This window comes from Rousettus aegyptiacus, unplaced genomic scaffold (assembly GCF_014176215.1).
Source record: "Rousettus aegyptiacus isolate mRouAeg1 unplaced genomic scaffold, mRouAeg1.p scaffold_m13_p_17, whole genome shotgun sequence".
Lineage (NCBI taxonomy): Eukaryota > Metazoa > Chordata > Mammalia > Chiroptera > Pteropodidae > Rousettus > Rousettus aegyptiacus.
In genome coordinates, this window is record NW_023416292.1 from 20740499 (window position 1) to 20801446 (window position 60948).

General features: G+C 47.2%; 2 protein-coding genes across 4 annotated transcripts; both read left to right on the plus strand.

The window, feature by feature from the left end:
* Positions 1–22698: 22698 nt before the first annotated feature.
* SELE (selectin E) lies at positions 22699–32489 on the plus strand. 3 transcript variants are annotated; one of them, XM_016148620.2, is made up of 14 exons: positions 22699–22789; positions 23104–23179; positions 23708–24094; positions 24637–24744; positions 25114–25299; positions 26073–26258; positions 26363–26551; positions 27464–27652; positions 27775–27963; positions 28166–28342; positions 28889–28999; positions 29643–29664; positions 29769–29841; positions 30785–32489. In XM_016148620.2, the coding sequence occupies exons 2-13, from the start codon at positions 23125–23127 to the stop codon at positions 29824–29826; spliced, it is 1857 nt and encodes a 618-aa protein (XP_016004106.2). In that variant the 5' UTR covers positions 22699–22789; positions 23104–23124; the 3' UTR covers positions 29827–29841; positions 30785–32489. The 3 variants fall into 3 exon arrangements, with proteins under 3 accessions (XP_016004106.2, XP_036090576.1, XP_016004107.2); XM_016148621.2 differs by having other exon boundaries at positions 22707–23179; XM_036234683.1 differs by lacking the exons at positions 29643–29664; positions 29769–29841; positions 30785–32489 and having other exon boundaries at positions 28889–29108.
* A 1731-nt stretch (positions 32490–34220) lies between these two features.
* Positions 34221–52338, plus strand: SELL (selectin L). Its single transcript, XM_016148619.2, has 9 exons — positions 34221–34355; positions 35168–35237; positions 37007–37393; positions 38162–38269; positions 41363–41548; positions 42710–42895; positions 43197–43325; positions 47139–47157; positions 51542–52338. The coding sequence occupies exons 1-9, from the start codon at positions 34353–34355 to the stop codon at positions 51558–51560; spliced, it is 1107 nt and encodes a 368-aa protein (XP_016004105.2). The 5' UTR covers positions 34221–34352; the 3' UTR covers positions 51561–52338.
* Positions 52339–60948: the final 8610 nt, after the last annotated feature.

Here is a 60948-nt window from a genome sequence, read left to right on the forward strand (position 1 = left end):
CCCCTTTGAGCGTGCCCCCCATCAAATGACTAAGACCCCTCTAATTGTTCCCTCTTCAACAAGATATTGGCAATTCGTTGTTTATCCCCACTGAGTTCAAATGCAACATCACAGATTAATATTTCATATAAATCTGTGACACTAATCTCACTTAAAACCATCGTTCTTGATTCACTCTTCCTTTTTATTCCCATATTTGACTAAAACAAACATTTCTAGTGCTATTGCTGCCATTATTTAGTTAATTGTTTCCTTTGTTTAATCTCTGGCTACTCAAAAATTTCCCCAATTCACCCAATGCTAATTTGACCCTTGCTAATCCATTCAGCCTGTAGGGCCAGATAAGAATTTTCATAGCTCTCTGATTCCACCTAATTAAACTCTTTAATAGCTTCCCATTTTCCAAGACTGTGGTCTCCAAAGCGGGCATGTAAGACGCCTCACGGTAACGCTGGAAAAGATTTTAGCCTGTACATTTGCATCGGATTTCATCTAAAACAGAAGACATTAATTCTTGATTTCTCTCCCATGGTATAAGACACACTAGGAGGTCAGTATGATCTCTTTACACTCTGCCAACAAAACCGTCTCTGTCTACTTGCACTGTCTCGAGACGTCTATAGGGAAAGGGTCTTCACAAAGAAGGGACAGAGGTGGGCTCGTCATGGAAGACTTTGGGGAAGAAATTTCGAGAAGGACTTGAACTGGTCTCACGGTTTATTCCAAGGGCAGCCAGCCTCTAAGAGACTTCTGGGGAAAGGCCCGAGGGCCTGAGAAAAGGGCCAGTGTTTTAGTATTTCACTCCTTCACCAAAAATGTTTCGGTACCTCTCTGTTACCGCAAGGATAAAGTTCGAATCTCTTAGTCTGCATTCGAGATGCTCCTGAATTTAGCCAAACCTACAATTTCCATCCTGTCTCTAGAACATTGTTATAATTGTTCCTCCTAAAGTGATCTTTCGTTATCAAAGGTTGCTCACCCGTTATGACTACCTGAGCTTCCTTTCTCTCTTTATTTTTTAAATTTTATTTTTTCTTTCAGTTTTATTAAGATATAGTCAACATATAGCACCATATAAATTTAAGGTGTACAACATAACTTGACTTACATACATCGAGAAATGATTACCACAGGTTTAGTCAATACCCATTATCTCATACAGATATGAGAGAGAGAGACAGAGACAGAGAGAGAGACAGAGAGAGAGACAGAGTGAGAGAGAGAGAGACAGAGAGACACAGAGAGAGATTTTTTCCCCTTGTGAGAGAACTTTTAAGATTTACTCTCTTGGAAACTTTCAAATACACCACGCGGCACTGGTAACTACGGCCATCATGTCTTACCTCGCACCCCCTTACGTATCTTGTAGCTGGAAGTCTGTACCTCTGACCATCTTCATCCTCACCCCCACCTCTGGTAACACAAACCTGATCTCTTTTTCTATGTTTTTTTTTTTTTTAACTCCACATATAAGTGAGATCATACAGTATTTGTCTTTCTCTGACTTATTTCACTTAGGTAATGCCCTTGTGGTCCATCCATTTTGTTGCCAATGGCAGTATTTCCTTTCTTTTTTATGGCTACACAGTGTTCAATTGTGTGTATGTGTAAATACATAATGTATATGTATCTAGGTATGTGTATGTGTGTATATATATGTAAGCATATATATATATATGGAGCTCAGCCCGGGCAGCAGGCACGGGTCGGGGGACGCACCCGAGGTCAGGGCGCCGCGCCCCGCCGCCGCGACAGTGGCGCCGAGGTGGAAGCGCCCGCGCAGGTGGCGCCTCCGCGCCCGGCGTGGCCGGGACCCCGCCGCGCATCAGCGCCCCGTGGCCCGCGCACTTTGCCGACCCCGGCGGCGGGGCGCGGCGGGTCGGGTCGCACGGGGGAGACGGGGTCCGTGCTGTGCGCTTTCCCGCCTCCCCGGCTGTGACCGCCGGCGCGCAGGGAGGGGACGCCTGGTCCCCGGGGCCCCCATCCCCAGGCCGCGGAGGCCCCGCGTCTCGGCGTCGGGCGCGCTTCCCGTGGTCCCCGAAATCCCCCGGACCCAGGTGGGGACGGAGGGAACACGTCTTCTGGGAGGTGGGAGGAAGGGCTCGGTCCCTCGGCTACAGGAGGCTCCACAGAGGGAGGCCGCTCGAGGTGCAGACGGCTGCGGGGAGCAAGACGCACGTAACAGATGTTCAGTAAATGTTGAAGAAATAACATCATCGATAGAGAGTAGCAAGCCCCTAAAAGTCAACCGTGAGTGTTTTTCTCCTTGCGTTTTTTAAGAGAAAAGTAATCCATATTAGATGTAGCAACTTTTGATCTAAAATCTGGCGTAATGAGTAAATAAGTTCAGGAGTAAGAGTAGGGAGGCTTACTGTGATAGAGGTAGCTACATGGGCGGTAGGCCTGGGGGTACCCAGGGGTTCACTATCTGACACCCCTCCCTAGTCCTCTGTCCAAATCATTTTATCGAATCATGATTTTTTTTTTCCTGTAGAAATAAGACCCAGTGACCATGATACCTCGGGCACTTATGGAAGAAGACACACAGACACACAGACACACAGACACACACACACACACACACACACACACACACAGACATGCAGCCCCAAACATAGAAAAGGGGGGACTTCAAAGATTAATTCTGTTTGCATAGCATCCTCCCCAGTGGTTACCCTGAGAAAGGGAGCCATTTGCAAATGAGAAACTCATTTTCAGTCCAGGATGTTTCCTATCAGTCAGGTATTGCCCTGGTTTATAAATCCGTCCATTCTAAGTTTGCTGAGTGTCCAGCAATTCTCCAAAAGCTAGTTAGCCCTCGCTAAGGTTCTGAACTTGACAATTTCAGGAACAAAGGGTGGAGAAGAAGGGTACAGCAGGCCAAGAGGTTGGAGGAAGCAGTGAACACCCTCTGTTTACCACATGAATCACCAAAGACTGTTGTCTGATTACTACGAAAAGTATCTTCTTAAAACAGATCTTGTTGGAGAACTGCCTTTCCATTGTCTAGACCAGTCAAGTCTCTTAGCGATTTTCTTGTTACCAACAGAGTTTTGGAGACAGTGAACCCTAAGGACTCCTGCGAATCTTGGAACTTTCTAAATGGGGCTTTCCAGCTATCTGTACTGAACAGGAAGCAATTTTCCAAGATATTAGTCATGACCAGTGAAACACCATAAGTTTTCCACCAGAAACAAGTCAATATCAATGACCATATTTTTAAATTCCACATAAACAATAGCATCCAATTTTCCAGGGACTCCTCTAGTGTCTTATTTTCTTGTTTTGCTGACATCAAAGAACGAAAGTCTAAAGCCCCCTATCTCCAATGTTGCTTTATTTCTGTTACCAGGGTCCTCTTCGTGGCCAATCAAAAGTCATCCATCCACCTATCCATCCATCCAGCCGCTCGGCGAATAAAACCCGAGAATGTGCTTAAGAGCGTAGCTGTATGCTAGGGAGGGCAGGTGTTTAAAAAGGATAAAAGACTGGTCCTCATCTCAAACTAGTTACGTTTTCCATTAAACGGGAAAACACGTTAAGACTTCATGCCTCTGTTCCCTTTTACAGAAAAGAAGAAAAGGCTCTTAAGTGCTGTTCGTACTTTGGGGTGACAGCCACTCGTTTTTAAATCGTTTCCGCAGCCCATTCTAACGGACTCCTGCCCGGCCGCTCCACTCCAGGCACTCGTCGCTGCACATCTCCAAACTCAGCGGAAGCTCTTCTGTCCTCATGTTACCCCCTCTGCCCAGTAGTTGACCGCCTTGTAGTAACTCTCTTCTCTTGCCTTCTCGAAGCAAGAGAAGAGAGTTACTACAAGGTTTCCCTCCCCACCCCACTGGCTGCTCGGTCTCAACCCCCTTTGCCTGTTCCGATTCCCCAGGTAACTGTCCACACACAGCCAGGGGTCCCGGCCCTCACTGCTTCTTCATCGGCACCTGCTCTGAGCATCTCCTCTTCTCCCACGGCTTTAAACACCGTGCGCGTGCCAGTGACTCGCAGCTCATTCTCTCTGGCCCTCACCTTTCTACTGAGCTTCACCCACATGCAACCGCCTGCCTGAAATCTCCACTGGCGCATCTGATAGGCCTCTCAAAGTACATTTGGAAACACGAAGCTCGTGACTCTTAGTCTCCTTCCCAGCCTCCTTATCTGAATTCACAGTGCCTGTTCATTCAGTTGTACAGGCACAAATCTAGGGCTCGATATTATGTTCTGTTCTCCCTTTTCTCTACTCCTGCTTATGACTGACCCGTAAATAAGCTGCATTAGCTCTTCCTCCAAAAGAGATCTCAAATAGGTACCAATTTTATTCATTTCTACTGCTATAATCCTAACCCAATCCCAGTCTGGGCTACTGAAATATTCCCTCTTTTATTTCACTTCTGCCTCTTGATAATTAATTCTCCATAATTATCTTTTTAAACTATAAAACAAACCTCCCACATGGGCTTAAAAGTTCTGATGATTTCAAATGCTGTAGGAATAACACAAAATGACCTATGAGGAACTCCATTATCCCGCTCTGTTTATAATTCCGGCCTCAGCGGATCCCATCTTTCTCTCCTTGCTCCCTTCGCTACAGGCACACTGTCCTTTTAGTTCCTCGAAGAGGCCATGTTTGCTCCTAGCACAGGGCGTTTGCCCTCACCCTTCGCTCTAACCTTCTGTCCCCAAGTTTCTGTACACGAAGCTTCTCGGTTTCCTTCAGGTCTCAGGCCAGATATGGTCACCTTCTCAGAGAGACCCTTGCTAACCCTCCAAAGCTGAGTGGCCTTCCTTCCCTCACCTCGTCACTGTGCATAACCTTGTTCAATTACGTGTTTACTTACTTGCTGTAACCCTCCCCCGCTCTGGAAGGGCAGTTCTGGAAGATCGGGGAACTCGTCGCTTCTGTTCACTGCTCCTTTCTCAGTGCTCAGAATGGTGCCTTGCAGATAAAAGGCTCTCGTTCACTATATGTTGAGTGAACGGATGAAAGACCCCTCAGCTGCAGCCACTGCACTCGGGGTAACGTCCAGGGTTCCTCATGGGGCCTCCCAGCTGGCCCCTGATTCCTTACGTAGCCTTCTCTTCCGCTACCCATATCCCGTCTGAACTCCCCTGGGCTTTGACCAAGTTCTGTCGCCATTCACTACTTTGGGACTTTTGCGTACGATAATGCTCTCTTTCCCTGGACGCGTCTCCTCCGCCGCATCCATCTTTGCTGGGCTCGTCTCGACGTCTCTCTCAAGGCTTAGCGTGGCGTCCACTTCCTCTGTGGTGGCAGCTGGCGATCTCGCCCAACGGCTTCCTGTTCACACCAGAAAGCTTGGAGTCCTCATTTAGAAAGTTCAGAGGTCTCCTGCTTTTCTTGGAACTGGATGTTTACTTAAATATCCATAACCAGAAAAATTTTGGAGGTTTTGACTGAGACAATGGTGTGACCATTTTTAATGAAGGCTTGTTTTATTTAATATTCTACTACCATAGCAATGAGAAAATAGTTGCAATGACTAATAGAGTAATAAAAAATCGTACGATTAGGTGAGGCAAGGTGTTTCCTATGCAAACCGTTGGCTTTTGGTTCCTTGCTCCTCTGCCCTCGGGCCCCGCAGCCCTCAGTGCATGGCTCCTAGGGAGTGACAGTTTCGGGGAATTGGTCTCTAATCGCTAAGTTTCGTGAGCACATTTCTAAGTCAAAGTCAGGTATCTGAGTAATTTAAACTGGGCGATACAATACCTTTGAACTTGAGAATGGAAAAGTTTCATTTGCAAAAGACATTCCTTTCTTTAGAGCAGACAACTGAGGACGTAAAAACAGGCAGGTATCATCATATATGCAAGTTCACTGTGATTTTACAAGTATTCTCCCTGAACTTCCGGCCTGGGTTCGGGGTCCCCTGCTCCGTGCACTAATAATTCTGTCACAAACCTTACCACACTATAACTATATTCCAGCATGTCTGTTAGCAAATAATATCTTATTACGATCATATTGACTGTAGCTTACTTAAAGACAATAATCTTATCCTGACTTGGCATTTAATAAACATTCACTGAATTTTTTGAATGAAGGGGTTAGCGAAAGAAAATTAAAGGTAAACAAGTCAACATGGAATATCATGAGATCACCTGTGAATAAATGTGAATTAGAGAGTCAGAAGAATGTCCTGAAGTTCAGAATTGGTAAAGATCCCTGAGGGCTGAAGTAGTCAGGGGCGTCTTGCAGGGGGCAGGACAAGAATATGGTCTTGGATGTTGGACACAGTTGAGTAGTTGAGATGGACAGAGGACACTACCCCAGAAATGGTCAGTGGCTGAGAAGACTTAGGCAACAGGCACAGGCCCAGCGAGCAGACGTGGTGCTGTGGACTCGGGCCGAGTGACTCGGGGCAGCTCTGATACCCCGGGGTGGTGTTGGGGGGGGGGGGGGAAGGGGGTGTCAGGCCTTTTTCCTGCAGGGAATGGGAAACACTGAAAGTCTTTCATTGTACAAGTAAAATGCTGCACGTCCAGTTTTAGGAAAATGTGCCTCGTCGTGGAATGCAGGCTGTATCGGAAGGAGGAGGAACTAGGGGTAAAGAAGCTAGTTTGGAGTCTCTGGCGAGGCGTGAAAGGAGGCTTAGACTAAGCCAGTGGCTCGGAAAGGAGTATGTAGAGGAGAAGGAGAGCAGCCAACGATGGTGGTGCAACGTGCCAGGGATGTGGCGACCCAAACGGCCCTTCCTTAGAAGGCTGATCCTGCTCGACTTCCCGGTGGTCTTTGTGGACTCCTCTTCCTATAGTCCGCATAGGCGCCACGTCTAAATCAAGACTAAGATCCTTAAGAGTATTTCCTTCCTAAGTACACGAATGCTTAAGGCAGAGAGAAGCGAAATAGTCTAGCTGGGTACATATAAGCAGGTCTAAGCGGCCAAGTGACTCGAATTCCTCTGTGTCGTAGCAGACTAGAAAACACAGACCTGTTCCTGGCAGAGCTTCGGCCTTAGGTCTGGGTAGAAACTGCAAACGAATTCTACTGCGTTTAGAGAACAATTCACGTTAGCAGTGTGGACACTCCATCAGTCATAGGCGGCATAGTCTGCTGGCTTGGATCCACTGTCAATTGTAGTAATTTGTAAAATCATCCCTGAAAGTCCCATAGGAATCTAGTTAATAATAATGGTGCCTTGTGACTTAGTTACCAAGTGCCTACATTTCATTTAAGATTTCTGAAAGAAGTTTTCACATTGCTTGTGAGACGGGCCAGAGCATACTTGCCCCTGACCAGCACTTCGGGCGCTCAGTAGAAGTTGAGCATCTCTGTTACTGACTACGTTACCTAGGTATGTCAACCACGTGACTCCAGACCCCATGCCAGGTCTCCCTACCCGAGCAGCAAAATATCCTTGGAGCAAATGTTCAGAGGTGTGACTTAACACTCATCAAGTCGATACCCTGACACAAAGGCCCTGGCGGTACTAGGGAGCAGACTGAGGACATGGGCCTTGCAGAGAGTTGGGCGCCGAGATGATTAGCGACTTCCCGGAGATCGCCCTCCTCCTGCCTTCCCTTCCTGTTGGGGAACCAGTTCCACTTCTGGTGGAAAAGCCATTGACTCTTGCATTTAGTATAAATGTCTATTAAAGAGTCACTTATGTTGAAAAAACTCACTAATAGCACGTCCCTAGAGACCGTGTAGTGTGCCTGCTTGGCCTAACTGTGGATAAGGAAGCCAGTTTAACTTTGCAACAATAGGGAATATGTTCAGGAAATCTCCCATTTAAGCTCATTTCCAACCTGCTTTGTTCAGCCAGCGCCGTGGGACACCAGAGTACTTGGAAGTCAGAGCCATTTTTCCTGTTATAACCGTCATTATGATCCGGATCCCATCAGATTGCTGTAACTGTCAATACTAGACTCGGAGGGGAAACATTCCCAAGACCCCGGCGGGAGATGCGCGAGGAAGAGAAGCCGGTCCCCTCCCCGTCACCTCGTCCCTGGAGCGCGACCATTCCCAAACCCATCTTCCCAGACACTGCAGGGCCAGCCGTGGCTTTCCCGCGAGATGCCGGGCGCGCGGTGAGCCTGCGAGAGTGAGGCTGGGGGCTGGACCTGCCAGTTTGTTTTCGAACCAGCTAATCTTCTCAGAAGTGTCTCCAGCCCAGGCCCAGATCCCTGCAAAATTTTCAGGAAAGGACCCACCCTGTCTTTCAATGTTTTCTGCAGCAGTAAAAAAAATTACCACAAAGCGATCAGCTTACCGCACAAGTGTACCAACTCACACTTCTGTAGGTCAGAAGTTATCAAGCCACGAAAAGACATGATGAGAACGTAAATGCATATTACTAAGCGAAAAAAGCCACCTGAAAAAGCAACCTGTTGTATGATTCCAATTATATAACATTCTGGAAAAGTCAAAACTCTGGGGACAGGAAAACCATCCGTGGTTGCCGGCAATCATGAGGAGGAACCGATGAATAGGTTTAGGACAGAGGATCATTAGGGCAGGAAATACAGTCTTTACAATGCCGCAGTGGGGGACGATATCATTAGGAAGTTGTCCAGACCCACAGAGTGTGCGCCACCAAGAGTGAACCCTAATGTAAACTAAGGGCTTTGGGTGATATGATGTGTCAATGCAGGTTCATCAGTATGGCAAACGTGCCACTCTGGTGCGGAATGTGCAGGATGCGGAGGCCCTGCATGGGGGTGGGGGGAGGGAAGGAGTTATGTGGGACTCTGTTTTCTACTCAGTTTTGCTATGAACCTAAAACTAGCCACCCCCCCCCATAAAGTCTATTTTTGAAAATGCTATTGATGCTATTTTTTGAGCACTTATCTTATGCTGGACACCCAGGCCAGGCCATGTTAGCTACCTCTTGTCCTCACAGCAATCCCATTAAATAGGTATTATTAGGTATTATTATTTTTGTTCTACAAATGAGAAACCTGTTGTTTGTGGAGGGTAAATGAGTTTCTCAAGGCCATTCAACAAACCAGTGAGAACCTGAGGGTCTAACCTTGATCACCTGGCTGCAAGGACCAGCACTTTATTATACTCTCACTGTTCGCTAATAAACAACAGTGTGCTTTCCTTTTTATAAATACAGCAGGGGACACTGTGTTTAACAGTATGGGGATACCTGATAATGATCACCGAATCTTCAAGTAGGGAAGATGTCTGACTTACAAGTAAGGATATAAAAAGCATATGGCTGAGAAAAACAGGAAATAAGAAAGTACACAGGAAGTGGCTAAAAGTCCTTTCCACAGAACGCTGATCCAAGGCTAGTTATATTTGGAGGCTCCTAGCTTCCAGTGATGAAGGAGGTGACCCTATCAGACAACTCTCCCAAAGAAAACAATCGTAAACGCTGGACTCTGGAGAGCAACACTCGGGAGAAGGTAACAGCACCAAGATGAAAAAAAAAAAAAATCCCATTTTTCAGGTTTTTGCCTCAGAGCAGACTATAGAAAGTCTGACATCTTACTGACCCGAAGAACCAGAGTCCAGAGTTCCAGACAACCGTTGAAGCTGGAAGAAGGAAATTCAGAAAGGGAGAAGTCCAGAGGAAGGGAGCCTCAGATTCTGTACGTGACGTGCCCCATTCTCTAGCTTCCCCAAAACTACATGGCAGATGTAAAGCACGTGGCCGAGGCTCAAAGAGTTAAATGAAGATTTCTGCTGCTACGGAGGAGCTAGAGTTTGGAGTTTGAGTTCAACCAATTTACCTCCCTGGTGTAAAAAATTCCATATCCTTCAGAGAATCCAGAATCTCCACGATTCATAGTTCGAAATGTCCAGGTAGCAACCAAAAATTATTGCACATATGAATATAAAAGAAAATGTGACTCATATATTTTTTAAAAAGGCAATATAATAGCGACTGACCCCCAAATAACTCAGGAGTCAGAATCTGAGACAAAGACTTTAGAGCGGCTATCATAATTATGCTCGATAATGTAGAGAAAAATATGGCCATAATTCATGAATGAATAGGAAATCTCAGTAGAGAGTTCTATAAAAATGATGTGGAAATCCTAGAACTCAAAAATATAGTATCTAAAAGTTAAAATTCACTGGATGAACTTAACAGAACATTGGAGGTGGCAGAATAGAATCAAAGAGAAAGGCTCACGGAAAGCACCGTTTATTCACCCAGCTTTTACTGGGCCCTTTTCTTGTCCCAGACACCGTGATACTTGCTGCGGGAAATACATAAAATCGACACTGAAAGGGCGTGAAGTGAGTGGCACACCCGAGACGCAGGCAGGAGGCCCCTGCGAGCTCCGACGCGAGGTCCACTGGCGCGACCCCCGCCCCGCCCGCCCCTGCCGGTGAGCGATCAGCCCGTCACCCTGCTCCCTGGGCTCTGCCCACAGAGGACTTGTGTGCCGCTCTGTGAGGTGCGGCGTAACGAGGCTGCCCCTGCAGGACCAGGCCTGCCGTCGGCCACGCGAGGTCAGTGACTGGGTCGGAAAGTCTGATTTCTGGGGTGCAGTGTTAAGAAGTCAGTTGCTGAAGGCTACGCCAAGTTCACCAAAAGTGTAGTCTATATTAACATTTTTAGCGATGGTGTAGTATTTCGATGACATATACGTACCATAGCTTAGGTTTATATATATATTTATATGCCGCCTTCACACTGGACCGTTGGGAGGGGGTGGTCACTGATCCCTCCCCATTCCTTCCTCCACCATACTTAAGTATGAAAATAAAAGTTGATAACCCCTTATTACGTCTTTCACGTGCCAGTTACTGGGCACATTCCTTAATATCATCCGATTCGAGCTGGACTCCGTACCCCGATTTTGCACGACTAAACTGCCAAGACTTCCCTAAGAACCAAATAATCAAGCACGTCTCTTTTCTCCTTAAAGTGGCAAAAACAAGTAAAAAATCATTTTGCATTATAAAATTAAATTGATGCATCGATATGCTAAAGAGAAAAATAAAGATCACAAAATCCATCGTAATACCACCAATCTAATACAACTATCTTTTGAGTGTTATCCGTATGGGCACATATTTTTTAGAAATTGGAATCGGTGTATGCACAAATTTTATGTTCAGCTTTTAAAATTTATCTTCGGAACCATCTTCCAAGTTTCCATAATCTTCATATTGAGCATTTTAGAGGTTGCTTAGTAAATGATTTCTCTAGGGGGTATTTAGGTTGCTTCCAGTGTTTGGTTGCCCAAATCAAATTGTTATGTTTTGTGCTAACGGTGTCTTGTTACTATTAAATTATTGCCTAGGAATAAGATCTCAAGGGTTATATTATTGAATAAAAGGGTATAAATATTTTTTTATAACCCATGCCACATGGTACCACACTACTAGACAAAAGGCCTATACGAATCTAAGTGACAAGCACAATTAAGTGTAGAGTTAGACACTTTCAAAAGAAACTATGCTGTTTTCCATTTCTAGCAACATGGTGATTTAGAAACCTTGAAAGACCCTCCAAGTTAAAATAACAAAGATAGTGAATAAAATATAAAAACTCTTTTCTTAAATGAATTACTGAGCTGACAAGAAGATAAAATCTAAGATCCTCAAAACAGATTCAAACCAATAGCCCTGGAAAGTAAGTAGAAAGCTGGCCTTGGCCTTGGGCGGTCTGCTCAGCACAAAAGAGCGCCGCACCGATGATGGCGGACCCTTCTCGGCGCAGCATGTCAGGAGACACGTGATCCAGTCTGATCCGCTATTGGCCACGTTAACCTTCATCACTAGATGGAGAGGGAATCTGCTCGCCGCTCTGCTGTAAAGCCGCCTTTTCTCATTGACATTAGTCAGTGATGGGAATTGCTTGCTAATTAGTAAGTGAATTAGCAAGTAGTGTACGGGTGGTGCCTTGAGACTGTAGGAATACCCTATTCCCCTACCGCCTTTCCCGATGGTAGTAAGCCGCTCATAGTGTTTGCCTGAATTATTACAGTCCTCATTAGCAAAATAACGTTTCTCTGGTTCTGTCATTTTCTTTATTATTTACTATTCTTTTGTACACAAGAACTTCCTCTTCTTCCCCCCTCCATGGGCTCATGGATTCTTTCTTATCCAAGCGTTATAATCCATTATTCTCAATATTCTTTCCGACGCTCACATTGTCCCAAATTTGGTCAGTAGGGATTATTTCAAGCTGCCTCATCTGTCCTTTTGCTATGTTCCCATAGGGTTTTTTGTTGTTGTTGTTGTTTTTTTGAGCACTTTCCTGTTTCTGGCACAGCAGGAAATTCCAGGTTCGCTTTATACTTCGCCTGCCCCAGCCTTGGAGTCTTTTCCTCGCGGGGACCTTGTTTCTTTGCATGGAGAACAGTATTTGGAAATCCAGTTCTGGACAGCAGGTGTGCTCGACTTCACCGAGATGTGACCTGAATCTAGGCCCTGCCAGTGGACAGAGCCAGAGGATGTATCTGTTACAATAACGAGTTTATATGGAGACCCTCACCGCAGGTTCCTTCATCTGTCAAACCCATATTTTTATTTCTCTTCTCCCAAAGTGATAGGTTTAGTTCTCAATAGCATCACTATATGTATTCATTTACGCGATCCTATATATATATAATACACGAAAAAGCAGTTCCAGGATTAGTGCATCAAGGCGAGTACAAATAAAATCCTACAAGCTAAATTTAGTTCAAAATATTTTTGCAATTCTCTTGTCCTTAGAATACATCCCTGACTGCACCGTTAGAGGACTATGCTCCACTGGTGTACGGACTGGGTTTATTTTTCCTTCTCTGAGCTTATTTTATCGATATTGTTAGGTTCAATTTTTTTTTGTTTGCATTGAATGTTAGGATTTTTTTTGCTACTCGTATTAGTTTTCTTATTTTTGAACATATATTCCTGAATACATCCGTATACATGTAGACATGGATACTTATCCATGGTTTTGACAAAAGTCATACGAAGAAGCCTCAGTCTCTTCCATCCTGGCCCTACTGACGCCAGGAGATAATCAGCTGCGTTAGTTTCTGCTTTGTCTCTCTTGTGCTTAGCACCGCGAAATAAGCAGCAGATGCAAATATGTCTTATTTCCCTTTTCTTACACTAAAGATAGCATACTATATTCCTTGGCCTCCTGACTTTTAAAATTAACGACATAACCGGACAGGACCCTTCATGGCATGAATTTACCATAGGTCACACAGTAAGTCTCCTATTTTGTCCATTTAGATTGTTCACAATGTTTTGCCCTTACATTTATACCATAATGAATTCCTAAAAGTGGGATTGCTTGGCCACAGAACAAATACACATGCTGCTTTGCTGTCATTGCCAAATTCCTCTCCACAGGGGAGGTTCCATTTCACCTCCACCCAGCGACGTACGAAAGCGAGTCTCCCCTCGGCCTCTCCAAAAGTGTGCTGTCCAGTTTTTTATGTAGCCCCCCAACACTTGTAAACAGTGTGTCATCATATAGTCCCTATTCTCTTTCTGCCTTCCACCTCCCATCATTTTTGTATCCATATATTTTTTGCCTTGTCAGGACTTCCTTCGGTACGGTTATGTCTCCAGAAATATCACATTTGTCTTGAAATATTTACATGTACAACATCTTGAGAGACGCTGCTTATTTGTAACCAGTCTGTTCTAAGGCAGGAAGGTTCTGCTTCATATTCTTAGGACACCAAATTGAATGAAAATAGTCCTGAAAATGATTAGCTATGAAAAATCCACACAGTATCATGCTGAACTTTCAAAAGCAAAGCCAAATTTCTTTGGGGACCAATCACAGAACAAATCTCAAAACGAGTTTCCCCAACCTTGAACTTGACTATGTGCAAAAGGGGACATGAGTGTCCATGCCAGCACCGAAGGTTGTAAGAAAGATGGGGAAAGTGATAGGGAAACAGCTTACGTTTCTGCTTATTTCGGTGGAAGGCTGACGGAATCTTATTCTTGTACAAAATGTTTTCCTTATATTTGGCAACAAGGCTATTTTGGGTAGAGGAGAACCGACGCTCACAGGAACACTTGTCTAGGTAGTGGGTCGCTGGCTCGCTGACACAGTATCTGCAGCTTTGAATACTGAATGGATGTGACACTTGGTAATGTGTAATTTTTCTGAGACTGGAATTTGAATTGCATACTCAACATGCAGAAAGGCAAGACTATGTCGGTTAGAACGCCCCCGAGGTAGTGCAAGAGTCATTTTATCCAGGGCTCTGTAAGTCTTAATTATATGAGCATGGCTTATGTAAAAAGGGTTAATGCTGTGCGTTTAAATTTAGATGGTTTCCAATATTAAAAATCATGCCCTAACAATCTTGTGCATACATATTTGCTCATATTGTTGCAGGTATGTCAGAGAAGGGTGCTGTAGGGAGAAAATATGCAGGATAAAGCAGACTGGGAAAATGTCAGGTGGGCCGATGTGAAACACAGCTCCGGCCCAGCAGGACCACTCCGAGCCCCGCGCACGCCGACGCGCATTCAGACTCTGCAAGAAGCGAGCCGTCTCACGCCACCTCTCCGAAGTTGGTCTCACTATGACATTCTTTTCCCCTCCCTGGAAAGCGGTGTCCCATGGAACAGGCTTTGTAAACCATTGCTGCGGAGGCAATATACAACTGGGGACTCTGGGAGGTCTCGGTACCCGTTTCACAGGAGAGTCAAGTGTCTCCTCTGCTTCACCTCCCAGAATCCCATCCATGCCCTCCAGAGTCTCCGGGGGCCCTGGGGCCTCAGCATGGGCAGCGTTCCCTAGTTCCTCTCTGTCACTCATCTTGGGTCCGGGTCACAAGAGTGAACTTCGCACACTCAGCTTTGGCTGATTGCCTCTGAATAGCTAAGTCTAAAATCAGCATTTCAAATAGTATTTTACATGGTACCATTTTTTGAGTAACCATATATGCCAAGTGCTTTATGCACATTATTTCGTCTATCTTTACTTTTTTTAACCACAGCAATATGAGGTAGAAAAAATTCTCATTTTACAGATACCATTCTATGTTACAGTGTTAAACCTGAAGTTCAGAGAGCTTTAATACGTTGCCCAAGTTCACACAGCCAGTTCGTGACAACACCCAGCACTTTTTGTTTTGCCGATCTGCATAACGACAATGACCAGGTTTTTCTCCTATTCCATGCCGCTTCCCAGTCATGTAGCAAAGTGAACGCCCTAGTCAAACATCTATGAGACAAAGACGGCCCAAAAGAACTTAAATTTGCTTCTGTTTGCTGACTGTTTCAAGGGAGAAAGTGACTCACTTCTGACTACTCCAGATAATCATCGGCATTCTCTGGAGAGTTTTTAGTGGGGATTATGGCCGCTCACGGTGGAGAAAGTGTTTCATTTCCCCGACTCAGATCGGGCTGTCTTAAGGGAAACATTCCACTTGTTCGAATCACAGATAAAGATGCTCCCATGCCAATTACCTTTAGCCAGACTGGCCGGAGGCAACTTTCTGAGATAAAGCCGAGCTTCTTAAAAAGGTATTGTTCATCTCTTCCTGTCTTCCTATCTGCTTAGCAGCAGTGATGAGGCTCTGCTGGCTTCATGGAACTGCCCTCTGTATTCCTGTAACATTTCCCAGAGAATGGCTTGTGGGTTTTTAAACTGATTTCGCTCCAAAATCAACATTGTTCAACAACAAAGGAACTTCTATTTATCAAAGGCCAAGGATGCCAATATCCAGAGAGCACGGAGGTTCTATTTTGAGAGTCAGCCCCAAATCCTCTCCCTTGGTCCCTTTCCTGGATAGTCCTCACTGTCGGATTTGTCATGTCATCATCCGAGGTGCTCTGCTCCACATAAACATGAACTTTGCAGCCGGCCACATTGGCGAACAAGGTGGAGTGGAGACGGTGACCACCGTGCCTCCTATATAACATCTACGTGGCCATTTTCTGTGGACAGGACACACTGACACACACACACACACACACACACACACACACACACACACGCAGTGCCGGGGTGGCCAGGTCCAGGCCAGGATTCTTTTGCTAGACGTCCTCATCATAAAGGAGATAAGCTTCCTACTTTTGTGCTAGCATCGTGTAGTCTTAATATGAAGGTTATAACGTCCCAGAATTAGTTGGGAGGTTCAATATGTTCCAGTATAATTTTAAGATTATTTTTAGGGGGGTTTACAAATGCTATAAGTCGGCGTGATTTCTTCTTGAGAAAAATCTTCTACTGCCTTTAAACACAGCAACATTTTAGCGGTGTACAGCATTCGAGCCTCATTATTTTCAGCGTGGACATGCGCCCCTGACGAGGGGCTCCCAGCTCCCCTTGATCTGGCTGCCACTGGGCCCTCAGCATGGCGGGGGTTGGGGTGGGGATTGGGGTCATCAGCCCTCTCACTCAGCTTCTCAAGAGCTGCGTTGAGTGTGCATTCGGCGATGCCGGTATCGAGGCTGGCGGCCTCGCCAGATGCTTTCCTGCCCTTATAGTGCGGGGCATTAAGGAGGAGGAAACCCGTGAGCAGGACGCACGAGCAAACGTTTCACGCGTTTCAAGTGACTTCGTTCATTTACTCATTCGACAGCTGGCTGTGGTCATCTACGAAAAGCCAGCCCGAGATGACGGCTGTGGTGAAACGACAGATAAAATCCTCTGCGAGAAGGGGTCATAATAATCCCCAAAGCACCCCCAGTTTTCAGTAAAAATACGGACCATAGCAACTGATGGACAGTAAGTAACACCGGAAAACAGAAACGTCATGTATTGGAAAATGAATCCATACAGGAGATCAGCGCTTCCGCCTCTCTTTTTTTTAGAACAACTCAGCAAAATAAAATTCTAATTTACTGTTGGACAACAGCATTTGACGCGTACACTGTGCAGGCCAAAATATAAACAGCAACTCCACAGACCCAAGAAGGGAAAAATAAAATAAGAGAAAACAAAACAAACAAACAAATAAATAACATGAATTAATTAAGTAAAATAAAGCCTGCCGTGAGCTATTCGCCGTCCACCTCCCGTCTCGGCATGTAAACACGGTCACCTTTGGGCAGAGGGCCTGCCTTGGGCGGCACGTGGCAGGTGACCCACGTCATCCACCACCCCACCAAAACGGCAATGAGAATTTAAAAGATGGGAGGAGACCCCCCCAAATTTCCATGGCCCTTTTTTCCCTAGAAGTACTTTAAAAAAGAGTGATTGTTATTTTTATTTACATTTTATATTCTTGTACATATCGTTGGGGATTAGCCATTTTTAATGATATCAGATGACCAGTCCAGGCTTCAGAGTGTTTTCTGTTCTACTTCTGACTTTACTTATGCTGTAAACATCAAGTGATTTAAACTCTCTAAGCCTTAGTGTCCTTGTCTATAAAATAGGGAGAGTAATACCTAGTTTCTAATGATGTTATGATGAACAAATGACTTGGTAAATGGAAAGTTCTTGGTATCGCCTCTGGTGTGAAGTGGCTAATTAATGGTAGTTGCTAGATTAATAATCATAACGATTATTCGAGAAGCAGAACTGGCAAAATGAAGCGTCCACGTATGTGATCTCAGTTTCCAGAGTGGAGGGAGTAAGCGTGACGTAAAAACCAACGGAGCTGGGTTACCCGGGAAAGATGAGCGCCAGGGGGACATGGGCGGGACTCCGTAACCTGCTCTACTCTGCACGTGCCCTGCCATCCTGGATTCAGGGACTTAGTCTCACTTCTGAGCAGAGACGCCATAATGAGCATTATATCGGAAAACACAGCGTTACAGATTTGGCCTCGGCACCGCAGTGCTGACTTAGGGGAGCCATTCCCCGAGTTCCTAGATTGCAGCTGTGACCAAGTCCCGACTGTGGTAGGCAGGATGCCAAAGACGCCCCCACCCCTGAGATTCCTGCCTTTCGGTTATCCAAATACCCATGTAGGTACCGCTGAGAAGAGATGTTGCAGATGGAGTTAAGGTTACCAGTGAACTGACCTTAAGACGGGGAGATTATCCTGGATTTTCTGGGTGAGCCCAGTATAATCACATGAGCCCATAATAGTGGGAGCGGAGGAGGCAGCAGCGTCAGGCAGGGAGATGCGCGGGAGAGCGGGCAGAAGAGCGAGGAGGCAGAGGAGACGTCGGGGGACCTGCAGAGAGGGACTCAACCACCACTGCTGGTGTGAAGGATGAAGGAGGCCGTGAGCCAGGGCATACAGGTGGCCCTTGAAGCTGAGAATGACTCCTGAACCACAGCCAGAAAAGAGATGGGAACCTCCGTCCTACAACCACAAGGAACTAGATTCCGCCAACAACATCAATGACCTTGGAAGTGGATTCTTTTCAGAATCTCCCAAGAAGAGCCCAGGTGGCTGACACCTTGAATTTGGCAATGTGAAGCCCAGTGCAGGGAAACCAGCTGGGTCCCCTGTACTTCAAACCCACAGAAACTATGAAATAACTTGGGTTGTTTTCAGGCATTAAATTTGTAGTAATTTGTTACCACAACGATAGAAAACTAACATATCTATCTTATCCCAGGACAGCACACAGATCCACGTGTTAAAACCTAAGTCAGACCCAGCCGTGAGCCCCCGTGACCCCTTGTGGAGGGCCTTCTCTGACTCCGGGATCTGTTTGGGGAGCCGTCTGCCATGACTGACCACAGTTGTGGATACACCCCCAGCTCTCCCAACTGTTTCCGAGGATACTCTTCAGTGTCTCTCAGAGATCTCGAGTGGGGCTGAGTCCCTGTTCCCATGGGGGTAACCCGCTTATCAGCACACCCTTTGTTTTCCTTCTCACTTCCTCACTCAGCTCCCAAATAAAAGACTTGCACCCAAATGCCTGCCGCAGGGTCTGCTTCAGAAGGAGCCCAATCTAGGACATCGAACCCACGGGTCAGGGCGGAGCTACGAGGAGCCAAGGAGGTTGCTGCAACCGTTTCTCTTCCATGCAGAAGCTCAGGTATGCTCCCCTGCCTAAGTTTCCATGTGAGCAGGCATGGAGCCAACCCAAAAGCTTTGGAACAACAGACATGGATCTGAATCCCGGCTCAACCGCTTGTTAGCGGAAAAAAAAAAAAAAAAAACCACAGGCAAGTTATTTATCCTCCGTGCTTCATCCTATAAAAAATGGAATTAACGTCCACCTTTCATTTAATGAAATTCGTATGAAGTAATGAATGGAAAGTGCTTGGTATTATTATTAACGGTTAGCTAAAAAAATTCACAGCAAGGAAAATAATGAACGCTTGGATTTAAACCAGCAGGATAGTGTCCGATATCTATACATCATGTCATAATACGCTAGAGCTGCAGAGAATATGGTCAAGCATCACTGGTTCTTAGATGGGAAATCTGAGACTAAAAAAGGCAAAGAAGCGTTACTCCAAGGCCCAGAGCCAATGAGTATAACACAGCGATCTCTTATTATTCAAAAAGTGACCACCAGAATTTTTCTGATGTGAGGCACCTAGCACAAAGCTAACAATAGTCCTTCAGGAAACTTCTGACTTACAAAACAAGCAGCACCAGCGGCCAAGGAAAACAAGCGAGGGGGCTACACTCCAACCCAGGGGCATTTTCTCCGTGTTACGGCTGTCGGCAAACAGTCTGGCTACATTCAGGAAAAGCTCTGTCAATTCACCAGCCCAGCCGCACTTGTTTCTTCCGCTCTGGGAATTCACCAGGCTTGGCTCATTTTGAAGATATTCCTATTTGTTAATCCTTAGATCCCAAAACAGAAAACGGAAGCTTCGAGATAAGGTTCTGCCAAGTAGGAAGCGAGGAAACGCATTAAAATGATAAGTCTTAATATCATCTAGAAAGTTTAGAAAGGGGAATTAGCAGGATTACAGGGTCTTTTGAAATCGGAGGAGAAAAAGGAATAACCTCATACATACACACCTATGTCACTTCTTTAGTAGTCATTCTTTCCTGGGCTAAAAACCATTTACTTTCCATATAAAAGAATTCAAAATACCCACTCACCCTAAATATTCCTTATGTTTGCCTAGCACTGTTAGCAGTGGGGCCTCTAGCCTCCCAGTGGAGAGGCTGTTGGGATTAAGTGCAGTGACATTTGGATCAAAATCCTGGTACCTACGGCTGAGCAGCAGCCGCTGGGTCTTCTGAAGAGTCTCTCCCAAACGGGGTGGCCCTGAGCCAACATATCTCAATGCGTGGTACGATTTGGGCACCTGCCTCAGAGTCACCTGAGATATTCACTTACAGTTCCGATTCCCGGGCCCCAGCCCAGACCTACCGAGTCGGAGTCTCTGGGTGTCGGGCCAGAAGATGCCCGGTGAGGCTTCTTCATATGAGAGATCCGAGAACCCCGCTCTTCTCCCCGGGGGTAGGAGCAAAGCCGGGGAGAGCACCCGGGGCGCCTACCTGACTCAGACATCCTAAGATGTCTACGAATCCCAAACGAGTGAACGAGCCTTCCCTCTGGGATGGATCTAGAGGGAACCAGACCAGTTTTCCAACCCAAACGCGTATGTTCTGATCAAACGAGGAACGCCACTCCTCACTGTGATGGTACACTGATGCGAACTCTATTTCACAATTGTGAGTGTGCATTTATATTCTGCAAATAGAACCGAATCTTTGCTGGGAAGTCCTCTCCCTACCTTACACTTTGCAGAAGTACTTCAGATGTTAGCAGAGGAGAATTTGGGCAGAAGGTAAACCCGATTTCCAAAAAAGAAGTGCCCAACGACACCGCCCAGACGTGAGGAAGCCAAGGGCCTCGGGAAAGCCAGAGGCGGCTGCTTCGCCCCCATCAGCAGTGAGGAAGCAATGCGACATTCATGCCTGGGCAGGCGGCCTTGACCCACGTGGGCACGGCTGGCGCTGCTTCTCCCGGCTGTTGACGATGTACAGGACGGCCGTGGCTAAAATCGTAGCATTTGTCTTGGGAACACCAACGTTCTTTTTCTGGCTCTCTCTCGCTCCATCAAGCATGTCCCCTCACCACGAAGATGAGAACGAGTTGGCCTGGGCCCAGGAGCGAAACCGCGCGAGTCCTTGGTGCCCCATTAAAGGCTACGGAGGAGGGCAGGGGACTTCCAGGACAGGGGATGACGAGGCTGGAAGTGTGGCGCCTCCGAGACCACACAGGCCTCGTGGGGAGCTGGGGTGTGCCCTTGTTTGCTCGTCTTCTTGCCTCTTCTCTTTGCTTGCCCCAGGATGGGGATTGTAAAGGGACCCACGTGAAGCCAGAGTTGAAAGGGTACAGAGTCACCCCTAACTGTCCTGTTATGTGGGGGGAAGCAGGTTTATTTGGGAAGGGCAGGTAAGATTCCACATCCCCAGCTATTCAGCTCTCGCCCGATTTCCTCTTCGGCTCATTCCTGGTCGGCGGCGAGGGGGGCCCTGACTGACAGGAACGCACAGGTGAAGAGGCTACAGTCGGCTGTCAGCCACTCCTGCCCGCACTGCGGGGGTATCTCTCCCTCTGTCTGTGGCCTCGTCCGCAACCTGAGAGTTTGAAGGAAGCCGCTCAGCCCCCAGGACCCCGGGTACCTGATCTGCAGGCCCAGCCTCAGGGCCTCCCCCAGGGAAGGGGAGGGTCCCTGTGGGTCTGGAACATCGTTCCTCTGGGAACAGCAGCAATGACAAGTTACCTTTGCTCGCACGCCTCTTCCACGCCTTCCTCTCGCCCCTCCTTCTGATATTGCATTCTCTCCCCGGAGTTCTCTCAGTTTGCATCTAAAGTAATCACTCTGCACTTGAGCTGTAGAGAGGATCTCCTAGAAGGTGCGCCATGAGGTCGGCGACCTGTGCTGGGTGCGGCTCAGCCTGCCGTGGCTGCTTCTCTCTCCTCCCGTCCCCACTGAACTCTGTGTGCTGCCCACTGGGTCGCCTTCCTGCCTTCGTGCCTCCGAACTGAAGCACAGCCCTCTTGGCAGAGAGCTGGGGTGACCGTGTTGTTCTTGGAGGAAGCGGGCAAGGGCAGGACAGGGGCTCATCGTGGGGCGCAAGAGAAACATGGTTTGGGGCGGCAGTTAGGGAAGCCGGCTCTAGAGACTGACGGCCTGGGTTTCAGCCCCTTGGCTCTGCGCTTTAGGATGAGAAAAGTAAAATCTTTGGTGCCTCACTTTCCTCATCTGTAAAATGGGGATAATAACAGCACCCACTTCATAGGCCGTTGAGGATTGAAGAGCCATAGAGACGAACACGCGAAATACTCAGAACAGGCCGGGCACACAGTAAGCATTCAATAAATGTTAGAGACACGTTCTGAATAAATGTTGGAGTTATCCTTTCTAGTAACTTAGCCCTAACTACGCACAGACTCTGAGGACTGATGTGTCCCTTGTGACTCATTCCTCTGCGAGACAGCGCGCCTCGAAATGGGTTGAGGTGGCAGGCGAGAGGGAAAAAGTGAGGGTGACCCGGTACTGACGGCTCCAGGGGAGAAAACCGAGGCCAGCGGTCCCCAGGTGACAGCGCTGTTCTTAGTGTGTGCACGTTTGTAAAATTCTTATGACAACCACTATTACGGAAGACACACTGCTAATCAGCAAAGCTTTTCGACTTTTTAAAGGTGTTTTGTGTTCTTAGAATTAAAAACTATGCATCTGTGGCATGTTAATAGAATTCAGGTGAAATAAAAAAGGTAGAAACGAAAAGAATTGGTTCTGACGGGCAGGGTCTCCGACGTCACTGTAATTTTTAGCATTATGGATATTCCCCGGGGAACTTTCTGGACTGTGCTGGGAAATTCCTCTTCACAGGGCTCGGCTGTGCCCTCCTGTTACTCACAGGAAGCCGGCTCTCCTATAAAGGAACTCCAGCAGGAGCTGTGCTCAGCTCTTCCTGGCTGACTTAGCACTAGACGTTCAAGGGCAGCACAAGGCAGAAGAGGCAGAGACGCCCCAGGAGTCGGATTTGGAACCAACCTCGACGCGGAACGGTAAGTCATTTCCAGAGCCTTGGGCATGACACTTGGGTGACCAGCGTGAACAAAGCCTTCTGATCACAAACGTGGGGAGCCTCTCGCTGTACCCAGACTAGCGAAAACCTAGCTTTTCTTTTCGACTTAAATGATGAAAACCTTAAACTTCCTCTCTATTCATTCGGATACACATCTTTGAAATAAAGACTGTGACTCTGGAATCCTTTACCTAAAATCTTGTAATGCTGTTGTAAACATCACTGCAGGGCGGTGCGAGTAACTGGTTACCCGGGATTCACTCTGTCATTGATTTTTGTACCCCTCCCCAAAAGCCTTTCAAGTTGGATCTTCGGATGAGAAGAACTGAAGTCATGACTGCATCGCGGCTTCTCTCTGCTCTCCTTCTGGGTGAGTCGATGCTGTTAGTTGGATCAGGGATGCCCGTCCTCCATCCTAGGCACTACTGAAAATCTGGAGCATATGATGCCTCCTTGTGGGGAGCCGCCCTGTGCACAGGAGGATGCTCAGCAGCATCCCTGGCCGCCCCCCACTATGTGTTACGCCCTGGACTAGGGGCCACCTCCTTCGCCTCCACGCCTCAGCTTCCTTACGTGTGAGGGGTTGCTCATAAAACGAACACCTCTGCTCGAGGCGCTGTGAGGGCGCAGTGCCGGGGTGCAGATTAGGTGCTCGGAAAGCTGTTATTCTGATTATTGCCCCACTGTGAAGTGACTGATAGGTCACGGTGGGAAAGCACAGGTAAGGCAGTGAGTGGGAGTTTCTCCGCCCACTCCCCTTCTTACTCTGGAAAGGGTGGAAAGAGTTCGCGTCATCCCAAAGGTCACTGTGCGCCAAAAACGAGACAACACAAAGGCCAGCGAAGAGCCAGGCCGCAGCGGGACTGACCCTTCTGCCCCCTTGCGCCCTCCCCCTCAGCGCTCCTCCTGTGCGAGGAGAGTGGGGCCTGGTCTTACCACGCGTCCCCGGAGCCCATGGCGTTTGACGAGGCCAGCGCGTACTGTCAGGAGAGGTACACCCACCTGGTCGCCATCCAGAACCAGGAGGAGATCCGACACCTGAACGCCGCGTTCGACTACTCCTCGAGTTACTACTGGATCGGGATCAGGAAGGTCAACGATCAGTGGGTCTGGATAGGGACCCAGAAGCCTCTGACCGAGGAAGCCCAGAACTGGGCTCCGGGCGAACCCAACAACAAGCAGAGCGACGAGGACTGCGTGGAGATCTACATCCGGAGGGAGAAGGACGCCGGCAAGTGGAACGACGAGAGCTGCAGCAAGAAGAAGCTCGCCTTGTGCTACACAGGTGGGCGGGGCGGCGGGGCGGGGGCGGGGCGGCCTCCGCGGGCCTCTCGCCCAATGGGGGCCGGGGCGGCGGCGGGGGGCGCTCCCCACCCGCGGGCCTCTCGCTATGCAAAAACTGGCTATTATGTTGATTTCATATCCTAGAAGAGACAGTTTCAAAACATTCTGCTTGACTGGTAAAGAAGCTCTTTTTGCTTCTTTGTGTGACTGTCAGCAAGAATACACACACACACACACACACACTCACACACGGCCCTATATATACACAGTGTGCACACACATGCACGGGGCAGGGGGTTTAGTTTTAGAGCTTGTGATAAAGCGAATTCTCTGTGCTCGGTGCCAGGCGCGGCTGTGCCCTGCACACCTGTATGTTAACGTCAAGGTTTAAAGCAAGTCAAGCCTCTAACTCGGCTTTGGCGTCACGTGACATCCGGTCACACTCTCTGGCACTCCGTATCACGGGTGGCATCTCTGTTGCACACCGCTGATCCTAATGGCAAAGGAGCTCACCCTCCTCGTCATGAATTACGCTTCCCACAGCTGCCTGCACCCCAACGTCCTGCAGCGGCCATGGAGAGTGCGTGGAGACCATCAACAACTACACCTGCCAGTGCCACCCTGGCTTCAGGGGACCCAGGTGTGAGCAGGGTAAGTCTCGATCTCACCTCTACCACCGCTCCGCATGTCTTCCCTTCTCTGGGGCACATGGTGGCACCGGGCTGGTGGTTAAGAGCTGAGCCTCTGGGGTTCAGATCCCAGAGTCTCACCACTTAGCAGCCATGGCACCTCGACCGGGTGGCTGACCCCGCTGAGTCCCAGCTTCCTCCCTGTAAATGAGGATGACGACGGCCCTAACCTCATCGGCTTGGGGTGAGGGCGATGTGAACAAACGCAGACACGTTTCTGCGGGCCTGGCACGCAGTGCACATCCATCGGGCAGTAGTCATAGGTCCCAGTCTCCGTCCCACTTTCCGGGGGCCGAGAGAGGCACAGGACTGACTTGCGTTCCCTTTTCAGTCGTGACCTGTCAGGAGCAGGAGGTCCCCATGCACGGGAGCCTGGTTTGCGCCCACCCTTTGGGGCGCTTCAGCTACAACTCCTCCTGCACCGTGAGCTGTCAGGAGGGCTACCTGCCCAGCAGCACTGAGGCCCCGCGGTGCACGTCCTCGGGGAGCTGGAGCGCCTCCCCTGCAGCCTGCAACGGTAAGTCTCCCGGACCCGGCACGGCAGGCGGAGCGCTCCCCGGGTCCTCCCTCCTGCCGCGGCTTCCCTTAACATCCAACGTGGAACATTTCCCAACTCTGGGGAGAGCTCTTTGTCGTTTTTAATCAGACTGATCCTCTCGGCCAGTACAAATGGCCAAGATGGCCCCTGCTCGGTGTGAGGGAGGTTTTCTGTGTTCGGAGTGGGTGTTTCTGGTGACCCGTAGAGCCTGCGGCACAGCAGAACCACACTCCAGGGCTCTTACCGACTCTCTCACCTTCTTCCCCTGTGTGACGTCAACAAAGGATAAATTTAGGACCATGATAATCAAGTGGTCTCTACGTATTTCTCTCCCAGTCTTATCTTTCTGGGCCAGAGACAAAAAATTCTTTCCTCCAGGGCCCACTGGACTGAAATAAATGGGCATCCTGCGTACGTCACTGTTATTTTTATCATGACATTAAGTTGTGATAAAAGTCACAAATCCTGATTTAGTATCTGTTTTTTCCCTTCGTTTTTGCCTTATATAAAATAGATGAGAGATCTGATGAGAGATTTGATCAACCAGGTCAGAGGTCCCTCAGCATAGTCCATGTAGAAATCAGAAAGATGAACGAAGCATACAGGCATTATTGCGGGGGGCATGTCCCAGGAATACTGTGGGGCTTCCGGGATCCCCCCTTCAAGGGCAGCTTCCTCGCTCTGGTATAAGCTCCAGTGCGACAGGGAGTGACGTCTTCCGTGAAGTTCACGGTGCTCTTCTGAATCCCCAGTGGTTGAGTGTGACGCTTTGACACGCCCTGCCAACGGACACGTGGAATGCTCCCCGAGCCCCGGGAGCTCGCCGTGGAACACGACCTGTGCGTTTCGCTGCGAGGAAGGATTTGAATTACGGGGGCCCCAGCGCCTCCAGTGCACCTCGTCCGGGACCTGGGACCACGAGGCCCCGACGTGCAGAGGTAGGGCTGCTCCACGTCCAGGCTCACTGCGGACATTCTCTTCCTCTCCCTGTCCTCCGAGCCGGACCCGCTCACGCTCACGTAAACGGGTGTCTGTGTTCCAGCCGTGACGTGCGGCGCCCTCGGCCGTCCTCAGAACGGCTCTGTGAGCTGCCGCCACTCCCCCGCCGGAGAGCTCACCTTCAGGTCATCCTGCGCCTTCACCTGCGAGGAAGGCTTCCAGTTGCGGGGACCGGCCCAGGTGGAATGCACGGCCCAAGGGCAGTGGACGCAGCGAGCGCCAGTGTGTGAAGGTAAGCCCAGGGGTCTCCCTGTACGCCCCCTTGCCTCACGCACGGTGACCCCACCACCCCAGGCCGAGCAGCTAGCGTGAACCCAGACGCCTGCGTGACCTGCAGAAATCAGATTTGATGGGCGACATTCATCTCATACCCTGGGATTCGTATAAGAGAAACAATGCTCGCGTGGGGAAAGACCCATATGTGACAAGAAAGCGTGCTTTGCTGGTTTTTCACTGTGCTGTGCCAATGCTTGACAGACACTGGCACGGGGCGGAGGGGGCGGGGAGTCACACTGGAACATTTAAGGAGGAGGATCAGGAGACTATGACTCGATGCTATACCTTTGGTCAAACCTTTCTTCTAAAATTGCCCATAACTAGCAGAGATGAGACTGCTTCAAGCATGGTGTCGGCTAGAGAGGCACCCTCAGTGCGTAAACACCGAAATTTAATTCACTTTAAAGTGAGAGCAAAAATATTGAAAATCGGCAATAGTCTTATAGCCAAATACAGCACAGAATAAATTCCAGTGGCAAAAAGGCACGAGACTGAAACCAAGCTGCGGAGCAGACACACTTTCTGCGGCCGCCCTCCCGCCTTCCTCTCTGGCGCCGTCTGTGAACACCCGGCGCCCGTAGTGGTTCTCTGACTGCGCAGAGTTTTTCTCCTGGCCCTAACTTCCTTCGCATGCCAAACAGTGCTCAGAAATCCCTGGTCCTGTTAGAGGCTGTCCTCTAATTAGTGCCATTGTCAACGAAGGGGAATGCAATTCAAAGAACACCCAGCCGCCTCCCCTGCGGTCCAGGGGGTCACAGTCTTGAGTCCTCTGAGTGTTGCTTTATCCAAAACGAACTGGGTTCGCTCGAATCCCAAGGACGGTCCTGTTCCACCGCAACATTTTCTGACCGCTGTTCCGGTGTCTCAGCTCTCCAGTGCAAAGCCTTGTCCATCCCAGAGAGAGGCCACGTGAATTGTCTTCCCAGTGCTTCCGGAAGTTTCCAAAGCGGGTCCAGCTGCGAGTTCTCCTGTGAGCAGGGGTTTGCGTTGAAGGGACCTGCAAGGCTCCAGTGTGACCTCACAGGGAAGTGGGACCATGGGGAGCCCACATGTGAAGGTACGTGTTTTGTTTTTAGTTTGAGATAAAAGCTACGGACGAGCCGGGGACCTGGCTACTCGGAGAAGCCTGTTGCTGCCTGATATAGCCAAACTTCTAACGACCCCGCTCTCGTCCTCCAGCTGTGAAATGTGACGCTGTGCGCCAGCCCCAGAGGGGCCTGGTGAGGTGTACCCACGCCCCTGCTGGGAGATTCACGTACGGGACCTCCTGTGCCTTCGGCTGTGAGGAAGGCTTCCAGCTGCATGGGGCAGCTCAGCTCGAGTGCACACCTCAGGGACAGTGGACACAGGAGGTCCCCTCCTGCCAAGGTAAGACGCTGTTCAGACTTTAAAGGGCACAGGGCAGGCACCTCATGAGTCTCTGAACCTAGATGCCCCCAGGCGCTCGGTCCTGATTTCCACACGCTGAACACCGAGCAGGGCTCAGTTCCGTCTGCTGCCGACTCTTCGGCCAGTCTTCGCAGTCCCCGGTGCGCTCCCTAACTTCTGTCCGTGTGCCGCTCGCTTGCAGAGGTGCAGTGTCCGGGCCTGGACGTCCCCAAGCTGGCCAACGTGAGCTGCAGCGGGGCACCGGCGTTCGGCGCGGTGTGCGTGTTCGCCTGCCCGGAAGGATGGACGCTCAACGGCTCGGCAGCGCTGACGTGCGGTGCCACGGGGCACTGGTCTGGGGTGCCGCCTGCCTGCGAAGGTGAGGCGTCGTCGCTTGGTGGCGGGCGTCTGGGGGACTGGAGAGGAAAAGGGGCGTGATCTGGCGACAGTGATGAACTGGTCGTTCTGTCCAAACCAGAAAGGTCAGAGGGTCGGGCGCCCAGGGGAGCGAACCGGCGAATGTTTGGTTTTATGGGGACACAGAGAAAATAGAGGAGGTGACGTGCTGATAGAAGGGGTGAACTGTGATAATTGGGAAAAGGAGAGCTGGAGCGGAGAGGAGGATGAGAGAATGAGAAGGGAAGGAGGGACGGAGTCGGGGGAGGGACGGAGGGACGGAGGGACGGAGGGAGGAAGCAGTGCTCGCCGAGGCGCGGTGTGGGGCCTGGCAGCGGGGACACGGGCTTGTGAGAGCGGCCGGGGTGGATCTCGAAGGCCCTTCATGCCCCGTCTCCTCACGCACTGAGCTACACGGCTCTCTCCCCGCTCCGTGCACGGTAATCGGTGTGCACGGGAAAGGGCGGGGACCAGCACGGAAAGACTGCAGACGGTTCCTGCTCGTGACGGTCCTCCCCCGTTTCCTCAGCTCCCACGACGTCCAGCGTCCCCTTGGCAGTTGGACTCTCTGCCGCTGGAACCTCCCTCCTGACGTCAGCAGCGTTTCTCTTCTGGCTTCTGAAACGTCTTCGGAAGAAAGGTGAGGGCGATGAGGAATGTACTCCGGAAGCATTTTTGAAAGTCATACCTTTTCTGTCATCCGGGTTCCAACAGTAGTTAGAATCTAGTCACCAGGTAAACGATGAGCCGCAGCCCAACCGCACGGAAGTCTCGGGGAAGGGGCTTACCGCGCCGCGGCCTCGGGCGCTCTCGGGCTGGCCACGAGCCTGCCGTGGCCAGTGCTCCCAGGAGGAGGGACGCGATGTTTCCAGGAAACTCAGTTAGGATGCAGGCTTAGGTCAGGGAGTGTCCTGTAGGAAACACGCAAACACAGCTCGGCACATTTGTGGTTTGGCCTACGGAGTATTCAAAGTTTTTTGAATTAAGTTTTGATGTTGACCCAAAAGAGGAAATTCCACATGGAGCCCAGATTTGAGACTTGTCATGAAACTGGCGGCTGAACCGGGGATTATTTGCTTGTGGGAGAAAACGCTGGGCCCCGCGGCCGAGCGACCACTTCGCTTCCGTCCCGGGCGCCGCCACGCCGTGCTGGCGCCCTGAGCACCACAGGGCCCCGCAGCGTTGAGTTTGCAACTCCTGATGATGCAGAGTCCTCCTGTTTCTGGATCTGATATGTCCTTAAAGCCATTTAGTCCAAATTAATGGTTTTCTTTTCCTTGCAGCAAAGAAATTCACTCCTGCCAGGTAAGCTGCATTCTCCTGCGTGGCATGCCATGCAAACTCTACCCCTTTTTCTCGCTCCGTGTTAAAAAGCAGTGTTTGACCGAGTTTCCTCGTGTATTCCACAGCAGCTGCCAAAGCCTTCAGTCAAGTGGGTCCTACCAAATGCCTTCCGGGTCCGTCTGAGTCCCAGGGGATCAGGTAAGCCTGGAAAATCACGTATGGTTTTGAGAGGAGATGCCCTTTGCACACGTTCTGTTGCTCCTTAAGCCTCTAGGTCTGCCGGTTTTGGGGGAGGGGTGGGGAATCACCACCTTTCCTGTCTTTTATGAAATGTGGCTTCATTTGTTTGTAGAAGGAGGGGAAGGAGCAGGGCTCTGGCCTTTACGGACTCATTTCCTTGATGAAGGCTAATGGTGATGGTGATAGACAGCCCTTACACAGCGCTCACTGCGTCTGGGGACTGCTCTCAGTTGGGGAGTCTATGAGGCGGCGCTGTTCCTACATTATTATTATAAGGATGAAGAGGCGGCGCTGTTATTACATTATAATTATAAGGATGAAGAAAAGGGGGCACAGAGAAGTTAGGCAACTTGCTTAAACTCTCCAAGCTAGTAAGTGGTGTGACCGGGAGTCCGGGCGAGGCGGTCGGGTTCCAGAATCTGTGGTCTGAACTACTCTGCTCTGCTTTCTGGGAATTTGGAAGGTCGAGTCCCCTCCAAATAGATATTTGTAATTAATACTTTTGTGTGTGTGCAGTTTTAGGTTTACAGAAATAGTGAGCAGAAAGTACAGACTTGCAGCCCCCCCCCCCCGGCCCTGCCCTCCTTTGCTTCCATCATTGGCACCCGGCATCACTGTGGCATTTTGTCACAGCTGACGGGCCGGGGTTGACAGTTATTACTAACTGAAGTTCACAGTTCACACTAGGGCTCACTCTCGGTTTTGACAAGGTACAGTGACAAGAATCCCCCATTACAGTACCACGCAGAATGGGTTCACTGGCCTAACTGAACAGGACTCAGGTGCTCACATTCGGACTAACCAGCACAAGCACACGCCGTGAGCAGAAGATGAGTCTTGCTGCTGCTCTTGGCATGCAGAGCATTAAGCGTCCTGATGGCACACACTCTTATCCTTGCAGGGCACGAGTGAACAAGGAAGTCAGGGAGACACCCGAAGATGGCGAAGGCAGTGAGCTCTCCTCGCGCCTCAGGCCCTTACCTCTTGCACTTGTACGGCTGGAACCGCGGTGCCCCAGAGGACTTCAAAGGACCAAAGCCCAGTGGGCCAGGCCTGCCCACCACCAAAAAGACTCAGTCTTCTCTTTCCTATTCTCAGGATCTGGGAAGTGCTGGGTACTAGAGGGAAATAACCTTCCCTTCCAGGCAAAATTGAAGAGACCAAGACTCTGGAATCTCAGGATTCCTTCTCTAGTTCTTCCTTGCTCATCTTGAAATCTTTGTAGAGAAACACAGTATTTTGTAACATTGTTTCTTTCTTTTACCCATTACAATGTTTCAGCTGCTGATTATAAAGTTGTCATAGGGTTGAATAGTGACTGTCAAGAGCTTAGAGAAAACAAATTGGCCAATGATATTCTATTACTGACTTCATGAAAAAAAACAAACTTTTAATGCCCATAGTTGAGTGCATGGGAGTGTATTAACGGTGCAAAACCTACTGAATACTCTTATGAGGAGTACTAAGCATAGTCTTAATCACTTTTATCCCTGTGGGATTCACTCTTTTTAAAGCGTCCTAGGAGACTGTATTCTTTTTACTTGCACTGAATACATATTCTGTAATTCTTAAATCAGTACAAGTGATGTACGGGCTTTAAAATATGTAAATGTTAGGACTATGATTGGGTAGTAGTTACTTATCCTAGATCACCACCTCTTTGCTTATTATCAGAGACCAATGTTACATCTGCAGTGAATGTATTTCAAAAAAAAAAAGGGCAAATGCTGCTCCCTAGCAATGAATAATGGTAATCAGTGTAAAGGTTTGAATGTTTTACTACAGTTGCTTTTAAAAACATGAATAGAATCAGGAGAGTAAAAGCTAAATGGCACATATCTGTACACTGTCAGGTTTTTTTCTCAGAAATGTGTGGTTTTCATGATGAACACCTCCATGAGGCCACACGTTCTGATCTGATAGAAGCGTAAATGCAGATGGTTGAAGGTACAGTGAACGTGGTTGTTGAACAGAACATGTAGAAACACGGATGTGCTCCGTGCTCCTGAGAAGGTGTTGAACGGAGAATTCCCGTACGGCACGTCAGACTCTGAATCCGTGACAGGATCGGCCACATAAAGGCTTCATTCCATGGATTTTTACGAAGCAAAGATGTCTAATGATTATTTCTTAATTGTTTTATGGTTTGTTAGGCTGTTCTTGAAGAGAGAAAAGCCCGTATTAGCAAGCATTTATGCTTTTTTATAAGGGAGTTTAAAATTCCTAAGGAATCCAATTATTAGTTGATGACTGGCAATGAGAAATTGTCGGTCAGTAATTGCCAAAGCTGCTCCAAACTCACAGGGCGTGAGGATCAAAACTCTCCCATACTTCCATCAACTTAGCATGTATTGTAAAAGCAAAGTTTCAGAGAAGCATTGGCTTCGTACTGGCAAAGGCAAAGCCAAAACTAAACAGAGAGAGAGGATACGCATCGGAACAGCAGAGGTTTTTAAGGGTCAAAAAAACTCTGGGAAACAAAAGAGAGAGAAAAACAGCTTTTGTGATCAGACTACCTATGGAATGATAAATTACCATTATCTCCTACTGTTCAAATGTTGTAAATATTTATATGTACTGCTGTATGAAATATAAATGTGATCTGTGTTTGGGTTTTATAAAGTATTTTAAATTATGATTTAGAATATTTTACAATTTTTAAAGTATGTATTTATTTAAGCTTATGTCATACTTATTATATGTGACATGACACTCTAAAGTTTGATAATAAACATGTTTATATTTAGCTCTGTGCATGGGTTCTTTCTTAAAAATCCTAGTTTATTTAGATAAAACTCACATACTGTAAAACTCGCCCCTTTTAAGTGTACGATCCAGTAGTTGTTGTTATATCCGTAAGGTTCTGGCAACCGTCACCATTATCTAACCCCAGAACGTACCTATCGCCACGAAAGGAAACCCCATGCCCATCAACAGTCATTCCGCACCTCCTCTCCCCCGGCGCCTGGTAACCACAAATTACTTTTTGCCTCTATGGATTTGCCGATTCTGGACGTTTCGTATACATAGACTCATACACCATGTGGCCCTCTGTGTCTGGCTTCTTTCACTTAGGATAGTGTTGCAAGGTTAATTCGTCTGTAGCATGTATCTGTACTTCATTACTTTTTATGGCTGAGTAATACTCTACTGTATGGATACGTCACATTTTCTTTTTCCATTCATCAGTTGATGAACATTTGGGTTGTTTCTGCATTCTGGCTATTATGAATGACGCTGCCATGGACTTTCATGTACAGGTTTTTGAGGAGACTTATGTTTTCAGTTCTCTCGAGCATATACCTAGAAGTGCAATTTTGTTGGGTCATACGATAAGTCCATATTTCATTTTTTGAGGAACAACCAAACTGTTCTCCATGAGGGCTGCTACATTTTACTATCCTACCAGCATCTGTCTGGGCACTAGAAACATTCCCAGGGCAGAGGGCAGCTGGAAATACGAATTTGGGAGTCATCAGGCTTCAGAACTGACAGGCTCAGGTTCCAAACCCCAACGATATATCTTACCAGCTATGTGACTAAGGCAACTCCCTTAACCTTTCCGAGACTTTTTTAAATGAGGATATTAATAGTGCCTACTGGGAAGGACTAATATTTAATCTTTATAAAGATTAAACAAGGTAATAAATACAATAAATGCGGAGCATTGAGTTCTAGAGCTCTTATTGTTTTTGTTATTATCTTTTTAAAAATGCAAATCTGATTACGTCAGTGACTCCTCCTTGCCATTGCCCTCCATCGTAGGGGTTCAAATGCAGCCACATGTCACACTCCAGAAATACAAAGGGATTTGTAGGCCCCCAAGCCACTTAGGGCAAAACACTAGAGCTGCTTTGTTCCCTTCAGCCATTGTCACTAACAAGGACCTCCACTAGGGGGTGAGCTAGGAAAGAGGGAGGAAAAGGAACTGAAATTAATGAAGTCTGCTGGTTAGCTCTACTGACGTTAACAGACATTGTAAATTTAACGAAATACTGTTTTGATTGTGTGGTGCGATTATTAGGGGCCCTTTACCACGAGTTAGCCTAGTGTTTATAAAAGAGAGAGAGACAGAGACATGGAGAGAGGGAGAGGCAGAGATATGGGTGGAAGGAGGAGAGGCGAGGAGCAGGGAGGGAAGGAGAGGAGGAGGGAAGGATGGAAAAGGAGAAGGAAGAGAGGAGGAAAGGGCGAATCCCGCAACGACAGCCTTGGTCAGCAGCTCCTTCTCAGGGCGGGTGACGGAGGTCACACCAGGAAAGTGGGGGGGGGGGGAAGAAGAGCAGGCGGAGGCGGGGTAAGTGGGGTGGGAGGAGGATGTGAGACTGGGTTGGAGAAATGAAAGAAACCCCGCTGGTAGCACTCAGCAGTCAGGCAGCACAGCGCCCCGAGCCTCAGGCCAGGACCCGGAGACCCCAGGAGCCGATCGGAGGAGAAGCTGCAGGACTGGGGGAGGCCCGAGCACAGCCATGGTGAGCACTCCGTCTAAACACTCCAGGTGCTCCGGCAGGACCTCTCCTCGGGGCTGCAGAGGCAGGGGGCAAAGGGCGAGAAGCAGCCAATTCCATTTCTGGGTTTTCAAAAGCCAAGAACGAAAATTGCTGAATGTTCTTAGAATCTCCCCTCTCAGATGGGCTGACTTCTCCTTGACTTGTGTCTGGTGAGGTTCTCGAAGGACTATCTTGTTGAAATGAGCACTTTTGCAACTAAACGCAACGGGTACTGAGAAGTGATACACTTCAGACAATAGGGTTTAAAGGGGCACAGAAAATCTGTGGTATTGTCATCTGAGTAGTTCAAAATGTATTTCTTTTTAGTTGAAAAAGATGAATTGCTTTCCTTTGGTGTCTGTTTGGCTATCTAATTCTTTTAGGTATTTGAAGCATCGGCCCATCATAATCAAGTGAGAGATTTTAACATTAAGTCTAGACATCAGTAGTTCATTAAGAAGCAATGAACACTTTAAAATAATATATATACTAAGTATCAGATAGTTTCATCTAACAACTCAGCAGAAAAGTAGGTACAAAAAATTCCTGAAATGTAGAAAAAAGTCAGAGCAGTAACGGTCAGCAACTTGAGGCTAAAAAACATGCTTTGGTTTTGAGGCAAATTTAATGCTATTCTGTCATTCATTTCCGAGAAATCTAGAACCTTGGCCAGAGTTAGGAAGCATGTGTGTTTTGTTTTGAACTTTAAGAAAGTTGAAGGTGTCTGCTCAAGGTGCTGTAAATGTGTGCTTCAAGGGTATAAATCTAAATGCAACTTTGTGTTTTATTTGCAGATATTTCCATGGAAACGCCAGCGTGCTCAGGGAGTCTTAAGGTTGTGGTTGTGGACAGTGCTCTGCTGTGGTATGTTCTGCTATGTGTATATTGCCAGGCCTTTAAAAAAAAAAAAAAAAAACAAACTTGTGTATTTTTCCTAACTATCCACTGGGTGTGCATAGTCAGTGGGAAAATTATTAGGTAGACGGCTGTAAGTCTACCCATTCGATGAAGATCTCTTTCCTTCCTCCCTCATTCAGTACTTCGCCAGAGACCTCCTAAGCTTGCCACACCCTCTACTGCAGGGTCCAAATTCTGATAAACCCACAAAGGTCTTAGTTATGAAGGAATAAGGTCAGTTACGAAATATCTGATAGGGAACTTACAGCCCGTACCAAACATTGAGCCCTGTGCTTTCTGTCATTTGCCAGCAGTCGAGTAGACACGATGTCATCCCTGTGATTAGAGTGTTGGCTCTTCAAGGGCAGGCCCTTTGCCTGGTCTGTGATCCTTCCACCGCTGACGCGGCAAGTTTTACGTCTGATTCTTGAAGGCTGTTCAGCAACTGTTTTGAACTTTCTTTCCCACTTCCTAAGTGGGCTAATGTCTTCTTGCTCCCCAGCTAGGATTTTCAGCCCTGGCCAAGCAAACTGCTTCTCTCTGCCCCTCGCACATTCCTATACCATGTCTGCTTCATGCCGCCTGGGACCCTGGCGCTCCTTTCACTCAACACGTGTTTCCTGAGTCCCTGCGATGTGCCAAACACGATTTTAGGCACTAAGGATACAGCGGCAAGCAAAACAGTTTCCTCCCTCTTAGAAATTCCAGGAGAAGGTTCCTTTGAAACTGTTTCATGTATTTATTTATGATCTTCTTTACTCATGAATCATATCTGTTTCACAGTTCTTGGTTCATTTCTGATATGTTGAATTCGATCAAATTAATTATGCTTTCTTTGCATTCTGCTATTCCTTGTTCAGAAGGCTTAGGAGGCTGTAAAGGTTTCTTTGGTATTTCCCCACGGTATTTGCCATACACAGTGAAAGCTCAGTAACTGTTGAGCACCGTGAAAACTTTTACCTTATGGTATAATAGTGTTTCACGTAGATTGTACGATGCTTAGAATGGCATGTATTATTATGAGGTCATTGTGTAATTATGTTTTGGTTTTGGTTTCTTCAAAGCCCTCATATTCGAAGCACCCCTTTGATGATTAAACACCATCAGCTGAGTATCTTGTATACAGAAGAGGACCTACGTCAACTTCATACTTCTACACCATCTGATTTCACAGATTGCTCTTTTTTATTATGCAGTCAGACGTCTAAGGCTCTCCCGGGAGCATTTCTCCCAATGGGAAAACATTCTCTTTTCGATATGAAAAACACCGCTTAAAAGCGTCATTATCCCTGTCCTTATTTTACTTCTCTCTTAGAAACAGAAGTGCTGGTCCTCAGGAAAGTATCCCAGTAAACCTTAGAGATATATGATATTATACTCCGATTAATTTTAAATGGCTGACAGCTGCTCAGATGAAGAAATACAAATTTCTAAAATATGTTGGTTAAATTTTACTTGCTATTTTTTGAAAGTAAATCCAGAAAGCCACCAAATTTTTAAAAATAGAGCTATGTCCAAAAGCATTTTATATTATGGTGAAAGTGATCAGGACTAGAAGGGGTGGCTTCTACTTTGAATCTGCGAATGACCGAGTCTGTGATCCCGAGAGGAACTTCTACCCTTGAGGTGTCAGGCTCCTCGTCCCTAAGTGGCAGACCCGGCCTGGATTCGCCCGCGGTTTTTTTCAGCCGTAACTGTCGTAACTGTGAGACTATCTGATTCACGCTGTCTTTCAGATTTCTCTGTGTATCATGGAACCGACTGCTGGACTTACCATCACTCTGAAAAACCCATGAACTGGCTAAATGCTAGACGGTTCTGCCAACAAAACTACACAGACTTAGTTGCCATACAAAACAAGGGGGAGATCGAGTACCTGAACCAGACGCTTCCCTATAGCAGTACTTACTACTGGATAGGGATCCGGAAGGTGAGAGGGGTGTGGACGTGGGTGGGCACCAACAAGTCTCTCACCAAGGAGGCAGAGAACTGGGGAGACGGGGAACCCAACAACAGGAAGACGAAAGAGGACTGCGTGGAGATCTACATCAAGAGGGCCAGAGACGCTGGGAAGTGGAACGACGACGCCTGCCACAAGCCGAAGGTGGCCCTCTGCTACACAGGTAGGGAGGCGCCGGGCCCCTGCGCCGGCGCCCGCAGAGACGGCAAGGCCAGGCGGGAGGCGGCGGCAAGGCCGGGGCAGTCGCGTCCCTGGCTGTGAGGCGGAGGAGTGGAAGCAGCGAGATGGGCCCCGCCGGGGACTGAGGCTCGCGCCGCCTCGGCCTGCTCACCGCGAAGGAGGCGGCCTGGTGTCGCCTGGCGCCGTGTGGCCTTCCGCGTCTCATCGTGTGATTCTACAGAATGGAATAGTGCAGGGTTTCATGATCTGTAGTAAAGACCGTTACGATGGCTCCGAACCAGCCGGGATTTCTCCCAGTCATATTTTAATAGTGAAACACAGTCAGTCTACGCCCTTGTAAATTGAACTCCCTACTAATTGATCATATTGGGACTTTTTACTTTTTCTATAGTTCTTGCTATACAGAAAGAGACTGCCAAGCCTACTGCAGAAATGATTGGGTCGGGTCATCGTTTAACCTGCTTATTATATTAAAAACAAAGTCATTCCGAGAGTTTTACTGTATGTCACTAAGTTCACCCCAAATTTTATAGAGTCTCAGCTTTGGCAAATTCATTCGAAAAACAAATGTCGATGGCTATATGGCCAGTAGAGTACATCAATAAAATATTCAGCCTATGGTTTTTATGCAAAAATGCTACGAATGTTTATTAAAATAGTCTCAGCGAAAAATTTATCTATATCGAAAGAAATGACTATGAATACTAAAAAGTAATCTCATCAAAATGATTCCTTTCTGATCTCCTGAAAGCTTCCTGTCAGCCCTGGTCATGCAGCGGCCACGGAGAGTGCGTGGAAACCATCAATAATCACACCTGCAACTGTGACGTGGGGTACTACGGGTCCCGGTGTCAGTTCCGTAAGCTTCTTTTCTTTGTTTCTTTCTGAGTAGTTATGGGGGCAACGGCAGTTTATGGAAGTTAGTTGGGACAAAATGCCAGCCATTCTGAGAAATGAGAAGTTTTGATCAGAAGGGTATGCTTGCACAACGGCGTTACCTTTCCGTAAACATTTCATAAGTCAGCATGAAGTTTCATTTCACTTCTCAACAAGTCTTTCTGAGTGCCACAAAGAACATAGCTGTAATGATTACGATAATGAATCAGGCATGGTAGACTCCTGCTCTCATGAAACTCATAATCTAGTGAGATTATTGGATTCATTGGAACTCTAAGGCCTGAAATGAACTGAAACATTTACTGTAAGGAGGGCAAGTTACCCAAAAGGTAATCTTGCCTGTTTATGTAACCCTCATAGTCATAATGGGGCAAGGCCAGAAAGAAAAGTTCACATAACGATATGCAGTATGTGTCAGAGACATGTAATAATAAATCCAACACGTTTATTTGGGCTGGGTATTTCAGGAGATATAAAGGCAAATATAGTACAGATTCTGCCTCTAAGGGGATCACAATCAACTAGCGAAAGTTATATATGCTCATAGTTTAGTTTGGTGGGAAGCGAGATGAGCTGGCATAAGCTTGTGGAGACTGGAAATTGCCTAATGAAAGAATCTGGTCTTTATTTAACAATGGGAGACCACTGATACCTCAACACCTGCATTTAAGGCAATTATCCTAGAAGCAGTAAGAGAGGATGGATTGCAGGGCAAAGGGAGAGAAGATGGAGAAAATCATTAGAAGTGTGTTGAAATCACGCAGAGCCATGGTGGTAGAAACAGGAAGGAAAGAATATACAGATTCAAAGACAAGGAGTCTTTGACCCAGTCAACTCACTACTGAAAGAAAGAAAGAAAGATATGTCAAATCTTTTGACCGATATTGGTTGAGTTTCAAAACTATGTTTGAAGTATCTGGTGCATTAAAAAGAAAATTTTAAAGAGGAAAAAAATAGTGATGTTTGTAAAGAAAAGATAAAGAATTAAAGCCAAAATCAATTTCAATGTCAACTAACGGGAGAGGTCCACGTCATCCCACTGGATTCCTGACCAGGACTCGCACCCAGTACTTACCCTCGCTCCACTACCCGACCCTGGTTTTTAATGCTTACGTCACTGGCATGTCCGTTTCACTCCTTTTTAGACATTTTCATCTTATTTGTCTGGGCTGTCACTCTCTCCTGGTTTTCTCTCTGCCTGTGATCATTTCTTTGCGGGCACTACTCCAAGCCCGTACACTATTGTTATTTCTCTTCTATCTTTTGTCCATCGCTTTATTTACTCTAGATGCTCCCTTTGGCGAAACTGACCAACTTTGCAGACTCTCAAATCTATATGAGCTTTGGGCTACCGAATGTTCTTAGCCCCGAACTCCAAGTATGCTGAACATAGCCTTCGGTACGCCACGTGACTGTAACAGCATCGTCCCCAGACAGCTCTCCTTTGTGCACTCCTTATCTCTGTGTGTGCTACCATTTACACTGGTGTTCTGCTGCGAAACTCTCTCACTTCCTCCTACATTTATGCAAAGTAACGCACTACTCATTTTCGTAACTTGGTATTTCTCGGTGCCTACCTGTCAACGCTACAGCCATAGCCCTCATTAACACTCATTTCTCAGCTGAGTCCCACAACTTTAAGTTAGCACCCATCAAACACATTATTCAGAGGGTAGGCAGGCTGATCAATGAAAAACAATCAAATAAAATCACACACATGTGACCATCCACCCTTTAATGTCTACCTAGCGCTGTCCTACAGGATACAGGCTAAATAAACTCCTTAAGGCCTAGAGCGATGCTGTCATACACGAGGCACTCATTAAGTCAATGAAAAAAGACAGGAGCATTTTGTCTCAGCTCCTGCCTTTCTCCCCGACCTCATCCCCTGCTTCCTCTGTCTTCCAGTAACATCAAAAGGCTCACAGTCCTCCACACTGACCACACGCGCCGCGCATCTCAATGACTCACTCACTTGTGCTTTTCTCTCTCACTCTGCGCTTGGCCAATACACCTGTTTATCTTTAAGACATAGTTCAGGGACCATTTCTTTCAAGACAGGCTTAGCGCCCCTATTTTCTGTCCCAGTTACTTCACGTATATCTTTCACATTTATACCACATTTGATAAAGTCATCTATTGACTCATCTGTATCCCCTGGAAGACTCATAGAAACTTTAGACCAGTGAGTATCTTATTCCATTGCATCTGTAAGATTGAGATTATGCCTGGAATGTATTAAGCACTTGCTTGCGGGCATGAATTGAATTGGACAATGTAATTTACTTTAATTTGGACTTGGACTGTATATGGAAAATATTAAAATTCCTCTAATTCCTTGGATCCATTTTTTATTGAAATCTCAAAAGCAAGATCACAACAATTCCTGAAATTAGATAAGAAATAGACACGAGAGTTGCAGGGTTTGCCCAAACGGCATGGCAGGGTCTAAAATGCAAAGACCGATTTTCAGATCTTAATTGGACCCACTACACAACCAATCAGAGCAGGGAAACTGAGACAGTTGCTGGAGAAGGTTGAAAAGAAATGAAGTTGTGGAACCGAGCTAGAGATGAGGACAGAAGCGAGGCCGAGATGCTTCTCAAAGCTTTGATCTCCTCCTCTTGGAAAGAAGACTGATTGTGAACGCCCGCTCTTTATCCAAACCCCCTTCTCCCAACACTCTGATGTATTCAGGGGCTACTATTTGACCATAATTTCCAAACTGGGCTGGTCATTCCCACTTAAACCCATCTATGTTTAAGAATTCTCTCCCTACATAATGCCAAAGACAACAAGAAGACTGACTAGATTTTAATTAAGACTACATATGAGCCAGGCTCTATTCCAAGTCCTTGACTTGCATTGAATCATTTAATTCCCACATGACTAGAAATTTAATAGAATCATCATACTCTTCTTTTATAGATGACGAAACTAAAGCTGGAGGGGTTAAGTCATTTTGCTTAAAAACACTTGGTTATCAAGTGGCAGAGCTAGGATTCAAACCCGGTCCTCTTAACACTACCCAGCGCTGTTTCTCTTCTTATTAAAGTGACTCAGTGTGAGCCTGTGGAGGCCCCCACGCTGGGTACCATGGTCTGTACCCACCCCTTGGGAAACTTCAGCTACAGCTCACGGTGTGCCTTCAATTGCTCTGAGGCAACAGACATGATTGGGAGCGAGGAGACCACTTGTGGACCATTTGGAACCTGGTCATCACCTGAACCAACCTGTCAAGGTGAGTGACTGTTCCAACTAGCTTTGTCACTGCAGGCCTGGGTTGACACACTCAGAAAATATAGTAGAGTCTTGGTAAGAAGTCTGCATCCTCTTTTGGAGAAGCATTTACCCTTAGATTATACTGTGATGGTTTTCAGAGGGGTTATTGTTACTAAAATTAAAAAGAAAAACCACAAACAAAGAATAACAGCCCAATACCTCTGAAGACGTTTCACAGTACGCACGTCGTCTTCAGCACTGGTGTGGTTACGCTGTATTTTTTCTTCTCATTGTCATGGTATAAATAATCAGTCTCGCTGAACCTCAGTTTAATTTTGGTTGATCTCTCGTCTCAACAACACTTATGTGGTGTCCTACTTAACACCAACCAATTTCCTTCTCGGAGGATAGAGGTCTTTTTTTATTGTTTTATTTGTTTATTCTTGAAACCATTTTTACTTTCTTCCACGAACTCTCAGGAGAATAACAACTACTGTGAAAAACAAAAAGGCAATCTCTTGACCTCTTTTTCCTTTAAAGTATGGTGGACTTTTCCTTCTGAATGGTCAAGAAGATTGTCCCTGTCCTGGAGAAAACTGCTGGTGTTTGAACCCGCAAAGTTTTGGTTACGTTTTTTATATTTATGCTTCTGACTCACTAGTTTGAGCGGTTTAATTCTCAAAAGAACTGTCAAAGCCATTTATTGAAATCATAGCACTAAGCTGACCAACCTGCTGACTTGTACAAAAGTTGAGGAACTTGCTCCAGAGAACTGGGGTGTTTTCCGAAGCTGCTCGGGCAGACTTGAGAGCAGGTGAAAGGGCATGCATGCTCTACACTCGCTGATGGGATTCCACGAGAGGTCTCGAGGCGGAGGCCGTGCGGGAGGGCAGCCCCAGCAGAGCCCGAGCGTGGGCAGGGCTGGGGCGGCTCCCCGTGCCCACCCCGCAAAGGCCGTCACTGCTCTCCTGACTGCCCCCTGACCACCACCTCTATCGTTCTCAAAAAAAAAAAAAAAAAAAAAAAAAAAAGAGTCTGGAAGCATCGTCGGAAGCAATTTCTAGATTAGAAACTTCTAGAGTCCCGCGGATGGTTCCACAGTTAAGTCAGGCAGCCTTGGCCAAACCCCTGCCAGGGAGGTCCTGTACTCAGAAGTAACTGGTTTTTCTTTCCGTTGAAGTGATTCACTGTGAGCCGCTGACAGCACCCGAGTTGGGGACCATGGACTGTAGTCACCCCCTGGCCAACTTCAGCTTTTCCTCCAAGTGCACCTTCAGCTGCTCGGAAGGAACCGAGTTAATGGGGGAGAAGGAAACTGCTTGTGGATCATCTGGAAGCTGGACGAGCCTCAGTCCAATATGTCGGAGTGAGTCAGTTTGCCCCGGTACACTGAAGACTGTAAAGATGGAGGGGAGGGTGGGAAAGAGATAACTGAGTCACAGGTCTCGGGACTGAGATTCCTCGGGTGTCGGGCTGGGACCGCTGTCCCGTCTTTGCCTGTGCTGCGGGCTCATCACGGGCCCCCCGTGCCGCCCCCTCGTCGTCAGACGGCATCACATAGGCGATTCCTGGGCAGCGCCAGGAGGGAAAAAGTCTAAGGTCACGAGATGGCACTGAGGAAGCAGCGCCGCAGCCTCACGCCGGAGCCCTCCCGGTTTCTCTTGCAGAGGTGGACAGGAGCTTCTCAATGATCAAGGACGGTGACTACAACCCCCTCTTCATTCCACTGGCCGTCATGGTTACTGCGTTTTTGGGGTTGGCATTTATCATTTGGCTGGCAAGGCGATTAAAGAAAGGTATGTGAGTTTATCTTCAGTTTATCTTCATGATAATAACACAACTTTAAAGAGAAAAAAAAAAAAAACGTAGAAACCCACAGGAAACTAGGTATGACAGCTTCGACCAAAGCAGGATACCAGTCCCTGGAGACGTGGGAAGCAGCCCAGTACACACTTGCATTACAAGTTTGCTGATTTTTGTTTTTAATCCGACAAACTTTAAAATGAAGCTCCCTATCTTCGAGGCACCCCGCTAGGGTGATACAGACAAATGAGATACTCTGACGGTTCTTTGCTCTTATTTAATTCTGGAAAAAGATGCATAACCTGCCCTCTACGAGCCTCTGTGCCTTTGATTTCAGCGCTATGATTCTACTGCGCGGTGCCTCCGCCGTCCAGTCAGGCTTTCCCCAATCCCTGACCCCAGGGAGAGTCGCACGCCTGCTCTGGCTCCTGACGTGGCGAGCTGCACTGTCCCTGGGAGAAGTCCCCAAGTCTTCTTCCCAGTGTCTGTTCCTCAGGGTCACAGCCCCAACCAAAAGCAGTACACACTGATGCTTCCCCTCCGCCCCGGAACACAGAGGAGAGTGAGGAGGGCCCCCTCGGGGAGCCCACAGCTGCTGCCTGGAGCACAGCGAAACGCCAGGGAAGAGCAACAGCACCCCTGACCCCCGAGGGCGTTCAAGTCCTAAAGTGCAAGCAGCCTGCTGGTTACAGGCCCGCGGTCTGAGGCGGGCCCTGGGCGTGTGCTGCTACATTTGGCCAAACCCACCTGGCAGAAACACTCAAGACTATGTAATTCATGCACATCAGGCAGCTTTCGGTAAATCCCTGCTTCGAGTTGATGAGCCACTGATGACCTCAAAACAGCTGCTAACCGACTGCTAACCAACTATTGCTTTTCTATGGGGTCAGTTGATTGCCATTTTAATTTCACTTCCATCAAATTAATTGGCATGTATTCTGTTCAACGAGTATAATGTGAAGGCCTCGCTGGCAACTGCAGTAACATTATCTGCCAATCCCGAATGGTCTTCCACTGTGATCTGGTCTTTCACTCCAAATCTAAGGGTAAGGGAACAAGATTAGTTTTTTATCCAGCCCTGAAAGGCAATGGCGGGGGCCTGTCCACATGCAAGAGCTTCATTTACTGTGACTTGGGAGCACTGAGCCGTGACAATGTCTCTGCTCCTGCTGTCAGAAATGCTGCTAAGATTGGGTCTCGTCATCTTCCAGGACCACACTGAGCACGTGTGTGTGGCGCTGACGCCACAGAACGAGACTTTTCTCCCATTCCTGATTATTGTTTCCGTTGAGGCTTCTAAGCCTGACCCCAACCGTCCTTCCTTCCCTCCTGCTTGGACGCTGGTGGCAGATGGAGGGAGCAGAGGGCAGGGTGGGCAATCACACACTGCCCTCTGGGTGAGAGGGCAATGAGTTACCTAAAAGAGCCGGAAGGACTTAGGGGCTGTGAGGATATTTATTCCCAAATTCCAAAATCCTTCGATAAATGTTAGTAGATGAAAGGATCAGAATTGAAGTCATGCGCATCTGGTGGGGGCGAGCTGGGCGAGGCTGCTTTACAGGCAGGGGTGAGAACAGCAGTGGGGTTGTTTTTAAATTTTTCACCTTGGAGTCATTTCGGTATGAGATCTCAAACTGATAACTTGAAAACTGCATGCCCCTGCGGGGGGGATCAGTGTGGGGCAAACAGGAAACAGATAACGGGCAGCTGGGCTAGTCACGGTTTCGTCAGCCAAGAGAACAGCAGCCCCGGCGATCACCGGCCTCATAGGAAAGTCAGGATATCTTTAACATAATGTTTAAGCTGTCTCCCTTTGTGAAACCTCTCCTGCTGTCTCCAATTTTCAAGTGACTTTGTCTTCCAAAACTTTTAGCTGTTAAGTTAGTTGAAGCACGAAGAATATTTTTCCTAGCGACACAATGCTAGAGATGATGGGTAGGTTCCTAGGCTAAACCCTTTTCTAACCGAATGAGTAGCTCATGCACTTACTCGTGGGCTCTGAGAATTTTTATAGGCTTTTGGGGTTCACAAAGCTGGGAGAAGAAACGGGCGACTGTCTAGAATGTCACAGCCAAGGCAACGACCAGAACCTTGACCCTGCCCCGCGCTCAGCCGCATCTTCCGGCCCGGTGCGCGCTGCCTTGCCAGCCACACGCTAGCGCCTTCCCGCAGAGGAAGGCGAGCGGAAGGCTCCGGAAGCACGCGCCCCTGGGCGCAGGCCTGTCTAGAAACGCTTTCCCTCTAGCATCATCGCTCTCGGTCGGTCATTGTCATTGGCCCTGTTTGGTGAACGAGGAAACTGAGGCGATGAGGTTTTAGGCCAAACCTCTGAAACCCTGAATCAGCAGGGGCGAGAGTCAGAGGTCAGACTCTGTCTGGACGTGTCCTCCCCGCCAAAGCCACTGGTCTGCAGGTTAATGAGGCTCGACTTTCCTCCTCGGTTGGCAGACCTTTTCCCCCAAACCGATGCAGGGTTAGAAAAGGGCACGAAACTGAACACGTGCGCCTTAGTTCCCCTTTCTACAAAGGCCAACTCTCTCGGTAGGAACAGATTCTCGCTCATGTACTGGTACGTGTTTCATCGTTACTGAAAAAAATATACATGAGGATAAACAGAATCTGAAATTAATTCAGATTGAATTCTCTCTGTTCAAGTATATTTGGTCCATGTCATCAGTAGGCTGAATTTGGGAAGAAACATTTACAATTGTAATTTCTAATATTTTAAAGGTATATAATAACATAGTAATTGAACACTGCCTAAGCTCTGAGCTCTTGATTAAATATTTCTAATACATTTTTTTTTTTTTTGCCAACTCATTGAGGAAAATATAATTTCATGCCTCTTTCATAGATGACAAAATTGTGGCTTAGGGAGGATAAGTAGATATTCAAAGACATGCCGCCAAGGATTTACACCAGATTGGATGATTCTAGAATTCTAGTTTATAGCCACTGAAATATATTGTTTCCTAGTGACTTTTTCCCCCTCAAAAAACTCTTTTTGCTTTTATTTCCCTCGGAGCCCCACAACTATTTATTTATACTCGGCTTTTTTCAGAAAGAATGTAAGCTAAATGTCAAAATGCATTCAACACAGTAAGTTAAAATGAGTTAAAAAGAAAAAGAAGACCAAAACTAAGGGTACAAAAATAGGCTGGAGCCAGGGTGAAGTTAGAACGCAAAAGTGTGTGTCACAAAGTCCTATGAAAGAGGGTCTCAGTTCTGGCTCAGAGTTTCCTTGCAACCAGTCAAAAGAAGAAAGCATAACCAGCTATGACAGTCACTGTGTTTCTAAGGTAAAAACACACCAGTCCCTCAGGGAAGATGTGTAATTCCTGCCACTGAGACCTGAGTGAAACCTCTGTGAGTTCTCACAGAGAAGACGACCTGAGAAGGACGGGCACGTATTCTTAGAGGATTAACAGTTAAGTCTCCCTGGGGAGAGTCTGCGGGGAGGATGAGACGGCAGCTCGGGAAGGGAGGAGCACGTGAGCGGGGAGACTGGGTCTGAGCGCCAGGTGTTTCGGGCTGCGCGTCTGTCTCTACGAGCGGCACAGAGGATGGAATGGAACTCGGAGAAGCCCCTGCACCGACGGGTCTCTCCCGTCAGGGTCTTTACCACTGTGAATGAGAACAGTCACCCAATGCCTCAAGCCCCCGAGACACAGATGGGGTCCACCTAACAAATGCATAATACTCCTCAAAGGCCAGTTTTGAGGATGGAACTCTCCTTTTACTCTTACTTAAAATAATTGAAATTGTCTACTTATGCTAATTCATTTTTCTATTTCTTCTATTTTTAGGCAAAAAGTCTCGGAAAAGGTAAGTTTTATCAGTGAGGAGTTTTCGCATCTGTTGATCTCTCCTCTACCTTCCTTAAGATACTTCCTGTTAAACTAACTCCTTAGTAGTTATTTACGTCGGGTCTCATTCATCTGAGCTTTCCAGATAAAGTGATCAATCCACTAGTCTCCCTTAAAAGCTGTTTGTGTGTGTGTGTTAGTGGAGATGGATGAATGAGTGGATGAACGAACAAGCAATGTCCTCTGAGGAAAGGACAGTTATGTAAAGGGAACTTTTTCTGATTGTTCCTGGTTTGTTTGTTTGTTTGTTTTGAGGGTTGGAAGTATTGTGGTACACATTTTTTTCTTGTTCTGGCTGACATTGAGAGCAATACTGAATACAGTACTCAGGACACATCCAATTCAGTAGGCACGTACTGAGAAGCCGATGAACCCCAGGCTCTCAGAAGGCACAACTCCAGCACGCACGCCCTTGATGCCCAGCACAAGCAGGTAGACGACTCCTGATAAGCACTGACCCTCAGGACTCTGGGCAAAGCGAGGCGCACAAGCTCTATCTGTAGCTTCCCTAAAAAGGCACTTTTTTAGTTTGGACTTAAACCGCAGATGTCTTCACGTGGAGGAGCACGTCCTGAGAAGAGATGCTGACGTGTGGAGTGCACGGTCCATCTGGCAGAAACGAAGACGGTAAAACACATCTCGGTTCTAGGGCCTTGGTGATTTGCTCTGCAGTGTCAGGAAGGGGAGTGTAAGCAAACTATGAGGATGCGACTCTGGTGACAGCTACGTACGTACCCACCTAGACACCCAGCTTTTAATAAGCTGAAAATGAAGCAAGATGGTCCCCAAGGAAGTCGGTTGCTTGCTCAGACAACCACCCTACAAACCACAAATTGTTACTAAGAAATTCTTAATAGTTCAGTGGGCTGAGCCAAGAGGCCGAAAGAGAAAGTGGGAGACAGAAGGCAGCAGAGGTGAGACCGGAGAGGCAGTCAGATGCCACGGCAGAGAGCACGGCCTTGTCCTGAGGGCTCCGGGGCATCGCTCCAGGGGTTCGAGCACCGGGGGCTGCGCTGAAATTCACATCTCCGGGATCCCTGCATCTGATCTCTGAGGATCACGCTACACAAAAATATGCAAACATGAGAAGCGCGTGAGCTCGGAGGCAGAGAACTGTTTGGGAGGAATCGGAAGTTTCTAGTTTCTACGTTAAAGCTCATGGTGCCTGTTCAGAGAAATAGCAGTGAGGATGAGTTCATGAGATAAGAGAAGACAGAGTTGATCAAACGTGGTTAATAGCAGGCTGAGGGAGAGAGAAGAGTCAAAGACGTTTCCACAGTTCTGGTCAAGGAGCTGATGGGTGGCTACCGTCCGTCCCACACAGTACTGTTCACTGAGAAGGGAACTCAAAAGGATCGCGCGGGTCTGGAGGCGGAGCTCGTGGTTCAGTCCGGCACATGTTGAGCTCTAGGTATCTGCGGTTTGGCCATAGCCCACTCATTCTGTCTGGCACCAGGGCTGCCTTGGGGCAGGAGAAGTGGGCTCAGGGGTTCCCGCGTACAGGGGCTAACTGCCATCTCAGGGGCATGCCCGGCCGTCCAGGGAAAGGGAGCACTGTGAGGGCGGAAGAGGGTTGGGGACGGGGCACAGCCGCAGGGACATCAGAATGGAATGAGTCGGCTGAGGAGGAGGAGGAGGAGGACGGGAGGAGCTTTCCAGGGAGTTGGAAGGAGAGTGGGGAGAGCGTGGGGTTGCGAACGTTCAGGAAGGAGGGAATGAAAACCGTCTCAGAGGCTGCCAGGAGAACCGGTTGTTTCGCCGGATGTCACGAGGGCATCGGTGAGGAGGCTGTCGCCAGTGTTAAGGTCACCACGGAAGTCTCGTAGCCAGGAGCTGAGGAATGGGCGACAAAGCTGAGGCAGGACACATGCGCTGCCGCTTTTTTAAAGCTGGGCTGAAAGGAGAGGAGCGCATCGGGGGTGCCTCGCTGGGGTCACGGGGTCAGGAGAAGTCCTGCCCTTCTCTCCGACCGCCCTGCCTGCCATCTGCGAGTGCGGGTAGGGTCCGAAACCCTCCTCGGGGCTGCCTTCCCCGTCTCTGGGGGCAGGAAGGTCACAAGGCCTCAAGTCTTCCTTCATGCTCACACCCACTGAGTGAAAGTCTTTCTGGCACACTCTGCCCAGCGTGTATTCTGGCCACAGGAACCACCTGTTTTAATTACCACTAGATGGAAGCAGATCGATGTCCTGGCAGGACAGGAAGAGACCGCGGGCAGGAAGAGTGAGCATTAATTTCCATATTAAGCTATTGCCACATTAAGTTTAATGGTCGCTGATTTTTACAATGAATCAGTCAATAGCTGTTTATTGAGCGCCTTTGTGTAGGGACAACGCTAATGACTGAGACAGGGAGAGGAGTAAATCCTTGTTCCTGACCTGAGGGAGATGATCTAGTTGTGAAGTTAAGACTGAAATATATGAAAAATATCAGAAAAATATAAGACAGAACATGATGATGGTCAATGGAGTCCATGTTGAAGAAAAGACTTTCAGTACAGAAGGAGTTTGGTGTGCACAGAAAATCTGATAACCCGGGTGGAACCCAGGCTGGTCTCTGAAGGATGGAGGGGATGTAGGTGTGTGGACAGAAGCGAGGACGGCCGTCCGGAGGAGGGGGGCGATGCGGATGGTGTGGGGGGGGGGGCAGCGGCATGCTGAGGGGCGGCCCCATCGGCACAGGGCTCGAGTGCTTTGCCAGACGTGCTAGAAGGACCTAGCAAAAAAGAGTTCTTTGCCCAGCTGCTTGGGACACCTCTCACCTATTGACCGAGGTGACTTCTAATTTAAAAAATAATCATTCATCAAATTCTTCGGGTCTGTAAAGGATTGGGAGACATGGCGTTCAAACTCTTGGCCATCGAGCTAATTAAGTAACTTTGCTATAGGCCCTGAGCCAGTGACAGAGTTAGTCAGAATCATCATAAATTCTATCAAACATGCTGTGCGCTGCACTGTTCTGAGCGCTTTACGGGTCTTAAATTAGTATATATCGCCTGCAAGCCTGTGGGAGGACATATAAATCACACAAAGGAACAGAGAAATAAAAGGCTGGCTGAGGTCGCTGAATAAAGGGCAGAGCTGAGGTTTAGATCCACCTCGATCCAAAGACCACACTGTTAACTCTCCTGCTTCTAGAACTCGGGACTCTTGGTGCCCAGGTTAGAGCCGTAAGTCCCAGACACCTTCGTCCTCCAGTGATGTGATTCTTTTTTTTCACACCGAAACCACCGTGTGAGGGCACTGGGGAAGGGTGGGGTGGAAGAACAGGGCGTGTTCCTAGAACAAGCCAAAGGTAAAATGGACACCATTACATTTGACACCTCGTATCAGGGTTTTTTTTTTAAGTCCTTGAGCTAATGCTCACACCCTGCTGCGCTCGATCCTATTAGCTTTGGGTTGGTGAATGAAGGACTCCTAGGGCATTTGTGGTTTCAATTCTTGCTGGGTTATTTTGATTCTTCTGCAAACTGGTTCTGTTTGTCACCTCATTTGGTTTCTGGTGTCTAAATTCTGCCTGGGTAGAAGCTACACCCAAGATACACAGGAAGATACGATGCCAACCTCAGAGGATGGTCTATGTGAAATTCTGTTTTCAGAAACATTTTTATCTCTGTATTGGCAAGCACGTTTGCAGCTGCTGAATTGTGGTTTACCCTGGCAGTTCATCATGAGAACAGTCTCAGAATCTGGTTCTCCCTGCGAAAGGCGCTGTTCACACATGCTGCACTGGGTCCTCCCCACCCTTTCACAGTTTCAGACACACACACACACACACACACACACACACACACAAATTATCACTTAATTCACGAAACTAAATCTGTCACCATCTCCTTAAATCATACCCCGCCAGAATCGGGCCTTTAGAACCAGCGTCATAGCTTTCTTCCACGAGTTTTGAATTTCTCTGATTTCTCTTCCCATCTGACATGCCTGCTACTTTCCTGACTGCCCACTATCCAAATTCTGTCTAAAATGTCATGCATACTCAGGGGGTCTGAAGACAGAGCCTGTGTCCAGACATTTTTCTAAGTGCGTCTGGGCACCGGCAGCCTGAGCAACACCAGGCGGCTTGTTCGAGGCGCCCGAACCCACCGACTGGGCGTCTGCACATTTTGGCACCACGTGTGGGTGGTGAGCGCGGAAGGCCTGAGTTCAGCGTCAGGGTTCTTTCTCTGCGCCCATCCTCCGCCTCGGGGCGTCTTGCGTACTGCCCAATCCGCGGGAGACCGTTCCTCCACGCCTTTCTCGCCTTTAGTAAACTTTACCTTTCCTGCTAACACTTACGTTTTTGCAACTTTTAACTTCCTTTGGTTAACCTATATTCTCCTGCTTTTCATTCAGCACGGATGATCCTTATTAAACCACCCTCCGTGAAAGAACATTCTCGGGATCCTAAAGCATCGCTGGACCCTTCCGACCCTCCATGAGAAAAGCTTCCTACGGCGGCGTCCCCCCTCTGGGATGGCGTGTGTCCCTTTCAGCGCATCTGGAGAGACCCCTCCGTGCCGGCAGCTCCTTCCGCTCCCCTGTGCCCTTCGCCCCCTCCCCGGCCCCCAGCTGAGGTCCACCCCGCTGCGCAGAAACAGGACCCCAGGGAAAAGGGTCGCCCAAGGTGCCCACGCGCCCCGTTTCCTCTCTTTCTTGGCTGTCGTTTCCAGTTTCGGTTCAGTGCTGTGCCTGCTGGCACGGACTTCTGAACACGGTGAGACTCGGACACGCGTGCAGCCCCGGGCCCCGCGGTGGCGCAGACGCCTTTCGCCTCCTGGCCCTCCAGTTCGCTGTGGGGACGCGCCCTTGCAGAAAGTTCAGAGAATTGCAACAATCCTTTCTGATCAACACCGGCCAAGGAATGGGGTTCTGCTCCGAGGGCGAAGGCGGGAAGTCCGATTCGCGCTGCAGCCCTGCCTGCTGCGAACGGAGGCCCTTCTGTGTCCTTGCTCCCAGCCTCTCCATCTCCCCGTAAAGGTTCACGCCCGGCATCCCCCGGGCACCCCCCCCCCCCACGCCCGCCACTTCCTTCATAACCAGCCCTTAGCCAGGCCCGCCAATGGCATTCTCCCTTTCCTGGCCCCCTGCTGTAAGGTTAGTCTGCGACATACGATTTTGTACTTAAATACAGTTTGCTTTTTTAAAAAATGTCTGGTTTGTTATTCTAAACATTATCATATGTATGTTTCTCTCCAATGAAATTCTACCCTCCTTAACTGTAGAGATTGAGACACATCCCTGGAGTGTCTTGTTCATTATTCGACACTCAAAATAAGTGTATTTGAATAAGTCAGAAAGAGCACACAGTGTGCTTTGAGAACAAGCTGCGGGAAACCCTTTCTCTCCACGGGCTGTGAGGACCCGGGCGGATACTCATTCCCTGTCACAGGCTGCCTTCCTAGAAGAGACTCGGGCCCTGCGTAAAGACTAGCTGCAGATGCCTCCTTGTGCCATAGCCAATAGAGCTTCCATAAGCATTCGCACATGCTATCGGAATGGTTTTTCTGTGGTGACATTTTCCTTTCTCGAAGGCATCTCGGACTCTACATTACGATGAGGGCTGCTGCAAAAGATTCCCCACACTGCACAGCAAAAGGAAAAGGAAGGAAGGCAGAGGAGACAGAGAAAAGCTATAGACTTGTGGGAAACCAGAACTCCGCTGGGCGGCCTGGCCCCTGAGGACAAGCAGTATATACTAAACGATGTGATTCCCTCCGTTTTGCATTAACCTTCTGTAAAGATCCTGCCACTAATACAGACCTGTAGCCAGGTGGCTTTGAAGGAGTTTAAGCTTGAAAACAGCAGACATAAAGGAAGAGCCACAAAATGCAAAGTTGGGACAAAATAATTTGGCAGAAACAAAATACTTAGAAGAAAATCAGTACCAAGGGGAGTGTAAATGAAGCTCTCTGGGAACCTTGAGAGCTCTCAGAGAGAGTTCTGAGCTTCCACACAGCATTTCGGCCGTGGCCACAGGTCTCATCATTCCCATTTCAAATTTTAGGAAGCCAGTTCAGAGATATTAACTAACTTTTTTTTTAAGTCCACATGGCTTGTGCGTATCTGTTTAATAGGTAAGGAAAAGTGGTATTAAAAAGAGCTGTGTGTCTAAGAGAAAGAGGAATAAAAATTTTCTCAAACAGATTTGATTTCCGATACTGCTTGGGCAGGCTAAAAGAATGTGGCCATGTCACAACTTACACCAAAATCACCCTCAAAAGTGACCTTAAGAGAAAAGGCTGTGTCTCTTGACCTCGGCATCCTCAAACTCACCCCTGTGTCTGGAGGACAATGGATGCTCAAAATTGAGTAATAAATTCAAGGAAATGTTTAGTTTAAAGAGAGGCTTAAGGCATGGGATGGTAGTTTCAATTAACCAGTTCAACGCCTACCCAAATTTTACTATTGCAAAAACTACTACCAAGAGGCTGTGGATGCACCGGGGACGAGTCCTGCCCAGAAAGACCCTGCGGTGGAAGCAGAAGGGAAGAAAGCACTGCTCATTGCAAACCACGGCAGCGTGCACTGCGGGGCGCTCCGTGCACAAACTCAGAGATGCTCCGGGTCAGAGGAGGGAGATGCCACTTGGCAAAGGGCGGAATTTAGAGATAAAATTAGCATCCTGAGTGAGGTCTAATGAGGAACCCGGTGAGTTAAGTCCCTGAGGCAAAGTACGGAAGTCAGAGGGATCGGAGAGGTTTCCTAGGCTCAGCAGAGAAACGCCAACACAGAAGGCACAGAGCGGCTTCAAATCCCAGACTGAAGCGTGTGAAGTTCATTCTGTGGCTTGCGGGAAAGCCCAAGCAAGAGAGGGACAGGATCACGGGGATATTCTGGGAAGAGTAACAGCTGAGGGCGGAGGAGTGGAGAGAATCGGAAGCAGGGGACTTAGTAAGTGTAATTAATCAGGCAGGATGATTAGGGTAGGGCCAGGAAGGTTCCAATGTGAAACACTGTCAAATCTTTGGTCCCTGACTAGCTGGGGTCAAGAGACAGGGTGGGGGACTGTAAGGGAGCATAACAAAGCATTCAGAAAGGAAAAGCATAAAACAAAGATTCTGGTTAAAAATGGTTCATGCAAATGCTCTTTTTTTCAAAGATCTTGTAGGAAAGTCCCTCCTTTGTTATATTTCCTCTGCATGAACATACCTCCTTTATTCTCAATATAGGATTGAGTCAAGGATATGGTCAAAATGGCTTTTAATTCATGAAGACTGGTGGTGGAGACTGAGGGTGGGAAAAGTCCCCAAGCTAAGGACCACTAAAGATATGGGTTTGAATGAATTCTGACCTTTTAAATGAAAGCAGTGAGTTTCAGAAATGTGGTTTTGACAGAGACCCTGCCACACACTGCCCAGTCTATCTCAGTGTGCTGGGAAGCCTCTGAAAACGCCTGTCCATTGGGCTCACAGTTGGCCCTGTGGTCAGTGTCATGTGGATTTCAAGTTAGAAGGCGTGTTTGAAGGTGCAACTAACCTGCACAATTGTGCTAGTTACTTCTGGAGCATTGCATGAACATTCTAGAGAAATTGGTATCTCTTTAGAAAGCATATACCCACAGAAGTAGTTTCCAAACTGCTCTATTGTGGGGAACATCCATTAAAATTAAAAAATTTTAGTTTAGTAGTTATTTTTAATACCCACTAATTGAGAAAACACACATGTATTTATATGGGTGATTTAAAAAAAAAAAAAAAAAGTTCTTTCCTGGAGGGAAGTGAAGGCCCAGAAATTACAAATCACTGCTTGTTCCCACACTCTGCAATATCTTTAAAGAGGCCAACTTTATGGATATCCAGATTTTCATCTTCATCACACTTACATTCACTAGTAATCCCTATGCAAAAACACTTATGCTTGATTTCATGGATGTACGCACACAGAACACTCCACTTAACAATTAGCCGAGGCTGCTGCATGTGGAACAGGTACCAAAATAGATCATATAATAGGCTATCATGAAAGTGTCGATAAATTTCAAAGAAGTAGAGTCATACAGATCAAATTCTCTTCTATGTAAGTTCATAATAAAACATAATTTAAAAAATCCCAGGATGCTAATAATTTTTAAAAATAAATAACTCATAAGTAAATAATAAGAGTAAAGTAAATAAAAAATTAAAAGTAAATAACTCATAAGTCAAAAAAACCCGAAATTTTGAGTTATAATTAAATGGTATTAAAAACACTATCAGCAATTGTGGGATGCAGCAAAAAAAAATATTAAGGAAAATTTATCATTTTAAGGCTTATATTTAGTGAAGAAGGCTCAAAATTAAACACTCAACTTAAGAAGTTAGAGAAAAAATAGAATAAACCATAAGTAAAAAGCAGAAAATAATATATTTAAGGGAAAAAATAAAATAGAGAAATAAAGAATAGAGAATCAAAGAGAATCAAAAATAAACAAACTGATCCAAAAAAAGAAAAATAGTATAAATATACAAAATTAGGAGCATAAAAAATGTATAAATATATGATTTTTTAAAATTAAACTAAAAAGGTTCTGCACAGCAAGGAAAACTTTCAGCAAAACAAAGCAGCAATCTACTGAATAGAAGAATGTAATTGCAAATGACGTCTCCAAAAAGGGGTTGGCATCCAAAATATATAAGAAACTCATACAACTAAAAAATAAACAATCCAATTGGAAAAAACAGCAGAAGACATGAAGGCATTTCACCAAAGAAAACATACAGATGGCCAACAGACATATGAAAAGATGCTCAGCATCACTAATCACCAGGAAATGCAAATCGAAACCACGAGATACCACTCCACACGTGTCAGAATGGCTATTACCATAAAGTCAATAAACAACATGTGTTGGCGAGGATATGGAGAAAAGGGAAACTTTGTGCACTGTTGGTGGGATTGGAAACTGGTGCAGTCACTATGGAAGACAGTATGGAGATTCATCAAAAATGTATATACCATACAACCCAGCGGTTCCACTTCTGAGTATCCATCCAAAGACAACGCAGACACTAAGTTGAAAAGACATAAAAATCCCTGTGTTTACTGCAGCATTATTTATAATAGCCTAGATATGGAAGCAACCTTGGTGTCCATCAATAGATGTGGATATACATATAATGAAATATTATGCAGCCATAAAAAAGAATGAAATCTTGCTATTTGTGACAAGATGAATGGATCTACAGGGTATTATGCTAAGTGAAATAAGTCAGGCAGAGAAAGACAAATACTGCACGGTTTCACTTATATGCAGAATCTAAAAGTGAACAAATAAAACAATAACAACAACAAAAAAACAGGCTCATAGAAACAGAGACCAAAGGATGATTACCAGAGGAGGGGATGGGGGATGGGTGAAAGGGGAAGGGGAATATAATCAATAATATTGTGATAACTTCGCACAGTGACAGATGATTACTAGAATTAGCAGGGTGATGACATTGTTAAGGTATAACAATGTCCAATCATCATACTATACACTTGAAACTAATATAACCAATATAAAATTGTATACCAATTACAATAAAATAAAAATAAATTGCAAAAATAAACATTAAGAACAACTTAATGAAAATGTATTTGGTAGTAGTCAAAGTTAACAAATTTGCTGAAAAAAAAATTTTATTTGCCAAATTTACTCCTGAAGAAATAAGAAGCCTGAATGGTTTCCTATAATCACTAAAGAATTAGGATCTGGAGTTAAAACTCTTGTCACAAAGAAAATATCAGGTTCAGATAGTTTCAGAGGTGAGAGTTACCAGTTAAAAAGAGACAGATTTTTCCAAATATATTCAACATTTTCTAGAGATATAAAATGAAGCACTATTCCCCAATTATGAGACCAAAATATCCTTGATTTACAAACCAAAGACTTCGCAAGAAAAAAGTTTATAGTCCAATTTCACTCATGAATATGTGAAAAAAATCTTAAACACAGTATTAACAAGACTAATATATCAGAAAATAAAAAATATAACCTCATGCTCAGTTTAGGTTTATTTCTGGAATATAAAGGTAGCATTTACATTAGAAAATCTAACTATAAATCACCATATGCATAGGTTAAAGAAAAAAAACTATATAATTATCTCAAGATTGAAAGAAAAAGCCTTCATGATTTTTAAAAAGGAAGAGTTTTTAGCAAGCCATAAGAGAGAACTGTCTTAACCAAAAAAAAAAGATGCCCAGCAAACATTGCGCCATACATCACCCTTAGTGGTAGACTGTTAGAAGTTGCACCTCTTTAATGGGAAGTCCATGATGCCAATCAACTGTGATGGCAAGAACATCGCCCCTCAAATCTCCTGTTCAGGGAGCAGCACCTACGGCCCGCTGGATCTGCCACCACTCTCCTGCTGAGGCTGCTCACCCGCGGGCTGCTCCCAACCAATGGCTGACGGCATGTGATACAGTGTGAGCCCATCACACAGGCAGGGGACTCTTTTAATGGATGACTTTGCCTCAAGGATTGCCGTTGCCCTGACCAAAACTCTCGAGGCCGTGCTGTGATGCTTCTTACCATTCCCTCCTTCCTTCCCCCTTCTCCTTGGTAGGGGTCATGTTTCACCCCATTCCGAAGGCTCTCCCTGCCGATCTCTGCTCTGTTCCCTGTTATCCGTCACAGTGCTTCTCCCAAAACAGATCTTAAACATCCAGGTGCCTGCTTCTTGGAGAATCCGAACCGACACACTATTGCTGCTTCTGGTCATCGGTGCACTGCGTTCTGGAGGCCCGGCCAGTGCAGCCTCTGATGCCCGACTCAGGTTCCAGACACCCTGGAGTAGCTGTCTTCCCTTCAGTGCGCTGTGCTCTTCTGTTTCCAGACCTCTGCCTGAGCTGTCCCTCCACTTTCCCCAACCTTCATTTATTTAAGTCTAGTCCATCCTACAAGACCCAGCTCATGAGAGGGAATTTCTCTCAAATCCCCAAAGTGGAGTAATGTCTTCCTCTACTGGCAGTCAACAGCACTCTGTGGGATTACAGTACTGACCACAATGTGTCGCACATAGCTTATTTATGTGTATGATTGATCCTTCTACCAGCTGATTAACTCCTGAAATATTGGCCATGGCCAGATAAGTGACTCCTGAAAACTGCTAGCGGCAGTAAATGTTAGAATGAAATCAAAATCAAAACCTAATCCGTGGCCAAGACATGGAAACAACCAAAGTGTACTTTGATAGATGACTGGATAAAAATGATGTGGACATATGTACAATGCAATACTAGTCAGCCATAAGAAAAAAATGAAATAAATACTGCCATCTCTGATACATGGATGGATCTTGGGAATCTCATGTTACGCGAAAAAAGTTAGACAGAAAAAGTCGAGAACCAAATGATTTCACTTATATGTGGGATATAAAACTGGAAGCAACTAACGAACAAGGTAAACAGAGGAAACCTTGTAGACAGACGACAGCATGGCGGTTACCAGGAAGCGGGGTGGGGGAGGTAGGAAGGGCAAAGGGGGTCGAATATATGGTGATGGAAAAAGACTTGAATTTGGGTGGCGAACACACAATGCAATATACAGATGATGTGTTAGAGAACTGTACACTTGAAACTTATGTAATTTTATTAACCAATGTCAACCCAATAAATTTTTAATAATTAATTTAAAAAAACCTAATCTAATCCTCCATGCTAATAAATAAGAATAAAAACATACTAATACAAAACATTTTCATTGATCCCACCACCCTCATTACGGGGATAACAGAACAAATGTCAGCTTGGACCCAAATCCTGCAGAGGTGTGGTCAGCGACAGGGTCTTTGTAGCTTTCCTTATTCAGGAAGAACCCTGCGTGGTGCTCTGAGAAAAGCAGCTCCAACATGTAACTAAGCTAGTCCTCAGGAAGCTCTTCGTGTCTCGCTTAAATCCCTCTCACTGCGACCTCAGTACGTCCTCTACCCTTTGAGGGAACCGGAGCAGGGAGATGTGACTGGCCAACTTCTCCACGAAGGGTGAGCCAACGTGCTGGTTAAAGCGAACCCCAGAACATTGATTCTTGCCAACACTTGAGTGCTTTAAAAAATTGCAACAGAATCTGCTGGTGGTCCGTTGCCCCTGGGTGAAGATCAGCTCCCCCCGGCGGGCTTTGCCTTTCCCCAGTGTGCCCTGCCGTTTGAGGCTGAGCCACTTCCTCAGAGCGGTGGAGAGAGTAGGGCTGGTCATCTGGAAAAAAATGCCCTGAGGTTACAGGTCACCACTTCCCCTTCCTGTTCTACTGAAAGGGCGATGCCTGGGCTTCGCCAGCGCCTCCCTGGCAGAGGCCGAGCCGGCCCCCAGGTCGGCCCTTTCCTGGGCTGGCCTGTGACCACTCACCAAGCACACGCAGACGATGCCCCTAAGACAATTCTGGGGAAACCTGTGGGCTGCAATCCTGATTCATGCACTAGCAACAACAGCAGCAAATGAAAACAAACGACATTTGGGCACCGGGGGGTGAAGATAAATTTAGCTTTTGGCTTTGTAGTGCTGGCAAGGAACATGCCAAAAAACTTACTTTTCCTCAGAAGCAACTTGTTATTGCCAAGTATCCTGTTCATTTGATTAGAGGAGGTTCTGTTTGTATTATGTAACTCGCTGAATTACTGTGGATACTAATTGAACAGCATCCAACCCAGGACGCAGGGGAGAGCTGGGTGCAGAACGAACTCGATATTCCTTAGCTCCCAAGCTAAGGAATCTGTAGATGTTGAATGAAGGGTAAAGACACACACAGCACACACGCGGACACTGCCTTGTTTGTCCCTCTGTCACTACTTACTGGGTTTGAGAGAATAGGGAATTTAGAATTTTAAAACCTTGAGCTTAAACCCAGGTCCTGAATGTATAGCTGTGTCTTTTCTTCCATGGCTTTAAAATGTGAATATCACTGGCAGGTCTCTGCAGCTAATATTAACCCTAAATTGCTCTTGTGGACCCCAAATAATCCAACCTGGAGCGCCTCTGGTAAGGGCTACTCTGTAATTCCGAGAAACTGTGAAGTATCCTGTGGGTCACCCTGAGGCTCCTACGCTGCATTATTTCGGGGGTCACCATTTGTGTTGTATTCCACGTGAATGGTGTCTCTTGGATTATACAAAACAGTGGCTCTGGATACTACAATGTAAAATTTGTATAAAAACCTACTATTTATTGATAAACTAACAACATCGCAAGAAGGAATTATTACCTCTATTTTATAATTGAGAAATTAGAGGCTCAGAAAAGTTCAATACCCTTCCAAAAAAAAAAAAAAAGTCAATCTTTAAGGATAAGGGCATAAGCTTTTAAAATCCGTTTGCCTGATTCTCAAACTTGGGCTTTTCCCACTATTCTATCACTATCCAATACCCTAACGGTCAGTGCGCATTCCTTCCGCTGTTCACCAGATATTTACTGAACACCATTAACGACAGCAGATGACGACTGCCGAACGCACGCTGTGTGCCGGGCTGAGGACAGAGTGCAGAGGACCGGCGCTGTCCCTGCCTAGCGGAGCTTAGTGGAAAAAATCATGAAGGCAGATGAGACGACAGCTGCTATGTCTGGGCCTACCGTGCGGCATCGTGCTGCACGTCTAACGGACGTTCATTTAATCCTCGCACCGACCCTGTGAGGCAGATAAGATTTTTGTCTTTTAGAGATGAAGAAGCTGAGGAGCAAGAGTCACTGGCTCAGGAGGACACGACTGGTCAGCGACAGAGCCGGGAGTAAAATCCAGGGAGTGTAGCTCCGGAGTTCACCGACTTCACTAGCAATACTTAAAATAACCACGTAAGCCATTATTT

Excerpts from the sequence above, each read along its gene's own strand:
- SELE (XM_016148620.2), top strand. The coding sequence starts at position 23,125 with ATGAGAAGAACTGAAGTCATGACTGCATCGCGGCTTCTCTCTGCTCTC. Across the intron at positions 27,653-27,774 it reads TGGGGAGCCCACATGTGAAG|CTGTGAAATGTGACGCTGTG; the intron begins GTACGTGTTTTG and ends CTCGTCCTCCAG. Across the intron at positions 29,665-29,768 it reads AAGAAATTCACTCCTGCCAG|CAGCTGCCAAAGCCTTCAGT; the intron begins GTAAGCTGCATT and ends TGTATTCCACAG.
- SELL (XM_016148619.2), top strand. Across the intron at positions 35,238-37,006 it reads GTGGACAGTGCTCTGCTGTG|ATTTCTCTGTGTATCATGGA; the intron begins GTATGTTCTGCT and ends GCTGTCTTTCAG. Across the intron at positions 38,270-41,362 it reads CGGGTCCCGGTGTCAGTTCC|TGACTCAGTGTGAGCCTGTG; the intron begins GTAAGCTTCTTT and ends TTCTTATTAAAG.